The sequence below is a fragment of the Rhamphochromis longiceps genome, linkage group LG9 (assembly GCF_057381845.1).
Source record: "Rhamphochromis longiceps isolate RC_006_pf linkage group LG9, R_longiceps_female_GT1.1, whole genome shotgun sequence".
NCBI lineage: Eukaryota > Metazoa > Chordata > Actinopteri > Cichliformes > Cichlidae > Rhamphochromis > Rhamphochromis longiceps.
Window position 1 is genome coordinate 29,979,954 of NC_140565.1, and position 72,089 is coordinate 30,052,042.

General features: G+C 39.9%; 2 protein-coding genes across 7 annotated transcripts; one reads left to right on the forward strand and one right to left on the reverse strand.

The window, feature by feature from the left end:
• The first annotated feature begins 7,118 nt into the window (after positions 1 to 7,118).
• Positions 7,119 to 17,092, forward strand: LOC146662513 (serine/threonine-protein kinase pim-2-like). The gene is made up of 12 exons (XM_085419194.1): positions 7,119 to 7,179; positions 7,808 to 8,050; positions 9,858 to 10,100; positions 10,235 to 10,369; positions 10,487 to 10,581; positions 10,723 to 10,770; positions 10,874 to 11,092; positions 11,200 to 11,380; positions 11,467 to 11,637; positions 11,727 to 12,843; positions 13,151 to 15,867; positions 16,299 to 17,092. Exons 1-10 carry the CDS (start codon positions 7,119 to 7,121, stop codon positions 11,816 to 11,818), a joined length of 1,488 nt encoding a protein of 495 aa, XP_085275320.1. The 3' UTR covers positions 11,819 to 12,843; positions 13,151 to 15,867; positions 16,299 to 17,092.
• On the reverse strand, positions 10,906 to 57,704 carry mc4r (melanocortin 4 receptor). 6 transcript variants are annotated; one of them, XM_085419191.1, is made up of 6 exons: positions 57,396 to 57,704; positions 57,136 to 57,312; positions 50,974 to 51,172; positions 40,275 to 40,827; positions 40,057 to 40,192; positions 32,786 to 35,690 (listed from the first exon to the last, which is right to left on the reverse strand). In XM_085419191.1, exon 6 carries the CDS (start codon positions 35,390 to 35,392, stop codon positions 34,409 to 34,411), a length of 984 nt encoding a protein of 327 aa, XP_085275317.1. In that variant the 5' UTR covers positions 35,393 to 35,690; positions 40,057 to 40,192; positions 40,275 to 40,827; positions 50,974 to 51,172; positions 57,136 to 57,312; positions 57,396 to 57,704; the 3' UTR covers positions 32,786 to 34,408. The 6 variants fall into 6 exon arrangements, 4 of the variants coding, with proteins under 4 accessions (XP_085275317.1, XP_085275315.1, XP_085275318.1 ...); XM_085419189.1 differs by having other exon boundaries at positions 40,275 to 46,303; XR_014913383.1 differs by lacking the exons at positions 32,786 to 35,690; positions 40,057 to 40,192; positions 40,275 to 40,827 and adding exons at positions 10,906 to 11,038; positions 13,064 to 13,222.
• Between the last annotated feature and the right edge of the window lie 14,385 nt (positions 57,705 to 72,089).

Here is a 72,089-nt window from a genome sequence, read left to right on the forward strand (position 1 = left end):
AAAACTGCAAATGAAACAGAGGACACAGAAGGTAGTCAAATGTTGATAGAAGATTCCTTTAAAGTTTCTGTCAAAAAGAAAAAAAATCAGAGTGTCACTAGCACTCAAATTGAAAATGATGTCACAGATAAAATAGAGATGAAAGCTCAGGAAAGAATCAAACAGAATCTGATAGTGATAGAGGAAGAGGATGAAGGTGAAGAGGAAGGCTGGACTGAAAATAAACTGGCCAGTTAGACCTATATATCTTCTGTTAAACAGCAGAAGAAAAGTTATAACCCCATTTTCTGAAGGTCATGAACAACAAGAAAAATGTACAAATATAGGATTTCTTTCCAGAAAAGAAATTGTTTCTGTTGTATGTGAGATCACTGTTGAGCTATAGTGTCCTGGCACTGCTTTGTTATTAGATGCAAACTTTAAGACAGCTTTAAGATTTTTCTGGAGAGTGTTTAAATCTAGGAAAGATGATTTTCTGTCTTTATGGCAGTGGTGGCAAAACTTAAATCAAACAATTTTGTCAGCAGTACACTGTCACTGTCTCTTTGGTTTTAGCCAAATCTATGAGAAATTTGGAGACTGAAATAGTGGAGCTGCAGGTGTCTGCAAATTCCACAGGAAACTGAGGTTGGTTTGAGAACCTCAAATCTAAATAAGCCAGGTTGGCTTAAAAAAGGCGGTGCTTTTTTTGCCGAAAGAAGAAGGTGGACAAGGACAAGTTCACCGAGAGAGCAGAACTGCAGCTTTCAGATTGCAGTTTATTCAGAAGTACTTGATGGGAGGGGAAGATGATGTTTCTGGAAAACAGTAACTAGCGTTATTTTAAGATTAGTAGGAGAGTTGGAAATGGATGCTTCAGTGTTTTTATTAAGCTGTAATTTAATATGTTCTTATGAAATGCTAATGTTTTATAAAGACCTTTTTAAAGCTTGAACCACTTTCAGTGGGAAAAGACTGGAACCAACTTCTTCATTGTTTTGGCTTCTAGAGACCGCTTGAGACAAAAGTTCTTAAATTGAGACAAATTGTGGAGGTGGCTGGACCAGACCTTCAAAACACAGAAACAGCATCTTTGACTGGTTTGAAATCAAGCTGCATGCATTTTGAGGAGTATTCTGGACTTTCGGCATAAAAGATTAGCTTTAGTCAAAAAGAAGATGCTCTGAGATTATAGTTGTGGATTAGAGATTCCTGATGAATGAGATCCTTTTCCAGGAATGGGATTGAATATTGAGTTTACAGGCTTGATACCAATGACTGTATAAAACATGGACGACGCGACAGCTCCCCAAAAATGAAGCCAAAACGTCTCTATCGCCCCCTGGTGTCTGGTTGCAGTATAGGTCATAAACCCCGCCTCTTCCATGTTAGCGATCAGACTAAAAGATTTCCAAAGATTCTTTCTTTTGTTATCAATAGTTCTCATCACGCTGATTGATGTCCAAGGGGTCTCCTCTCCCATAAGTTTGATTCTAATTCCTACCGCAGTGATGTTAGATTGGGGTGAAACGTCATCATAAGAGCTTTGACTGGCAGCTGCAATCACGGAGAAACTTGCGTATCTCTGTTCGGGACAGTGTTGCCAACTTAGCGACTTTGTCGCTATATTTAGCGAGTTTTCAGACCCCTTAGCGACTTTTTTTCTAAAAAAAAGTCGCTAAAAAAGACGTGAAAGCGCGTATCGCTTTTACTCTCAACAAGCAGCGGGTGCTGTAACACAGTCAGTTCTTCTTTTACTCTTATGCTGTTTTGTGGATCACAAGGTTTAAAACTACTTATAAACACACACACACAAAGTAACTCCACCAGAGTGCCTATTTCAGGTCACTTTTGCCGGTCCAAGCCCGGGTAAAGGAGCAGGGTTGGAATTGTGACATTAAAAAAAACAATTGCTAAAAGAAATTTAATTTGTAGTTCTAAATAAACTCTAAATGCATTTAGGACGTTTTTTACTCACTTTATGTCTCTTCCACGATGTTATTTCTCTCTCCAACAACATAGGTTACAATTAGATTAGCATGACCAATTATGCAAATTAGGCGATGACGTCATTTAGCGACTTCTAGCGACTTTTAGGACAACCAATAGTGATTTTCCTTACTGAGGAGTTGGCAACACTGGTTCGGGAATAGCAGATAGAGCGTAGGCTCTGAGAGGAGGGCCAGCGTTTACGCTACGAAAACACGACCGAGTGTTTTAACCTGACAGCCTGAGGTGTTCTTCCGTAAACTGGACTACCCGGCAGAAGGACCCGAGGCCCCGCTGCATGTTTAAAATGCCCAACTATTTTCCGTCCCACTGCTATAGCATCAGCTATGCTCCTCTGTGCTAATAAGCGTGGGTAAACTCTTTGTACTCGTTGTTGTGTTGGGATTTTAGGTGCTTGATTAAATTGCTTGTGTTAAATGCGCTACCTTTAGAGCCTCCTCTGGACAATTTCGCTGAGCACAATTTGCAGTCCGCCTTTGTTTTCGGGTCTTCGTTCACTTTGAAATAGTTCCACACAGCTGATATGTCTCGCCTCGCTTTCTCCCCGCTCTGAGCTGCAGCCGGGGCCTGGGGGCGGGGACTCGGCGCCTGTGATTAACCCCTTACATGCCGCTCAAACATAGAAAGGTCTCAGACCGTGGTATCGGTCCTCGGTATCGGGGGACGTTTAACGAGTACTTTAGAAAATGTGGTATCGAGGCCGATACCCGATACCGGTATCGGTGCATCCCTAATGGCTAGTATTGCCAATACCAATACATTTAACTTTTAATAAGCAGCTTATGTATCAAAAAGCAGTGTGTAATTATTTATGAGATGAAGCATCATGAATTTGCATTGAATTCTAAATTTTAACAACCACTAAGTCACTGTGATTTTTAATTTCCACAATAATTAGTTAGCACAACAAAACACACCATTCAGCTTTTCATGTATTTGAAACTGTTTTTTTTGTTTGTTTGTTTTTTAAACATGAAATGTATATGTGCCTGTTTCTAAAGCACTCTGGGTCAACTTCTGTTGTTTAAATGTCCTATGGGATATAAATAAAATAGATATGATAGTCAACACAAAAAGGTTCAGATATTTTTCAGAGTGCATGTCTGAGGTGTATCTATTTATTTCCTAAAAACAACTAATTGAAGACATTCAGTGGGCTACATGCTGCTGAACTTAGAAGACAGAAACAAAGGATCAATCCTATCACGATACTCTCGCTCTGATATCATTTCCAGCGTTGGTATTGATACTGTCAATATCTGGATGGATCTGCTCACCTTTAGTATTTTCCTCATCATCCTATGTGGACATATTGTCTTAGTCTCAATCTGCTCTTTTTGTTCTCCCTCATGGTTGGTTCTCTCTTCATTGTGTGAATGAGAATTAGTTGAGCTGTTATTATTTTGTGCTTTGGTAAAGGCTACGCAATTGTTAGGTGTGGCTGTGTGCAGGCAGGAATAGGACCCAAGGTGCAGACTCCGGAGACAGACGTGAACTCAAAAAGGGCTTTAATTCTGAACGCAACATGACATAACTCGAAAAACTCAAAATAAACTTACACCGGTGGACAGACAAAACACACAGCAAAATAAACGGTAGATCGCGACACGGACACAGAGAAACACAGGGCTTAAATACACAGAGGGAGCAATCAGGGAATGGGTAACAGGAGGGAAACACAGCTGGGGCAAATCAGAACTGACGAGACCAAAGAAGCATAAACTGAACACACTGAGAAAAGACAGAGACCTTCAAAGTAAAACAGGAAACACATAACACAGACTGAACAAAGACACAGACTCACATGCAGGCACTACAAAGGGAACAGAGACGTGGGAACAGGGCAGACACAAACACTGACTGAACACGGGGATATAGGAACTTAAGATACACATAGACGCGAACTAGACAAGGGGATGCAGGTGATAGGGGAGACAGAGCAACTAAAGACGACAGAGACATAAGCCATAAGATGGAACTCAAAGAAACCAAAAACTAGGAAGTATAAATAATATCAAAAACTCAAAAACCCTGGGTCGACGACCCAGGCATCCTAACACGCAATAAAGCTGCTTCTAAGTTTACCTCTTGTTTCCCAAGTCTGGCGTTTTAGGTCCAATTCCTGCCTGCTGCACAGCCGACCTTGACCTATTCTGGTTGGTTAAAAAAATGGAAGTGTACTGTGAATCTACTCGCTAGTGGGACGGCTGGTCCATTGTCAGTTTTAATGACCTTTTCTCATCGTGGTGCAAAATACAACACCAGACTATCAGATACCAAACCACTGATGAGATGGGAGTAACCAGTACCTCTCACTAATGTTATAATCCAGTGCATCAGGGCACAGACTGCTGTGTTAACTAATAGTTCTCTTGGTTTTCTTTTGTTTTTCTTTTGACATTGGGTGACTTTTCACTCATTTTCAGTGAAATGTTTATTTTAGGTTACTCATAAGTCACTTAACACTGACCTATGAGTAATTCAAAGGCAGCTAATTCAAGGGATGAACCAGCGTTTTGTCTACACTCAGACAACTTAGTGAAGACCCATTTTTAAATTGTATCTTTGGCATTTTGTTAGTAGCATCCTGTCATGAAAACACATCATTTGTTTCCTTGTTTTTGGTTGAATCTATGAAAAATGCCAACGGTAACACAGTTTAAAAGGTATAATCATATTTAAGTAATTCCCAAGTAGCTCAGTAAACTGAAAATTAACCTAATGCTAACATATCTCAGCATGCCTCAGATAGTTGATTCTGTCCATCTCACAATGAACAGAATTGAGGAAGTTCAAGGAAATGGAAGAAAAGAACACTATATGAAAGTCATGTCTTTAAGAAACAGGTAAAAATCCAACAGAGCTGACACCGAACCTGAGAGATTCATCTGGCCCTTCAGCTGATCTGTTCACTGATGCCTCATCAGAATTAGCCTAAGTGGAAGGGTGGCTGTGAAGACCGGAGATGGAAAAAGGTTCAAGTATGCCAAATTACACAAGGATGGCAACAGGTCTCATCTTTGGATCTAGTGTGCTCAGTGTAATTTTTTTTAAAAGTGTTACTTTTGTCATTTAAACAAGTGGACGGCCTGGTGCATCTGGGTTTTGTTTTTTGTTTGTTTTTTTGAGAGGATGAAGAGAATTAAACTTTTCTACAGTGTGTTGGTGGCTCCTTATATTTTGTGGCCTGTGATGTAATTGCACTTTTTGTTGATTTACATGTTTAATGACCTCCATTAGGTTTGAGCCCGTCTCAGATCCAAAAGTATGTTTGCATTCTTACTCGCATTGTGCTACAAATTGATGAATGGAATTTTTTCTGTAGTTTTCACTGATAAATATAAGAGCAAATTAAAATTTGGTGATATTTTTGTGACAGTTTGTGGAAGCATAAGAAACTTCTTAAGATATTTTTGTCATTTATACTGATGCCTATTGACTGAGTGCGCAAAATTAATAGATGGAATCAATATAAAAAAATAAATAAATGAATACAAAGATCAAAGGTAAGGTTTAACTTGACTTAAAAAGAATATATTTTAAAATGTTTAATTGTATTTGTATAAATAAATAAAAGCTAATCACTGTAATAACAACAATTAACTTTACTGAATAAATACTAAATTTCTATCAATAAATATGGAATAGATTATTTATTACAAACAAATGCAGATTCATAACTGATCAAACAACCAGATAATCCCCTGTGAGCAAGTGACTGGCAACAACGGATAGAAAGAACTCCTTTTTAACAGGAAGAAATCTCTGACAGAACCAGGATCAGGGAAGGGCAGGTATCTGCTTGTAACTGGTTGAGGAGATGCAAAGAAAGAGAAGAGAGAAGATGACAGCACTGAGAGTTACATAGTGGAGGAGAACCTCTGTGCATCCTGCACTCTGAGCCTGCAAAGCTTAAGGGATGGTCACTACCTGACAAGTTTAACTGTCTTCAGAACATTGCAGAGGCCTTATTGACAGTATTTGGCTCTACATATCTGTGTGAGCAGATTTTCTCTCACATGAGTGTCCTCAGTTAGCGGTCTGCATGCTGGACACTCGTAGGCCTGTGTCTCTGAGTGGGAGACCAAAGATCACATTAACATGTCCATCCCTGTATTAACAAACATGCCATATTGGCCCAGTTTATTTTTCTTATCATTGTTTTGAGGAGACCATAAATAGCATTTACATTTTCTGTTGTACAGTTCATTTGCTGTTATGGAGTTCTTGTTACTGATAAAAAAAAAGTATATTTTTTGTTTCAAAATAGCTGATCTGCTCTATGCCAACATCTGCGAACAAATATAATTCTATAAAGTTGGTCTATGTAGTGTGTAACTGTTGATATAGAGCGTTATTAAATTTATTGCTAATGCAATCATATGGCACGTTGACTTCTAAGGAAATTTTAGATGGCACTTATCATCAGAAACGTTGCTGACTCCTGGGTTAGACCTTCATATTAAATTTTTCTTTTTTAAACTTTTTTAAGAACGCATTTTAACATTGGACTCAAAAATAAATAAATCCCCCCTAACAAAAAAGGCACTTCAAGTGCCAAATTGCTTTATATTTCTTCACTTAAATATACGGCCGCAAGTAGGGCTGACATGGGCCCCAGGTTTGATGTGTTCTGCAGTAAACTGGACAAACCAACATAAGGATGGAAGCCACTGTGGGACTTTTTCAGTAAGTTGAGCATGTGTTTTATAAGTTGACACATGAATTAATGTACTTTAATAGAAAATGGAAAGGTGATACAACCTCAAAAACGTGGTTGCCTCTAGATTTAAAAAGAGAAACAAGGTCGAGTAGTTACACTATAAAGAATAAATGCACAATTTAAAAAACAAAATTTATAGGTAGGTATATTGACTTCTTATTAAATTATATGAATTATTATGGATTTGTCTGCCACAGTGTTTTTCTTTAAACTACTTAGGAGCAGTTTTACTGGCAGTTGGTGATGTCACTGAAAGGCAAGGTTCTGTTGCCATAGTCTGAGTTTATTTTGAAAGCTCACTTATGGAACTTGCTTAAACAGCTTAGAAAAGACAAGCGCACACATTTGAAGAAGTATTTCCTCATTACGGTGACATTTTCCCTTTTAAAAGGTCTCAAAAATTAACATGAAAAAGGAAACGAGAAAAAATACAAATTCAGGAGATAAGAAAGATCCAGGAGATCAAAGTAAGTAAACAAATACATCAAATCTGGGTAAAATCCCTCAAATAACAGAATCTACTTTTCTAAAAATGTTGACAGTCTGTGTATAAAATGAAACATTTGAATCCTACCCATATGGAAAAGATATATATAAATCTTATAAAGTTTGTATCTGTCTTGTGTGAAACTTGTATGTTTTGGATACTTACTAAAACAATATATGAAAGTAATGAGAAAGTGGCCACTTTCATGAGTAAATCATATAAGCCTGATATGATTCACTGTATGAAGTAGGCCACATCTTATGCAAGTCTTTTATAAATTTGTACTATTTCTTTTCCATATGGGTATGTTTGACTGAAAATAGCATAATTACAACACATCTAATCAAAGAAAGGTTAATGGGGCACTTTGTCTTTTGGTAAAATAATGTGACAAGTTTATTCTTGGACTCAGCAGTAAAAACAGATCAACAAGTGTCATGAAGATCTAAGTCTTAGTAGACCTAGTATGGACTGGTGTTGCTCTGTTTTTTATCAAAAGGATAAACTTGTTATTATAATTTAACCAATACTCCCTTAAATGGCATCAAAATTCTTCCAGTCCTGATGTCGAGCACTCTTTTTCACTACTGTGTTGTTGTTGTTTATAGACTCTAAGAGCAGGATGGCTAAAAGAAAGGCCAGTCCTGAAAAGAAGACCCCCGTAAAAAGAAGGAGGGTCACTGAGCAGGCTGCTCCTTCCACCAGCTCAGATACACATCGGGTCAAAGCAGTGAAGCGTAAGGCCCAGCAAGATGGAGCGGGCACAACCAGTCCACCAAAGAAGATTAAACTTGCTGAGCCTACGAGTGGAGACAGGGAGCAAGCGTCTTCCTCCGTGGACGCTGGTAAAGGTAGGCTAATTAGTTGAGTGAGGGGTAGATTAAGTGCACAGCTGGTTGCTCGGTTTAAGATATTAGTGTTTGGGAGATACTTTTCTGTTGTACAGTTCATTTGCTGTTATGGAGTTCTTGTTACTGATAAAAAAAAAGTATATTTTTTGTTTCAAAATAGCTGATCTGCTCTATGCCAACATCTGTGAACAAATATAATTCTATAAAGTTGGTCTATGTAGTGTGTAACTGTTGATATAGAGCGTTATTAAATTTATTGCTAATGCAATCATATGGCACGTTGACTTCTAAGGAAATTTTAGATGGCACTTATCATCAGAAACGTTGCTGACTCCTGGGTTAGACCTTCATATTAAATTTTTTCTTTTTAAAACTTTTTTAAGAACGCATTTTAACATTGGACTCAAAAATAAATAAATCCCCCCTAACAAAAAAGGCACTTCAAGTGCCAAATTGCTTTATATTTCTTCACTTAAATATACGGCCGCAAGTAGGGCTGACATGGGCCCCAGGTTTGATGTGTTCTGCAGTAAACTGGACAAACCAACATAAGGATGGAAGCCACTGTGGGACTTTTTCAGTAAGTTGAGCATGTGTTTTATAAGTTCATCAGTAAATTAACACCAATAGCTAGTTAACCCATAGCTACTCACACAACAACGGGGTATTGGGTAACTATGATGTTGTTATTTTAGAAAACAAAGTACACATGAATTAATGTACTTTAATAGAAAATGGAAAGGTGATACAACCTCAAAAACGTGGTTGCCTCTAGATTTAAAAAGAGAAACAAGGTCGAGTAGTTACACTATATAAAGAATAAATGCACAATTTAAAAAACAAAATTTATAGGTAGGTATATCGACTTTAATTAAATTATATGAATTATTATGGATTTGTCTGCCACAGTGTTTTTCTTTAAACTACTTAGGAGCAGTTTTACTGGCAGTTGGTGATGTCACTGAAAGGCAAGGTTCTGTTGCCATAGTCTGAGTTTATTTTGAAAGCTCACTTACGGAACTTGCTTAAACAGCTTAGAAAAGACAAGCGCACACATTTGAAGAAGTATTTCCTCATTACGGTGACATTTTCCCTTTTAAAAGGTCTCAAAAATTAACATGAAAAAGGAAACGAGAAAAAATACAAATTCAGGAGATAAGAAAGATCCAGGAGATCAAAGTAAGTAAACAAATACATCAAATCTGGGTAAAATCCCTCAAATAACAGAATCTACTTTTCTAAAAATGTTGACAGTCTGTGTATAAAATGAAACATTTGAATCCTACCCATATGGAAAAGATATATATAAATCTTATAAAGTTTGTATCTGTCTTGTGTGAAACTTGTATGTTTTGGATACTTACTAAAACAATATATGAAAGTAATGAGAAAGTGGCCACTTTCATGAGTAAATCATATAAGCCTGATATGATTCACTGTATGAAGTAGGCCACATCTTATGCAAGTCTTTTATAAATTTGTACTATTTCTTTTCCATATGGGTATGTTTGACTGAAAATAGCATAATTACAACACATCTAATCAAAGAAAGGTTAATGGGGCACTTTGTCTTTTGGTAAAATAATGTGACAAGTTTATTCTTGGACTCAGCAGTAAAAACAGATCAACAAGTGTCATGAAGATCTAAGTCTTAGTAGACCTAGTATGGACTGGTGTTGCTCTGTTTTTTATCAAAAGGATAAACTTGTTATTATAATTTAACCAATACTCCCTAAAATGGCATCAAAATCCTTCCAGTCCTGATGTCGAGCACTCTTTTTCACTACTGTGTTGTTGTTGTTTATAGACTCTAAGAGCAGGATGGCTAAAAGAAAGGCCAGTCCTGAAAAGAAGACCCCCGTAAAAAGAAGGAGGGTCACTGAGCAGGCTGCTCCTTCCACCAGCTCAGATACACATCGGGTCAAAGCAGTGAAGCGTAAGGCCCAGCAAGATGGAGCGGGCACAACCAGTCCACCAAAGAAGATTAAACTTGCTGAGCCTACGAGTGGAGACAGGGAGCAAGCGTCTTCCTCCGTGGACGCTGGTAAAGGTAGGCTAATTAGTTGAGTGAGGGGTAGATTAAGTGCACAGCTGGTTGCTCGGTTTAAGATATTAGTGTTTGGGAGATATTTGTGTGTATGATCTAATACGCTGATGCGCTTTTGGTGTTTTCCACATCTGCAGACTGCAATCAAAACACAAAAGGGTGCACAAAAAATGGCAGAAGGAAGTCTGCGGGAGACAGCAAAGAGTCACCCAAGAAAAAGAAAAAGGACAAAACCAAAAACGTCGTCCAAAATTCAGTAGTCGACCAGCAACGTAAGTAGCAAGCAGCTTGGCTTTTATACTCAGGTGAAGAGCAAAATGAACATTTAGGGTACAGCAGAGAGTAATTTGTGTCACAGCTGTAGTAAAACAACATTTGTGTCTTTTCAGGGGAATACCAAGCCAGATATGTGCAGGAGCACCATCTAGGAAAGGGCGGCTTTGGAGCAGTGTTTGCTGGCTACAGGATAACAGATCATTTCCCAGTAAGTGTTCAGATGGTGGGAGTAAGACAGGCAGTAATGCAGATAACGGATAATATCGTCAGCTGAGCATTAAAGGTGCCGTTTTACACCTTTAATGATGTCATACTGAGGAAATGCTCACCAATGCTCTGTGTCTTTTAGGTAGCCATCAAACACATTCCCAAGGACAAAATCCCCATCCAAGTGACGGTAAGTGTGCAACACTTGAACTGTTTTTACATTCCTGGACTGAGTGCAGCGTTCACCTGTGAAACGTCTGTTCCTCATCATCCACTTTGTTGTAATATATCAGGATGAAAACGGGAAGGAAGTCTCAGTGGAAGTGGCCATTTTGCTGAAGCTTGCAGCTGAAGCAGATGGATCAGTGGGAACGTCGGCTCCTGTGTCTCTGTTGGACTGGTTTGACTTTGGCACAGAGCTGATCCTGGTGCAGGAGAGACCTGTCCCCGCTGTGGACCTGTTTGAATACATAAGAGAAAATGGAGGATGTTTACCAGAAGGAAAGGCCAAGGTAAGTTGACTGGAAGAGCCTTAGACTGTACAGCATTCAATCAAAGCATAGAGTATCAGAGAAGCATCAACCTGTTGACTCATTACTGTCTTTTTCATCTTTTCCAGGTCATTCTGAAGCAACTGGTTGATGCAGCAAAGGACCTGGAGGAGAAACAAATCTTTCACCGGGACATCAAGAGTGACAACATTCTGATTGAGACCGGCTCAGATGTGCCTCGAGTTCGTATCATTGACTTCGGACTGAGCTGCTTTGCTACGGAGCGATCGCGGTTCCGCTTCTTCTATGGTAACATATTCAGCTCCTGCTCTTCACAGATGTAGCAATTTGTGCCTTTTGTTTTAGAAGAAATTGTAATTGTGTCTGTTTATTAGGTACACCTATCCACAGCCCTCCCGAATGTTACTGGGGCAAAAAATACAGGCCTGGACCCACCACGGTGTGGCAAATGGGAGTGGTGCTGTACGAAGCGCTTCATGTGGGGGACTTTAATATCATGACCTTCATCGAAAACGAACTGAAATTCAATGAGCATCTGTCCCCACGTAAGAAAACATCACACTTCAAGATTCACTGATGGCTTGGATCATTGGAACCATCATCTTCATCTTCTCTCTCCTTTCTTTCTTTCCAGACTGCCGGAATTTCTTGGATGCGTGTTTAACCGAAGTCCCGGAGAAGCGCCCAACGCTGGGGGACCTCCAGCGCCACCCCTGGCTCAGATAAACCCATCTCTCACACACACACACATTTCATATCTTATCATATAAGTGTGATACATGGCCTAACTTTCTTTTTTTTGTCTTTCTTTCATTTTTTTTGTTTTTTTAACAGGAAAAGATTGTTTTTTGGTTTTTTTTGGCCGATTCTAAATTTTGCTATCCTGAAATTCCTGTAACCCCCCCAGCCATCCCAGGAAAGGGGATCTCTCTTTGAATTGGCTTTCCCGAGGTTTCTTCCCATCATTCTGGCCCCCCGGGGAGTTTTTCCTCGTCTTCATAGAGAGCTTGGGCTGGGTCAGGAGCTTCATCAAAATTGGCATTATTTGATTAGGTTAATGTAATAAAACACGCTGATGTAATCAAAATTAGTAAAGATCAAAAGATTTAACTTAAACTTCCATTAAAACTTGTTTAACTCAACTTTGCTGAGAATACTCTTTCATTACCATGTCAAGGATTGTTTTTTTACTCATGATGCATTTTGACAAGTAAGAAAACTGAAAACTAAATCAGGTTAAAGTATGCACAACGAAAGTCACACTGTCACTGCTCTGAAGACTTGCATCTGTTGCCCTAACCTCTAACGGTGTGTTCACACCGAACGCGATGTACGCAAATAGAGCGTCAGGTTTAAATGTAAAGTCAATGGAAAAGCGCGATGACACGCGATTACGGGTCCCGCGAAAATTCGGAAGCAGATTTGCGTCGCGAAAACGCCAAAACTTTTTGACTCGCGAAAAAAACCACGCGCGTGAGTTTTTGTGTTGCATTTTGTGCATACGCGCGTTTCGCGTCAACCGCTCGAGTTGGGAAAATCGCACCGCGACAACCAATCAGGAGCCTGGTGACGTGGCTGTGACCTAGGTCAAAGGGGCAGATCCAGCCAAAGCCCTTCATACTTTGAGGGAAGGCTAATCAATGCCGTAGCAAACAACCCAGAGCTGTACGACACCAGCTGCTTTCTGTACCGAGACAGGAATATAAAGGACCGAGATAGGAGGAAGATATGTGAAGAGATCGGGCAACCTGGTAAGTTCATTCATTTCTCTTTTGAAAGTTTTCACTGACCCGGGGAAGCCGCACAAAAGCTAGCAAGCCACTGCTATTTTCCCATTTTCCCAGCCATATTTTTTAATATCCATCTATACTCAATGTGAATTCGATAAATTTAATAAATTTGTTTGACTGATCACCTAATGTGTGACAAAAGAATCCACTGTGATGCTAATGACCGTCTGCGCTCTCTTACCTGTCTGTAAAAGTTGGCCTTGTCTCTCTCACTCTGCCTTCTCTCACTCGTTTCCCGGTCCAGTGATGCCTCTCTCCTCTGTTGCAGAAGTTCCAGCCCGTGCTCTTCCTGTGTTCCGCGTGCCCGACTGTTTCTCTGCCCCCTGGTTTCCCACGGCACCTGTGCAGAGTTTCTGTTAATGACCGTGCTCCTGTTTAAGTTGATTCCTCTCATGAATAAATCTTGTAAATATTTCAAGTGATTGAGTCTGCTCTTAGGTCCAACTGCACTCTCATTTCCAGTTTGTGACATGGGCTTTTCTTCCTTTCTTTCCTTTGCATTATTGTCAGGTCTTTACCTTACAATATAAAGTGCCTTGAGGCAAACATTGTTGTGATTTTGGCGCTACATTAATAAAAGTGACTTGAAATTGAATAAGTGCAAGAAGACACAGCTGAGCTCAATCTAAATAATAGAGCAAATGAAAATAAAACTAAAGGCAAAGTACAAGAGACAAAAAACTGAAAACAGAAACTGAACTAATTACACACAGAGACAAGAGACTAACACTCAACTAGTCATAGAAACACAGGGGAGGTTACAGCTAATCAAAACACACAGATTATAATATCAAATTCAAAGAATTCTTCCCCTCAACCACAACCGCTCACAGCAGATGGCTGCCCCTCTCTGAGCAAGACATGTCCTTCAATGCACATATTAAACAAATATGTAGGACTGCTTTCTTCCATTTGGGCAGCATCTCTAAAATTAGAAATATCCTGTCTCAGATTGACGCTGAACTAGTTCATGCATTTATTACTTCTAGGCTGGACTACTGTAATTCATTACTATCAGGAAGTCCTAGAAACTCCCTGAAAAGCCTTCAGTTATCCAAAATGCTGCAGCAAGAGTCCTGACAGGGACTAGAAAGAGAGAGCAGATTTCTCCTGTATTGGCTTCCCTGCATTGGCTCCCTGTTAAATTTAGAATTGAATTCAAAATCCTGCTCCTCACATTCAAGGTCTTAAATAATCAGCCCTTATCTTATCTTAATGACCTTGTAGTACCATATCACCCTATTAGAACACTTTGCTCTCGCTCTGCAGGCTTACTTGTTGTTCCTAGAGTATTTAAAAGTAGAATGGGAGGCAGAGCCTTCAGTTTCCAGGCCCCTCTTCTGTGGAACCAGCTTCCAGTTTGGATTCGGGAGAAAGACACTATCTCTACTTTCAAGATTAGGCTTAAAACTTTCCTTTTTGCTAAAGCATATAGTTAGGGCTGGACCAGGTGACCCTGAATCCTCCCTTTGTTATGCTGCAATAGACATAGGCTGCTGGGGATTCCCATGATGCATTGAGTTTTTCTTTCTAGTCACCTTTCTCACACACTATGTGTTAATGTGATATAATTTGAAGCATGTGCGGTAACGATATATATCGTGATATATTCTTTTCTTCTGCATAACGTATTTTTCACACTATAAAGCACACTTAAAATCCTTTAATTTTCTCAAAAATCGAGAGTGTGCCTTAATGTATGAATTCTGGTTGTGCTTACTGACCTCGAACCGATTTGGGCGTGCAGAAATCTGTTAAAAAATGTTTTAGTACACCGCACTGCTTGATGGATTGTCAGAGAATTACGGCTGCCGTAGTAGGAGCTTCGCAGAATACTCTGGGTCCAAAACTCCGTCCATTTCAGGTCCCAAAGTCAAACGAACACTGAGAGAAAACGGTCTAAATTCTTTAATCCTTAATAAAATCATCAGCGTTGCTGCTTTACCAGGTGTAACAATTAAGTTTAACATCCAGGCATCCATGAAAACAGAAGTTATTAAATTTAACGGAGTTAGAAGTTAGCTCGCTAGTTTCCACCTAAACATGACATACCATGTTCTGACTGAGAGATTTTTGAAACTAATTAAAACGTACAGCTCTGCTACCACTTCCGACATAAATTTAGACAGAAAACTAAACAGCAGTGGCGTTTGTATGGTTACTGAAGTTCGACTACCTGGAATATAATGTTGTGCTACGTGATTGCTAGCGACACAGCTATGTTAGCATAACATTAGCACAGTGAAGCTGGAGGATGAACGCCAACTTTTTTTCCCCACTCGATAAAGGTTAACGTGAGGGATTCTGGTGGTCAGGGACAAATGCAATCGCATAGCAGGATGCTATACACGGGGCAAACTTAAGCCAGGATAACAACTGAGATCATTCATCCACAATACGAGGTTAGTTATTAATATACTGCAACAACATGGGAATAGAGCAACTGCGAGAGAATTCAACATTAATGTATCAATGTTACGGAAGTGGAGTAAGCGCAGTTTTTGGCTTTCCCCATATTTCAAAAGTGCTTCATCTCTTTGCTATGACTGTGAGCATAATTTGCAGATGATAATGGTTGTAGCCACTGCGATGCTTTCGACCAAAACAGGCGCAGCTTGATGACATCATCAACATCCGCTATCGCGATAGGGCGGGCGAAGCTCTCATAGGAAGAGACAGCCAATGCTTACTGCGCACGAGACGCAAGGTCGTAACCATTGACTGTAGAAAACATGGACGACGCGACACCGCCTCCTACCATTGTGCAAAAATGAAGCCAAAATACCCTGCTTATGGAGGCTGCCATCTTGCAAATTTGGAGCCAGAGTCTGCGCAGTAGTGACTTGAGGTGGAGCGACTGTGTAACGCTCCCGCCCACACACCCGCTGGATGTGACCGCAAACACGCCCCCCTACACTTTTTACGTAGCCCGGCTAGTCCAGTTTTTTTGCTGGTTTACCGCGACTGACGACTCGTTTAATTAAGGTAAATACAACCATGTCACTATTATAAAAAAGACACACAGCTTATCATCTTATAGTTCTAAAATCACTCTGTTGTTAATTCGTTAGTTAGATTAGCCGCTAGCATATGCACTGTGTTGGAGGCTTGTTGCTAGCTAGTTAGCGATGCTACACACCTGCTACTCTTAATAGTCTTCAACGCTTATGTTTTTTTAATCCATTTTTAGACAGCGATGAGATCAGCTGCACACTCTACAGAGGCCCAGAGTTACTGTTAATATCAAAAATATAATGCTGTCCTTTGAGATTTTAAACATAAGACTGTGAGTGTAATGGATCTAAAACTGTTTAAATCTTCAGAGCCCTCTACAGCCTGGTAACATGGAGACTTTAAAAATATCAGCAGAACGTTTCAGTAGTGTAGTCTAATTTGTTCTTTTCATTTAATAATAGAGTCCATATTATATCAACAGCTACATTCACCCTGGAGAGAAACTAGTGAGGGAGACCATCAGGACCAAGCTGGTTTTCTGGGTCCAGAGGTTTGGAGAAACTTCTTCCCTTTCTTTCATCACAGCTGTCCTGTGCCATAAGTTCTGTTGACCCACTGAAAGAGGCATCATTTAAGAAACACCAGGAAGACTGAAGCTCATGGCATTGATCAAGCAGGACTCATGATCTTCACCAGCAGCTCCCTCACAGGGAAATCTTCAGCACTCCTCCGTAGGCCCGCCCCAGGAGATGGATAAACCCAGCATTTCATCAACACTGTGATGGAGACCTTTGGTTTGTGTAATGTTATAAATACTCAGATACTCCCCAGAGGCTCCAGACTTTTACATAAAGATATTATATTCAGTCCTGTAGAAAGTTATATATTTAGAAATATATGATCCTCTCTGGTTACTCTGGTATGAATAACTCTGAATCACTTTATGGTAAATAACCCACTATCTGCAAAAAACTGTGAAAGAATTCCAGATGACAAGTTTGTAGTTCAACATACAAGTGACGACCTTTGACCTTCATCAGGTTTTATTTAATTGTGTCAGAGAAACTCAAACGTGCTCTTCATGCAGCTGAGTACATCAAGTGTTTAAAACGGAAGCTGTGCAGGTCTGAGATCAGCAGCTTTGTGAAACACCAAACTGAGGTCCTTTTAATGCTGATATTAGATTAGATTAGATTAGATAGAACTTTATTAATCCCTTGGGTGGGTTCCTCTGGGAAATTCGATTTCCAAAAAAGCACAGCACCGACAGAAGTTACAGAGTTACAGAATATTATATATATATATATATATATATATATATATATATATATATATATATATATATATATATATATATATATATATATATATATATATATATATATATATTTATTTATTTATATTGCAGACATAGAGGACAGTTACAAGTACCTGGGGATCCCGCAGGCAAATGGGAACCATGAAGAGGCCGCTAGAAAGGCTGCAACCACCAAGTACCTGCAGAGGGTCAGGCAAGTCCTGAGGAGTCAGCTGAATGGTAAGAACAAGATCCGGGCCATCAACACGTACGCCCTGCCCGTGATCAGGTACCCTGCTGGGGTAATAGGCTGGCCAAAGGAGGAGATAGAAGCCACTGACATAAAGACAAGAAAGCTCCTTACCATGCATGGAGGGTTTCACCCCAAGTCCAGCACCCTGAGGCTGTACGCTAAGCGGAAGGAAGGGGGCCGGGGACTGGTGAGTGTCAGCACCACAGTCCAGGATGAGACAACAAACATCCAAGAATACATTGGGAAGATGGCCCCAACTGACCGAGTGCTCAGTGAATACCTCAGGCAGCAGAAACCCAAGAAAGAGGAGGGAGACGAGGAACCATCATGGAAGGACAGGCCCCTGCACGGTATGTACCACCGGCAGATAGAGGAGGTGGCTGATATCCAGAAATCCTACCAGTGGCTGGACAAAGCTGGACTGAAAGACAGCACAGAGGCACTAATCATGGCAGCACAAGAACAAGCTCTGAGTACAAGATCCATAGAGGCTGGGGTCTATCACACCAGGCAAGACCCCAGGTGCAGGCTGTGTAAAGATGCCCCAGAGACAATCCAGCACATAACAGCAGGGTGCAAGATGCTAGCAGGCAAGGCATACATGGAACGCCATAACCAAGTGGCCGGCATAGTGTACAGGAACATCTGTGCCGAGTATAACCTGGAAGTCCCGAGGTCAAAATGGGAGATGCCCCCAAGGCTGGTGGAGAATGACCGAGCTAAGATCCTGTGGGACTTCCAGATACAGACGGACAAAATGGTGGTGGCTAACCAACCGGACATAGTGGTGGTAGACAAACAGAAGAAGACGGCCGTAGTGATCGATGTAGCGGTTCCGAATGACAGCAATATCAGGAAGAAGGAACACGAGAAGCTGGAGAAATACCAAGGGCTCAGAGAAGAGCTCGAGAGGATGTGGAGGGTGAAGGTAATGGTGGTCCCCGTGGTAATCGGAGCACTAGGTGCGGTGACTCCCAAGCTAGGCGAGTGGCTCCAGCAGATCCCGGGAATAACATCGGAGATCTCTGTCCAGAAGAGCGCAGTCCTGGGAACAGCTAAGATACTGCGCAGGACCCTCAAGCTCCCAGGCCTCTGGTAGAGGACCCGAGCTTGAAGGATAAACCGCCCGCAGGGGCGTGCTGGGTGTTTTTTATATATATATATATATATATATATATATATATATATATATATATATATATATATATATATATATATATATATATATATACACAGAGACAATATAAATAAAATATACGAAGGGGATAAATAGAATAAATAGGAATAAAAATAAAAATACAAGTGAATTTATTGACTATTTACAAAAGTATTGCACAAAAGGTATTGCACAGTGAGGTGAAGAGGCACTACAGCTTAGTTGTTCCCCCCTCCTTTGTCCTCCTGTTTCCCCTCCCTCTCCCCTCCAGGGAGGAGTTAAACAGTCTGATGGCGTGTGGGACAAAGGAGTTTTTAAGTCTGTTAGTTCTTGTCTTTGGGAGAAGCAACCTGTCACTGAACAGACTCTTCTGGTTGTTAATGGCCGTGTGCAGAGGATGTCTGGCATTGTCCATAATGTCCATCAGTTTCTTTAATGTCCTTTTCTCTGCCACTGTCACCAGAGTGTCCAGCTATATAGTGACACAGTTACATGAGTGATTAATCCTTTTGTTTTTTTTGTCTTTAACTTTATCAATAAAACAGCTGCAGCTTTCACTACAGCACGTGTGGTACTTTAACCTTTGTACTGTTTTCATCAGTTCATTTTGCAGTTAACATGTGAACATGTTGGATGATCGGTCTGCTGTCACTGGGTGGTGCTGAGGTCTGAATCTGAGGGCAGCTCCTATAATCACAAAGACAACAGAACCATCAAACTCAAATATAAATTTTATCCCTCAATATTGAAATAAAGCTGATTCTTCTGTCCTCACACACTCAGGATCTGAAGTTCTTCTCTTACATTTTTTTCAGTATTACAGTACACTACAGTACTTTAATCCATAGTTCCTGATTAATGAGGAGTTACTGAAGTACAAGCTTTTAAAAAAAAGTTACTGTCTTTACAGATGTGGCAAGAGACTGAAAACATGCTGTTGTTTGCACATATTTAATATTCAGCTCTGCACAGGAGCTGAAGCAGGATGCAGCCTGTTGCTTTTACAGTATAATACTTGTAATAAAAGTACAGTAACAGTAATTAGTGACTGAGCAGCCCGGAGCGTTTCTCTTGATTTCTTTAGTCTGTGTAAATTCATTCACCTGCACAGATTAGCTAAACGAACCCTGACAGCCGAGTGCTCATTTTAGCTAGCTAGGTCTCAGGACCGAGCTAAGGACGGTAGTTACGGATTAGCTTACAAACACGTTTAACTTACCGAAAAAGTGCAGAGGGGCCTCGGGTCCTTCTGTCGGGTAGTCCAGTTTACTGAAGAACGCCTCAGGCTGTCAGGTTAAAACACCCGGTCGTGTTTTCGTAGCGTAAACGCTGGGCGTCCTCTCAGAGCCTACGCTCTATCTGCTATTCGCGAACAGAGATACGCAAGTTTCTCCGTGACTGCAGCTGTCAGTCAAAGCTCTTATGATGACGTTTCACCCCAATTTAACATCACCGCGGTAGGAATTAGAATCAAGCTTATGGGAAAAGAGACCCCTTGAACATCAATCAGCGTGATGAGAACTATTGAAAACAAAAGAAAGAATCTTTGGAAAAAAATTATCTAAGGAGAATTAATTTATTTTAGTCTGACCCCAGTCCCATCCGCTAACATGGAGGAGGCGGGGTTTATGACCTATACTGCAGCCAGACACCAGGGAGCGATAGAGACGCTTTGGCTTCATTTTTGGGGAGCTGTCGCGTCGTCCATGTTTTCTACAGTCAATGCTTGATCCCCTGCTCATGAATCAAAGACTCAGATTTTCACGTGCTGATTGGAAAACTGTTGCATAAAATGTATGCTCAAAGGGTTAAATGAAAGGCAGTTGAGTGGAAGGACAGATATTTGTGTGAGGAGACAAGTTAAAAGTCAAGGAATGTCAAAAACCTATATGGAGGGTCTTTTATAAACCCTTGCTGAATAAGAGGTCAGGTAACCCATATGGAAAAGAAATAGTAAAAACTTATATGTGATTACTCATGAAAGTGGCCACTTTCATGAGTAAATCATATAAGGCTTACATGATTTGCTCATGAAAGTGGCCACTTTCTCATTACTTTCATACATTGTTTTAGTAAGTATCCAAAACATACAAGTTTCATTATATAATTTTTCAAGGGATCTTATATCTGTTTTCACTCTTATATGCTTTTCATACAAGTTTCACACAAGACAGATACAAACTTTATAAGATTTATATATATCTTTTCCATATGGGAATGTACAATGGAGGAATTTGCATAGGGGCATTGCTGTTAATAGTTTTGTGCCCAAGGTTAAAAAAGATGCAAGTGAATGATGTCCCTTTTATCCAGAGATATAATTTTTTTTAATGTTTCTTGAATGTAAATGGCTTGAACCACTGTGTATTATGTTAAAACGTCTTTGAAAAGTGTGGAGTGGCTTAGTGTCCATTGGCATTTTTGTTTGGTGCCAGTTATACCCCCCCCCCCCCCCCCCCCCCCACACACACACACACAAAATAAATAAATAAATAAAATTATTGCACTGATTTAGGTTTAAGGGGTCACTTCTATCATATGTTTTTTTTATAATTTAACATGATTCTGCAAAATTGGGGTGTAACATGTTGACTCAAATCTTTGATAGACAGTTGCAGTTGCAGCGAAATTTGTGTATCTGATTGCAGCTAGAGTAGGGACACTGGGAGGAGATCCAGTGTGTACTTTCCATAGGTAAGGTGGGAAGTCCTTAGCTTTCAGGGGAGAAAGCTGGTGTATTTTCCTTTTAGAAATCATTACTTATTTCCAGAGGGTCACCAAGTTTTCCCTAAATCCAGTTTCTGGAACAGGGTTCACAATGTAGAAATGACCCTGATTTAACATCAACTGTTGCCATGTTGCCATGCCTCTGTTTTTCTGTATAAGCATATTTCAGCTTTTAATAAAGGTCAGTGATTGCAGGTTATTTTGGTTTTAACCTTGTTTGTCTGCAGAGTATGCCCTGTGTATGCAATTACCGGTTCAATCCAAACACCCAGCTTGTTTTTAAGGGTAATTAGTCTCAGTGCTGTTAAATAACATATTGATGGACTGTGTTGATGCAGCATGTTCTCACACATTTTTTTGGGTCTACAATGATGAACTGTCCCTAAAAATGAAAATAAACAGTTTTTGTTTCGAGTTTGGTAACTTGACACCTTTTTATAAAACAAAGATCTGAAACCATTCCAGTTTTAGCACTTCGCTGCTTTAAATGACATTCGTCCACGTAGACCTATTTGCAAATCTGAGTGTCTTTGAAAACCCCACCTGGTGAAGTAAACACTGAATCAGTGGCATTTATTAGCATACAAATTACCACCTGTGAATCTGTTCAGGTTGGAATTCCCAAATGTTTAGTCCCAACAATACGACTGCATTGATTCAAACAACTTACATTTAATCTTGCTAAAAAGAAACGTTTGCATTCGTTTCACATACATGCAAAACCAAAAAGGATAAACACACAGTAATGGCAGCAATCATTTATCTTGAAGAATTGTTCTTTCAAATGAAACAGAAGGAAACATGAAAATAAATAAATAAAAAGGTTAATGTTAATTGTTTTGTGGTTAAAAACTGGTTCTGAAGCACATTAGTCATGAATTCCATAAAGTCATCTAAATGTGTGTGAGGTCCATTACTTACCTCTTGATTTACGGCTGTTTTGTTTTCTGATTATTTCTAGATTTCACTGATACTGTTTCATTCATATTCAGGTCCTCGCCGAGCTTTTGCAGCACAGATCTGAGACATTGCCACAAAGTTACAAATAAAGGACTCAAAAATATTTCAACCACGGATATTGCTCTTATTTGTGTTTTTGTGTTTCTGAATTATTCATTGATTTTATACCTGTATAAATCCAGATATTTGTAAAATAAAATTGGTGTTGGATTGGGTTGAATTTGCATAGAATAAAAAACACTTAATATTAACCTATGGTTACGTTTGCATGCCCTTGATACACTGAATCATACATGAAAAATCAGGTTCACATGTGTTGACATCTGAATGTACCTGTACCCACTGAGTAATTTTCTTGTTTAGAGGTCAAAAAGATGACTAAATGTTACAAAACCATCAGTGCTTAAATTGATCTTGTTTGAAAAGCTCAACAGAAAAATGTCTATTTTTCTTTTTAATATGACTTGCGTTTATAGTATTAAAAATAAACAAACATGCATATCTATGCACATCCACTGGCCACTTTGGTAGGTGCAGCTTTTGATCTGAAATATTTAATCAGCCACGTGGCATTAATGCATGTAAGCATGTAGACATGGTCAAGACAACCTACTGAATTCCAAAACAAGCATCAGAACTGGGAGGAGAGGTGATTTAAGTTAAGCTGTTAGTGCCACATGAACTGGAGCAAATATTTCAGAAACCACTGATCGACAGAGATTTTCTCACATAAAAAGTAGGCCCTCAAAAAAGAAAATATGACGTTTGTTGGTAGAGTGCTTCAAGCTGAATTCAAAAGTAACACAAACCACTACTTGTTAGATCCAAGGAATGCAGAAGAGCACCTCTGAACACACGTCATCTTAAATCTTGAAGCAGATGAACTACAGCAGCAGAAGACCACACTGGTTTCCACTCGCTACAGTGAAGAACAGGAAAGCGAGGCTACAGTTCATGTGGACTACCCAAACTGGACAACAGAAGAGTGCTAAATGTTGCCTGGTCTTGTGAGTCTTGAGTTCTGCTGCCACATTTGGATGGTGGTGTCAAAATTTGGCCTAAACAACATGAAAGAATGGATCTATCCTGCCCTGTATCAACAGTTCAGATTGCTGCTGATAGTTTTGGAGATATTGTCTTGGCACAGCTTGGTAAATGGACTTCTTATATACCTTATACACCTTATATATCTTATACACCCTTTTACTCTCCCAGAGCACTCAAAGCACTTTATAGAAAATGCCTCATTCGCCCATTCACACTTTTTTCTATGCTTTCGTGCTTTTTATCTAACGTTGACACGCATTCATACTCTGATGGATGCATCAGAAAGCAACTTGGGGTTAGTATCTTGCCCAAGGGTATTTAGCCTGCAGACTGGAGCAGCCAGGGATCAAACCTTTTAAACATTATATGGCCCGCTCTCTCTCCTGAACTATAACAGTTTGGGTACCAACTGGGCATTGTTTAAAAACCACAGCCTACCAGAGTATAGTTGTTAATCAGCCTGTTCCTTTTTGACAACAACATACTGTCTAGAGACGGGTTTCTGTATGTTGAAAGCAAAAGAACCAGGGTCATGCAGTTTAACCGAATCAATATCTCTCCTTCTCTTGGGATAATAAATGTATTGGTTGGGTGATGCACTCAATACTAATATGAATGGAGTTGGCTCAATAGAAGCAAAATCAATTGGTCCCTCAAATCAATACTTATCTTGATTTGGAAGAATGCACGTATAGTCAAAAATCCTGGGAATGTGATTGGGTTTATTCTTATTCAAGATAATTTATGAAAAGGAAAGTGGCAGATTACATAACACAACTTTTCTGAGACTAATCACAAATACCTCAGTATATTCTCTATTCTACAAATCCTTAAAGTTCTCCTTGTATCTGTGTGCTCAGAAAGTGAAATGAAAGGAAATTTTCTCATTTTGAATTTATATAGTCAAGACACCTCGCTTTCTCCAGCATTATTTTAAATAATGATCTCAGACTTCATTTTAATCTCAAGATCTATCTCAACAGTGCGCTTATGTTTGATTAATAAACCACTCTGACCATAAGAAAAACTTATTTGAGCAGCAAATAACTCATTCACTAGTGATATAAATATTAAACAAGCTTAAATTCAAAACATCTGCCTTGTGATTTCTTCCCAAATATACTATTAAAGATTGAGTGAAGAATAGCCAGGCACCACTAGTGTTACTTTCATGATGCTAAGATTAAAGCAATTGCAGAGCAGACTGAAGCAAGACCAACACTATTTTAGGTATTTATAGACTAAATAGCAGGCCTACAAAGTCAAACATGCATCATGGGATTGTGCCGTCCCTGAAGAATGAGGTGAGCAAGAAAGATAAAAGTTCAGTTTCAAAATTAAATCCCAAGCTACAATATAACTCCTTCATAATGGGCAGCAAAATCTAATAATTTGTTTAGACTTTGCGTGGATACGTAGCTGTTTCCATGCCAAAGAAACTACAGTTTGTATTGATTGTAAGTTAGTTTTTTCAATTAGATGTCAGATGTAAATACAAAGACCAAGGGATGGGATATTAATAGTGCAATCCTGTCAGTGTAAGCAAGGAAGGCAGTGCTTGCCCAGTGAACTCTGACAACTGACATCAAAATCAAAGTGCAAGCATTCTCTCACCTTTTATCGATTTGTGATGTCACCATTTGGTCTGTGGACCACTGTTTTAAAGGATGGAGTTAAGCTTTTTTCCAGTCATCATCTTCATTTTTTTCAAATTTGACATGATCATAATTGTATAAGGCAGTTAGTGATGATTAGTTAACAACCAACGCTACTCCTGAGCAGCGAGCTTGGTAAGCAATGTGTGACATTAGATTGGGATTCAAAAATAAAAAGAAAGAGACTGAAAACTAGATGAAGGTACCCAAGAAACTGAACAGCGAACTTCTTAGAACAGCAAAGACAAAACAGCACCCACCTGTCACTCAAACTGGCACACCTAAGAATAATTTAATGATTGAGTAAAAGAGCAAACATTTTTATTCACTTTCATGTCATTTATACTTCATATCTCAGCTCTCACAGTGGGCACCTGTTTTGTACTGTCAGTCAATCCCTCCAAACTTTAGCCTACCTCCTTGTTAAACCACAATAGCCTGTTTTTTCCCCTCCGTATCAAAATATGTCAAAATGTCTACACATCAAATACTAGAATTGAAGTATTAAAGGCACCTGACAGATTTTCATCTTGTCCAGCCTTGGCCAAAAGCGTTGTTGGCTGTCAAATCAGCCGTCTTAAATCGAAACAGACTAGACAGATAAAGGTTTGTTAGATTCGCCTCCTCTTTATGCATTCTTCTACACTCACAGTACAAAGCTGTGTTTTTACATGTGTCTACTTTTATAGCATTTTCATCATCAAGGCAGTTTTGAGAGGTCATAGGAGCACCTATGTAGGACCTAGTTACATTTTCCTCCACACGTTTTAAATGGAGGAAAAGAACAAATGAAGCCACTCAGTTTTTTCTTATGTGTTGTTATGGCGACTCCCATCTATTAGCTCCCCACTCTCATTATCACACAGATGTACCAGGGGGATGAATAAATGCAGTTACGCAATATAAAATCATGACGATAAGATTTTAAATGAATACATACTGGATACACTGAGTAATCATCACATGATGCTTTTCTTTTTAACTGGAGAGTGTTTTGTACTTTCTGAGCTAATGTGGGTCCTTGTATGGAAGGCTGATTACAGTCATAGAGGATGTTAATTTCACTGTCCACTCTTTTTTGTAATATTAAGAATTACATATCATTTTTTTCTATTTCTGTTGAACAATTACGGTTTTCATTTTCAAGGACGCCACACATTTTTAACACTTCAATTTAGTGCATTAATTGAGCTTAACAGAGGAAACCTGATGTGGAAATAAATTCCAGCATTATTTGCTGTGACTGGGGATGGCAAGAGGAGAGTCAACATGGACTAATTTGATGCAAGCAGCTCTGTGCACAAATCCCCAGGAGGCCTGGATGATAAGCACTGACAGAGCCACTAAGAGCCTGAGGCGAAGCAGTTCTAAAGGCCACACGGATGGAGAAAATGAAGGGGGTGGATGGGAATAAAAGAGTATTATCTACTTGTAATCAAATGTGAAGAATGGTTTAACAGTAAAAAAGAAATCTACACTGAAAATTCTGCCGTTATCTGCTGACTCACAGTATGGAGTGTGTACATGATGCATGGGAGGCAACCGGTGATGCTGTCTGGGTGAATTACTCTCTCAAGCATCGTAAAATACAACTGAAACCTGGACTCTGCTTCTCACTGCAGTCTACGGTTAACCAGAGAAATGGAGCATTACTCTAGGTTTGGTGAATTTTGAAAAGTTTCTTTAGAACACAATAGAATGCAAATTGATGAAAACACAGGGAATTTATGGATTAAATGACAACTGCTTAACTCCACAACTGTATTTATCACTGTAGGTGTGATCTCAACAGTAAGAAGGACTAGCATGCAGTCCAGGCAGGTAGGAGAATTTTAGGCTGATTGATTTAAAATCAAAGGCAAAGCAGATGCTTACAGGCAGATTGTTGGTGCAGGTAAAAGAACCCATCAGAAGGCTTTACAGGCTCAAACTGTAAAGGTTTTGTGTGCTCTCAGAATCAGCTTTCTGTGCCAACTTTCATTTGTTTGTCCTCAAAGACAAATCAGATGCTACTCATAAACTGAAACTTTGGTTTTAGCCACAGATTCTATGACAAATAGTGTCCTTGATTTTGTCTGTATCAGTTAAACTGTCTCTCCCTTGAAATACTGGTTTTCCATCTAAAAAGCTGAAATGAGTATTTCACTCTCAAAATATGCACACCCCATTGTTTCTATTGTTATTCAGCCATTTTTGAACACAGCACCTGAGTGTTCTCCCTGGTTCTTCTCTTGTATCCTGGCTGTGACACTTCGATGGCAAATGTCCAAAGCTATGTCTATAGAAAGCAAAGGGTGAGTACTACATTAGCATACCAGCAGCAGCAAAAGCAACAGTCCCCGGTGAGTCTACACAGGAAGCATTCAAGCACACAATAACTATAATTACACGGCTACAAAACAAGAAACTAGCATTAACAGTTTGTGGTGGGAAACTCATTCAAGGTGCAAGGCTAATGGAAAATTGCCACATGCTGAAAATGTCAGAGATTCTGTATAAAATCTAAATGTTTACATGTGAGATAATAAAAAATTATCTATTCTGAGGTCAGATTTATAGTTGTCTATATATTTAGCATTCTGTTATTACTTGGATTATATTTGTTTGCCTGTTTTTCTTTCAGACATATGCACAGGTCGTCTAAAATGTCCACCAAAAAGAAATGGGAGAAGCATAAATCACAGGAGACTGTGGTTTTTGTCACATTGGAGAAGATTGCATCTTGCACTTTGCTTTGCTCTGTTTGGATAGTTTAGGGAAAGATTGCAGTTCAGGTTAAAGCATTGGTTTGTAAAGTTTCCACTTGTCAGTATGGCAGTGTTTTTGTTGGTGATGGCCAGGAAGAGGTAGATGGGCATTTCTGGTTCGACTGCTGAGGGAATAGGAAAAAACCCATAAAGCAATATAAACATCGACTAATAGTCAATTTGTGTGCCTTCATAGAGCATTGTGAAGGCTTACCTGTTACACCTGCCTTAGGAAAATGATCTCAAACATAGGCTGTGTACATATTTGTGGTGCCATGGGAATGAGAACAGACTGGAACATCAAGCCCAGTGGCGTGTCTAGAAAAAGTTTTGATGGGGGGGCCAGGTAGGGGTACAGATTTGGAGAAGGGTGGCAGATGTAATTGGCAGATAATGTTAAAAGTCCAAGTCCAAGTTCCAAGTTCAACTTTATTGTCACTTCAACCATATACAGTTTAAAAATACACAGTGAGGCGAAACAACGTTCCTCCAGGAACCAAGGTGCTACAAGACAAGTTAGTGCAAAAAAAATAATAATATATAATATATCTAGTAATAATATTGTGCAAAAGAGCATAAAAATAAATCTACCAACCATTAACCATAATTCAATAACCCTATAAACCTAATGACTGAATGCGCTTTTAACTCTGATTAGAATGAGGTTTTAACCACTACGGTGCAAAGTTTTTAGATACTGCGTTGATAAAGTACAAGAGATACAATCAGTGCTTTGTCAGTGTTTACTCAGCATTCAAGGACAGCAATATTTGCATAGTATTTTTACTGACATATAGTGCACATATGTTTTGGACAAAAACATTTTTGAATATTAAAATACGAACATTTTTAGCCGATGCAAATGCAAAACTTTATCTGCCTATTAAAAAAAGAAGATAATCTTCTCACAAACTGGTGTTTGATTTTGAAACAGGAAAAAAGTGGGGAAACAAATGAAAAGACTAACATTTGAATGAAACCTGAAAGCAATGATGATGAAATACAGTCAGCTGGCATGGGGACACTGCCAGTATTGACCTGCAGGGCTGGACTGGGACAAAAAAATCGGGCATTTTGACTACAGACCGGCCCACCAGGTATTAAAGCCATAAAGCCTTTGAATGAAAACAGACGCTGTTGTGACAGTGATGTACACTGTCTTGTTGGTATATGTATGATTTCTATACATTTTACGTCAGATAAAAACTTTGTTCGCAAGATTCAGATAATTATTTAATAAAAGCTAGATATTTTAAATGAGAATAAGAAAGAAAAGTATTTCTTTGTGCCCCCCTCTCCCTGTTAATGCCCTACCTGGCCCACTGGCATAACTTTGCTAGACCCGCCCCTGCACAGTTACCAGCTGTCAGCTACTTAGAAAAGGATCCTGGTGTTATTTGTCTCTCAGAACCTGTTTCTCCATCACCTGTTCAGCTCTGATGATTCAGTAAGGACATCTCCTGGTTTCATCTTCATGTTTCCCTCTCACCACATATCCAAACCGATATCATGACCAGCAGCTTTTACAGCTGTGGCTCCAGCAAACATCAGCTGATACTAGAAATTAATATTAAATAAATTCTAGTATCAGCTGATCAAGCTTAAACGTGCTGCTGTTGTTTACCGCGACATCCGCTGATTTCCTCTTTCTGGCGCAAAGTGGGTGATAAATAAACAAGAGAGAAAAGCTGATCAGCTGATCATTGATCAGTTTCATGATTGAAGTAGAAACAGGAGAGGGAGGGGAGAGAATGAGAGAAGAAGAGGCAGCTGCAGCGTAAAGACACAGAATAACTCCAGCTTTGTGTCTTTTTTCATTATAGCGAAAGTACGGGACAAACTGCGTCTCTTCTCAGCTCAATACCAAACGCGTAATATTTTCTCTGAATGAGGGACCATTCCATTTTTAAGGAGCCGTTGGCAACTCTACTAACTAAACTTATGAATAAAATAAAGTTCACTATCAGTAACATCAAAGCACCCACCCAGCTGTATAGAAACTCCGTCATGCTAGCTAGTACGCAGTACGAATTACTGTAACTGACTGTAAAAAGTCAGCACAATGAAAATAAACTATCCCTAAACTTGGTTTATATCTGACCCAGATAGACTGCAGGTCATAGCTTCTTACCTGAAGTTCAGTTCACCTGACACTCAGACCGGCGGCCGCTTCGGGTCTCTCCTCCTGCTTCCCCTTTCCTCATCTACCTGCTGGCCTCTGTGGAAGCTCCGCCATAGCCACCACCAAACAACTGAGTTATTTTTACAGCATCTGGACAATCCACCACCTCTCATTGTTCATGCCGTTACTACAAAAAAAAAAAAAAGTCATTAGCCCACCGGTATGCCCGATGGCCAGTCCAGCTATGTTAACCTGCAACCAGATCTGCAGCTCCATACAGCAATGTTACGACTTATTATATCTTATAACTCATAACTCTTATGCTAGCTCCCCCCAGTAGCCTACTGTCTGAAATATTCGAGGGTTGCAATAATTCTTTAAGAGTTATTTTTTCCTTGGTATTTTAATTTCACCGAAGTTGCTTTGTGTTGTGTTCTCATATCTGTCTGCACTTATCAGCTCTTCCTGCTGTTCTGTTTTTTTGCTTACCCATAAATCTGTAACATCAATCTAGTAATCTTCTTGCTGCTCTTTGTCTGTTCTGTTTAAAAGTTACTGTTATTCTGTCATTCAGAAGGGATGTTTCAATGATTTTTAAAATGGCAAGGGTTGATGAGAGGTTTAGGATTGGAAATCAGAACTTCTGTTACAATGAAAAATGAAATAAAAGCTCTTGAAATGTGGTTAAAAACTCATTGGGCCATGCTGATTTAAATGTGCAGAGACCTTCAGCTTCCATAAAATTGTATTAAGAGACGTCACTGCCCCATAATTATATGGCCGATTCAAGATTTAATACTGAGTTAACTGAGCTAATATAATATAATCTGGTTACAACAGTAAATATGTTTAATTTTACTGAGTGGTAGAAATAAATCCCAATGTCTCACATATCCTTTGTTCAGAGTTTGCAAAGTAAATGAACTTGGCAATGGTAGACAGGAGACCAAACCACTATGAGATACATGAGGGGGTCATGAGTCTATCTAAACCCGCAATGCCAAATATAAGTCCCGGGGGCACAACAGGATTCCCGCTGGAAGGCTTTGGAAAACTTCCTTTTGAGAAGGACCTTCCCTATGACCACTCATGCTAAACCAATAAAATTAAGTAATATTTAACCAATTAAATGACAGAAAAGTACATGATTTTCAACATCTATAGAAATGTTGATTAAAAAAAAATAGAACAGTCTGCTCCTTAAGCATGAAGAAACCACAGGAGGAGGAGCGTCCCAAACAGAATCTAATTCTCTGTACTTCCAGTGACCTTTTAATAGTTATAGTTTGTTAGTCAGCTGCAGGCGGTGTAAACACTTCAGTTCCAATTACGCTGGGTCTTTTTGATAGTCAGCACCAATCTGAGCTCCTCATCTAACTCTAATATCTGATGATTATATTCATGAACTTGTTTTTTCAATTAGTACTCACTGCTTGTATCCACAGGTGAGGGCAGGAACAGTGATTAGTAAATCCTTTGGGCTTAGATGTCTTTTCACCTCAACAGACTGGTACACCATTGTTTTTAGCGCAGATGCTGCATCAATCTGTCTTTCAATCTGCTGCTCCACACATGAACATGACAAGATACTCAAACCTCCTCTTGGGACATTTCATTCCCAATCTGAAGCTGCCAATTTCCCTCCATTCTGGATGAGAAGTATGACCTCGGACTTGGAGGTTCTCGTTCCCACCCTGGAAACTTGTAAGTCACTCGCAAACCACTCTAGCTGAAGTTGGAAATCAGCACCATCAGGAAGACATTAACTGCAAAATGGCCAGTCCTTGAGTCCAATCCTCACGGGTAAAAAACGAAACACCAGTATGTGAGAGTGAAGAGGAGAGAGACGAGCTATTTTCTGCTACTTTATTCCAACTTCACGTAACAGCCTGTTGTGATTAATGAGTCACATGTGCTAACTCAAGTGCAATAAAGAAGTTATTAAAAGAAGATATTAATAGTAAAAGAGTAAAAGTAAAAGAGTGACATTTAAAGAGTACGAGAATTATGCTATGAATCTCAGTGCTGTTTTTATATCTGAATGTTGCTTAGACACACAAAATTGTAACACAAGACATAGAGAACTGTTTTGAAAATTTATGGGCTTTTTTGCATGTTTCTTTAACACGTGCTGTAAAAAAATCAACATCTCTGTGTGTCCGTGGTATTGGATTTGTGACGACAATGATCCATATGCATTACTTAACGTTGGGCTAGCACACCCACTGTAACCCCCCCCCCCCCACACACACACACAAAATCAATATTTGCCAGAATATGCTGAGGCTGGTGGTCTGGCATAAATGTAAAATAGAGGCAAATGATGCGTCACCCATATGTATGTATATGAATATATGTGTTCATATATTTATATCTACACATATACATATATACGGATATGTATATGGAATACCAATGTGTTTCTCAGAAGCATTAAACAGATTTATCCCCTCCCTGCATTTTCATCCCTTTAGCAACTTTTGGACGAATGATGTTTCCTTATCGGTGCTTCATAAAAACACAGAGAACAACCGTGATATCTTGCAGATTGAATATTTTCTTTGAAATAAATTAATCAGGCCCGTCCTAAACGTCTGTTAGGATTTAATTAAACCTAGAATGAAATCCATTTGTAACACTGATTCTCCCCAAGCAATATTCAGCAGCTGTTTGGAATATGGCCCAAGGCTGCAAACTGAATCACAGAAGAGTTGTTTTTCAGAGTTATAAAGGTTTTGTTTACCTCAGTTTAAATTATTCAAGATAATCGAGAAAACAACCCTGTGGGAACTTCTGTTGCACACCAACTTTGGCTTCTTGACTGTGCAACCTCTCTGCTTCTTGCAGAGACGACAGGTGTATGTGGGCCTGAAATAAATGCATTTGTAAATGTCTTTCCTCTTCACTTAAGTAGTTTTTTAATTTAAGTTAATGACCTCATCTTTGCGTAGAGGTTAAAGTCTGCACTGCAGAGAAATGCTGATAAACAGACTTGTGGCTGAGGTGGCATTATGATTTATTGAAGCTCCTCTGCAGCAGTGATTCACACAGTGGTCAAGCAAACACCTTCATTGGCACGCATGAATCAAATTCCAGGCGAAGCTTTGGCCAGAAAAATACAAGGCTGCTTTTACTTTTTTTTTCTTTTTTCATGTGCATATAAATCAGCTTCAAGTTTAAAAAGACACAAATACATAAGGCAATATTTAAAATAGCATTCACTTACATAGTAAATCTGTTTGTGAAATACTGTCACAGTTGTTCTTTTTTGTCACAGTGCAACATATTTAAGGCAGCAACAAGTTACACAACACATACATAAAAATACATTCAGTTTAGTCTGTTTCATTACATAAACATGATGAAAATAGTTTTTTATAGTCACATGTACATGCTGAAAGAGAGAGAACAACCCACATGTGCAAATTCACAGAAATATCTACACAAGCCACAAAGTCAAGGAGCTTTGATTTAAAATCAGTACATTTTATAAGTGGACTTTCATCGTTTCCACATTGAGGCTCTTTTTTTGGCTTTTTGCTCAGAGGAAATCATTAATAACAACAAGTTAAAGCAGCTTTCTACTCATTTGTGGTTGTTGCCCTGCATCAAATACAGGAACGCAATCATAACAAGAAATGCTATTATGCCTGAGAAATACACTGACCTTTTTATATATATTTTACAGCTGTGCCATCCAAAATTTTAGATGATCATCGACAAATTCTTGTGCGCAAGCATTAGAAAAAGGTTCTTGACATGAGAATCAGCAGGTGAACAAAGCACGGAGGTGTGGTATTTGTTGCTGGTATTCTTCTCATTTCCAGAACAATCTTGTTTGAGTGCTCTTATCCTCTATGAATGGCTCAGAAATTCTTGTGCAACACCTCATTTCTTCAAAATAGCTTTTTTGAAACAAGCTGTTTTAGCCTGTTTTCTATTTCAGCATTGATTGCTTTGCCACTTTAGCAAATTTGTAGTTTATAACTTGGAGAAAAACTCGTAAAACAGTCCAGATGTAGACACAGTTCCATGGAGTGCATGAGAAAGAAATGTACTGAGGGTTGAGGACTTTTATGCATATATATATATATATGCTTTCAATATGCACTGTATATGTTTTGAGGAGAATGGCACTCCCAAACCTGGAGGTAGTCTGTATATACTCTGTTAGATGTGCCATATATAATTAATTTACTGTGGCATTTATGTTCTATGCTGCCACAATACTTCAGTGTCATAATCCTGCACATACAAAGTTAATAACAACAAGCAATATGTTAGCTCTCTTGACCGCAAAAGGTAAATAGAAAATATTTTCCGAGTGAGAAAGAGAAGCAATCTGCAATTGCTGGTCACTTCAAACTTGAAATTGCACTTATGAATGGCATTCACTACAAAACAAATTAGCACTTGTCTGAAGAGCAATGTGCTATATTACAAGATGTTTGTAAACCTACCTCTTCAGCAACCTGAAACCAAAGATGGGTGCCCAAATAAATCATTTACCGGCAACATGTGAGATATCTTACTCTCAGAGTCCATGTTGGCCAGGTTTCGATTTAAATTGCAGGCTGTGGGTTCACAGCGGACCCTTTACAGGCAGCTCACACATACAGCAGAGCATGCGAGCAGCAGAAAATCTCTTTGAAGGTTTTTCTCATCTCTTGGCTGCGAAAAGCATAGATGATGGGGTCAATGACAGAGTTGCACATGATGAGGATGAGGTACATGTTGAAATGGGACATGAAGCAGGTGCAGTAGGGGTTCCTGGGGCAGCTGATCATAAGGATGAGGTGGAGGAAAAAGGGCGCCCAGCATACCACAAATACCCCAAGGAGAATGGTGAGGGTGATGGCCCCCTTCATGTTGGCACGCTGCTGGATGGGAGCGTTGCCCGGTAGGGCTGCGATCCGCTTCATGTGCAGGCGAGCCAACAGGAACATGTGGACATAGAGTGATGCCATGAGCACCAGCATGGTGAAGAACATGGTGATGAGGCAGATGAGTACAGTGGTGCTTTCCGAATAGATGATGAACAAGATGCCGGAAATGGTGCAGCACGTCCAGATGCTGCTGATGACCAGCATTGCACGACGCAGGGTGACAATGTTGTGGTATCGCAGGGCATAGAAGATGGTGATATAGCGGTCGATGGCGATTGCTAGCAAACTGCAGATGGATGCCAACAGAGAGCTACAGATCATAGAGTCAAACACATTGTCCATGCTTTTAATCAGTGTGACAGGAATGGTCAGGCTGCCTCCATTGATGAGTGCTATAACAATAGTCTCTGAGGCATTAGAGACACTGACGAGCATGTCAGCAACTGCAAGGCTACAGATGAAAAAGTACATAGGTGAATGAAGGTTCTTGTTTTTGATTATAGCAGCAACAACCAGGATGTTCTCCAGCAAACTGATGATGCCCAGAGTCAGGAAAACCTCAGTGGAAATAAGCAGCTGCTCATAACATCCAGAAGATGAGTCTTTTTCCTCTCCTGATAAGTCTTTGTTAAATGGCAAATTGCCTGAGGTTTGGCTTCTGTTGTGGTAGCCTTGGATCAGTCCATGGTATTCTGTGGCATTCATAATGGCTTCTTTTAAATTCCCTTCTCCTTGGGTTATTTCTCCGTTGTTAAGTGTCCAGCTATGTTGTCCGTTTTAAAGTCTCAGTGTGTGTGGCTTTGGATCATCCTCATTATCTGGAGGACAACGTCTGCGCCCCCGAAAAGAAGAAAAAAAAAGAGTAAAAAAAACTCTTAGCCAGTGCTCCTTCTTCCCTTTTCCACCCTTCTGGCGTTCCAAGAGACAATTTTCTTCAAAGATTTGCTGCAGTTATTGTTCTCAACAAAACACAGTCCCACAGCTCTCCTCTCATCTCTCCACTCTGGAGGGAAACAGTGTAGTGAGAAGTTAAAGTAAGAAGATGTAAGGCAGATAAGTGAAGCAGAAAGCAGCTACAAAAGCAAACGTGTGTGAGACTAATCAACAGTGAGCGGGAACATGAGAGGCAGAGTGCAGCAGCTCGCTGCACAACTGCAGGCAGATCTTCACTTTGCAAGCTACTGTGGTCTCACTCGCTCCTATTATATTGAACACACACACACATACACACCAACCCCTTACCCTCCTGGCTGCCTTCTGTCCTATCCGCTTGCTGATAAAGTGGGAGGAGGAGCAAAGTTTGGGCTGACGCATGAATGTAGATTTTAAAATGAATCAGACCCAATGCAACACATGAGAAGACTTTCACAGTGTTTTCGAATCTCAGGGGATGTTAAAACATTTCAGTGAAATCTAATTCAACAGTATCGGTTTTCATATAATAATGAAAACATTAAACACCATGAATTAATGGTGTTTAAAAAAAACATCGGACAGCAGCACCAGCCCAAGCCTCATAGTGCAGGAATATGAAGTGAGGCGCACACTGAGGGCGGTGAACCCCAGGAAGGCCGCCGGACCAGATGGGGTAACTGCAAGGGTCCTTAAAGAGTGTGCAGACCAGCTGGCTGGGGTCTTCACTAAGATCTTCAACACTTCACTGTCCCAGTCCTGCATCCCACCGTGCCTAAAGTCAGCCACAATTGTCCCACTGCCAAAGCGTACTAACATTAGCAGCCTCAACGATTACCGACCAGTTGCTCTAACACCTGTTATAATGAAGTGCTTCGAGAAACTGGTCCGACGTCACATCATGTTCTGCTTGCCACCCAACCTCGACCCGCTTCAGTTCGCATACAGAGCTAACAGATCAACTGAAGATGCCATTGCTGAGTAGAGGCATCAGGAAAGCTAAGGCTGCCTATAGGAGGAGGATTGAAGATCACTTTGCTGACAACGACCCCAGAAAAATGTGGCAGGGGATCAATCACATTACCGACTACAGAAGCAATAACCAGGCAACATCTAGGACTGATGCCTCACTGGCTGAGGATCTAAACCGTTTCTTCGCCCGCTTTGAGACGACCAAGCCCTCAGCTGCCACACCACTTCCACCCGCCCCCAGCACTGGCACACTAACACTTAGGGAGCACCAAGTGAGGTGTGTTCTAAGGTCAGTGAATCGCAGGTCCTGATGGAATACATGGAAAGGTTCTCAGAGCATGTGCTGACGAACTGACCGGAGTCTTCACTAAAATCTTCAACCTTTCCTTGTCATCAAACACCGTCCCGCCCTGCCTCAAAACCTCCACCATCATCCCCATCGCCAAGAAGACAGCTGTGGCCAGCCCAAATGACTACAGGCCTGTTGCACTTACGCCTGTAGTGATGAAGTGCTTTGAGAGACTGGTCTGTCAGCACATCAGGGCCGGTCTGCCTCCCACTCTGGACCCCCACCAATTTGCCTACAGGACAAATCGTTCCACCGAGGACGCTATCACCATAGCGCTCCACACTGTGCTGAGTCACCTGGAGCACCGAGGAAGCTATGTGAGAATGCTCTTTCTGGACTTCAGCTCAGCATTCAATCATATCATCCCGGAGATCCTGGTCCAGAAACTGTCTCACCTGGGACTCTCCACCCCCATCTGCCTCTGGATCAAGGACTTCCTGACAAATAGACCACAGTCTGTCAGACTCGGCCCCCACCGGTCCAGCACCATCACACTCAGCACCGGGTCTCCACAAGGATGTGTTTTGAGTCCCCTCCTGTTTACGCTCTACACATCCGACTGCTCCCCTACCCATCTCTCAAACACCATCATAAAGTTCGCGGATGACACCACAGTGGTTGGACTCATCTCAAGGGGGGATGAGTCGGACTACAGAGATGAGGTCAACAGACTGACTGAGTGGTGTTCAGTTAACAACCTCCAACTGAACACCACGAAAACTAAAGAACTTATCTTGGACTTCAGGAAGGGCAGAGCAGACCCGGCCCCACTTTACATTCACGGGAGCTGTGTGGAGAGGGTACACTCCATGAGGTTTCTGGGCGTGCAGATATCTGATGACCTCTCCTGGACGGCAAATACTACAGCGGTGGTTAAAAAGGCCCAGCAGCGTCTCCACTTTCTGAGAGTGCTCAGGAGGAACAACCTGGAGGAGAGGCTGCTGGTGACATTTTACAGAGCCACCATAGAGAGCATCCTAACGTACGGCATAACAACATGGTATGCAGGGTGCTCAGCTGCAGACAGGAAAGTACTGCAGAGGGTCATCAACACAGCCCAGAAGATCACTGGCTGCTCTCTGCCCAGCCTGGAGGTCACTGCAAACTCTCGGTACCTCAGCAGAGCTGGCAATATCATCAAGGACCACTCTCACCCCAGCAACCAACTGTTTGAACTATTACCGTCAGGCCGACGGTACAGGTCACATAAAACCAGGACAAACAGATTCAGGGATAGCTTCTTTCCCAGAGCTATCACCGTAGTAAATAAGCACAAAAACAATTGAACCTATTCCATACCGTCACTGTCATTATATTATGCTGCTATTCATACTGTCATTATATTAATGCTGCTATCCTGTATATATTGTACATACTATTGTTTGAGTACTTACGATTGTTTTTTTTGTACTTTTTATATTTTATATTTATATTTATTATTGAAACTTGCACCAAGGGAGTGGCACTCCAATTTCGTTGTACTCTGTACAATGACAATAAAGGCTATTCTATTCTATTCTACAACGCTCCACACCACCATCTCTCGCCATCATCGCCTCTGTCAGTGCGCCCCAGGGTGGCTGTGGTTACAATGTAGCTTGCCATCACCAGTGTGTGAATGTGTGTGTGAATGGGTGGATGACTGGATATGTAAAGCGCTTTGGGGTCCTTAGGGACTAGTAAAGCGCTATATAAATACAGGCCATTTACCATTTACCATCTCTCACCTGGAAGTGCAGGGCCGTTACGCCAGGCTGCTCTTTGTTGACTTTAGCTCTGCTTTCAATACGATACTCCCGGACAGACTAATCGTTAAACTGCTGGAGATTGGACTTCCTTCTACCACCTGCCGCTGGATCAGAGACTTCCTCTCAGACCGTGTACAGAGAGTTAGAGTGGTGCCTCATCTTTCCTCAGCCCTCAGCCTTAACACCGGCTCTCCACAAGGCTGTGTACTGAGTCCCCTACTGTACACTCTGTACACACATGACTGTGTTAGTTCCCACCCAGACAACGCAGTCATCAAGTTTGCAGATGATACCACCGTGGTGGGGCTCATCTCTGGGGGAGATGAGACGGCCTACAGAGCTGAAGTTCAGAGGCTGTCAGATTGGTGTGTCGATAACAACCTGGACCTCAATACCAACAAGACAAAAGAACTGGTAGTTGATTTCAGAAGGAGGAAGTCTGAGCTGCAGCCTGTCAGCATCAATGGGGAGTGTGTGGAAAGGGTCTCCAGTTTCAAGTTTCTGGGTGTGCACATAGACACAGACCTCCAATGGAGCTCTAACACCTCTGTGGTCTTAAAGAAGGCCCAACAGCGTCTCCACTTTCTGAGAATCCTCAGAAAAATGGACCCGAAGAAGGAGCTGCTGACCGTCTTCTACTGCTGCTCCATTGAAAGTGTGCTGACATATTGCATCGGTGTGTGGTTCTCCAGCTGCACCACAGCACAGAGAAAGGCACTCCAGAGGGTCATCAATATGGCCCAAAAAATCATTGGACATCCTCTTCCCTCCCTGAAGGACCTGTACAGCACTTGCTGTCTCAAGAGGGCACGCAGCATCCTACGGGACTGCACACACCCAGGACACCGGGTGTTTAAGCTGCTGCCATCTGGCAGGAGGTTCAGGCTGCTGAGGTCCCGGACAAACAGACTCAAGGACAGCTTTTACAACAGGGCATTAGCCCTGATCAATGTAAATAGCTGACCTGACTGGCTACCTACCTGGACTTCTTTTGGGGGGGTTAACAACGGTAAAAACAGCAATAATAATAATATTTATATTTATAACAAGGTGCAATAATAACTAATGTGCAATAATAACAGTGTGCAATACAAATACACTTCTTCTTCTTTTTTATTACTAAGTTATTATACTGTGTTGTGTTGTTTGTGTTGCGTTGTGATGTATCGTGTTGTGTTACATGTAGTGCAGACGTAGGACAGTTTTCCAATTTCATTGTACTATTTTACTATGTATGACTGTGCAATGACAATAAAGAGTTATCTTATCTTATCAACTTTAGGTGGAAAGCATGCAATCTTTATTTATCTCGCACTTTTCACTGTCTCGGTTGTTAAAGAGTGGACTCAGGCGCGGAGCTCAGAAATAAAGACAGTGCATTTATTTACAGTGCAGCAAGGTGACAACAGTTCAAATGTGCAACAATGGTGATAGTGCGTCCTTCTGTGTAAGCCCGTGCGTGGTAGTGAGTGCCCGTCTCTCCTCCAAGTGCTTCCTTTGTGTCCGTGATTCCTACGTCAATCCCTGGGTAAACACACACACGACCGCAAAATGAGTACGTAGATCAGACAGTACGTCAATAACGCTAGCAGCTCGAAAACACTACCAGGCTTAGTGCAACACTCCAGCACTGTTTGTCGCTCAGCCACACCATTAAGTAGCCCTGCTGAAGATGGTAGTTGATTGGCAGCAGCTGGTGGATTGATTGCAGGTGGGCGACAAGCTCCGGGCGACAGCACTTCCGGGTCGGAGGTAGCCTGTTGCTAGGTTACCTCCTAACACATGACAGCGGAGCCGGAGGGGAAGACAGGGCGACAGGAGAGACACACATACACACGCACACAAATATACACACTGGCAGGTCGACTGGTCAGCGCGCCGTCAGATCCTGACATTCACAGACCAAAAACACAAAGTCCAAGAGCCAACGAGAACCGACATCCAGCATCAACAACACACAACTAAAGAGCAAACCTAAAGTTTAAAAAAATAAATAAAATAAAAATGTTTGAAAAAAAAAAAAAGGCTGAGTCTTACTTATTGCTGGCCGCATGAACCAAACTGCACATGTGGTTATACGGTCACTGAATAGCTCACAAGAACTGGCTAGAGTGGCTCCATACTCCTGGATCCTGAACTCCTGATCATGTCTTCTCCAGCTACAAAAAACAAATGTAGACTGGTTTGCCAAACTCCCACACAGCCTTAAATATCTTTGAGAAGATAAAATCTATAGTTCAGAGTTCCTCTGCCAGGCCAAAGAGCTGTTCCTCCAAGGTTTGACAGATAGATGAACTCTCCACAGTACCGTGGGACATACCTTGGAGATGGAACACATTCTCTGGTCCTCCACTATCTTAACTCAATGTACTTTAATTAACAAACACACACACACAACACACATTTCCATGTGTTTGCAGGGGTGCATTAACTAGTACAGCCCCACAACATCCAGAGCCTTAGAGGGCCTAAGCTGGCCAAAGGAGGAGACAGAAGCCAGTGACATCCAGACAAGAAAGCTCCTTACCATTCTTGGACAGTTTCACCCCAAGTCCAGCACCCTGAGACTGTACGCTAAGTGGAAGGAAGAAGTAACTGTGACATTCAGTAGTGCCCTTATTGTTTTGACACAAACGACCACACTACTCAAGACAACACAACACCTAACTACACACCAAACACACTAAATGTCACAAATCTCTTGTCTCAAAACTCGCTTTCGATATCGATAAGGCATGTGTTTGGCTCCTTCACATAGTGGACATTGAGTTGTTGTGTGGGACACCAGTAGTCCATGTCTGTTGCTGTAACAGTAGTTCATGTTTAGAATAAAAAATCCCAGCTCTCTGCTTTGATAGGGGCAACAGTGTGTCTAAACTGTTGCATAATTTTGCTGGGAGATCTTTTACTTTGTGGTAATCTTAGATGAGTAGTTTTAGGGACAAAAACCACCAGGTCATTCAGTGTTCCCTTAGTGCTAATGTGTAAGAGATGTTGGTGTACTATAACTGAAGTTAAGTCACTATGCAAATGTACTGTTTATAAGATCGGGGAAACCTGCAGTCAGCTGAGACTGAAGAAGTCACTTGGATGAGTGACGAAACGTTTCTCCCACAAAACGCTACGTCCAGATGAACAGAATCAACTTTTGGAAAATTAATTACCTGGATGATTGAGCATGCATCAAGACGATACAACTGAAGTAATGTTGTTAAGTCTTTAAAGTCATATTCTTTTATTGTCATGACTGTATTTGAAACTATTTTTATTTTTGTATGATACCTGATTTATATGGATTATGGCTGAAGTAAACTAAAGTCTAAAATACTTAGTCAGTCATTTATTTAATAGCAATTTAACATTATATAATTCACACATAAAACTATGAAATGTAATTTTAAATGGTTTAAAAGCATGTAGAATAGCATATGTAGGCAAGTATATTTCTCCTCTTTTTATCAAGAAGCAAAGACAAAAAGAAAAAAAAAAGAAACAGGGCAGGGTTCAGTGGTTGAATGATCCGTCCCCACCAATGCCAAAATCAAATCTACGCCCTTGTACCTTTATCCCCTCTCACCCCAGCGAGCAGTTTATCCTTCAAGCTGTGCAGTATCTTTACTGTTCCTAGGACTGCACTCTTCTGGACAGCAATCTCAGATATTGTTCCTGGGATCTGCTGAAGTCACTCCCCTAGCTTGGGCTTCACCGCACCGAGTGTTCACTGTAACCTTCACCCTCGACATATTCTTTTCAAGCTCTTCTCTGAGCCCTTCTCCAGCTTCTTATGTTCTTTCTTCCTGATGTTGCTTCATACAGTATAGCTACATCTATCCCACGGCCATCTTCTCTACTATGCCTGGTTTGTTAGCCATCACCAGTTTGTCTGTCTGTATCTGGAAGTCCCAAAGGATCTTAGCTCGGTCATTCTCGACCACCATGTATGCCCTGCCTGCTTCCATCTTTCACCCTGCTGTTATGTGCTGGATTGTCTCAGGGGTATCTTTACACAGCCTGCACCGAGGGTGTTGTCTGGTGAGATAGACCCCAGCCTCGATGGACATACCTTCTTGAGTTTCTGCTGCCTGAGGTAGTTACTGAGCATGTGGTTGCTTGTGGCCATCTTCCTGATGTGTGACTGACCGGATGTGTGTGTAAGAAATTTGTTTGTTGTCACCTGTGTCTAACAAGAGTCACATTTATTTTCTAAATGCTTCGCTGTGCAAGTTAGTCACTATCATTCTGAATAAGGTATCATAATAATGAACCACTTTGCAGTAATTACTTTGCTGGAGCAAACAGTGTGCATCTCAGTGCATGTATGAGTAATAAGCTAAATATATATTTCATTCCTTTCCATACATTCTGAAATATTCGCCTCTACATGGGAAAACAAAGTTTCTTTTTTTCTCATAAAGTCGATACTGTTAGCACATTTGTCATCTCTCAAGGTCTGCTCATTCAAAGCTAAATAAGTTTTGCAACAACTCCATAAACAACTGAACTTAATGTGCTAAGAAAAAAAATCCCTTCAGTACACCACCTGGACAGAGTATTGTTCAGGGAAAAGTACATTTTTACGATTGAATTTCAGTCTTTTGTAATATTATTTATGTTAAAGTCAACAGCATATAATCTCACAAAGAACAAATTGTGATACGTAGAGCTTTCTTAAGAGCCCTTATGTTGAATTTTGCAGGAAATGAATGGTAATTAAATCCATGCTTTTAAGTTTGAATATAAAAAGTAAAATTTCCCAATTTATCAAACGAAATTAAGCAGCATTCAACATTATTCTAGCTGCAACTGTACTTAACTACTACTGTTTTGCACAAGTTTTCTGTTCCCTTAACAATTACTAATAGATACATCAATAAGGTTTTCTTCATCTGTTAAAATACCACAAAAGCCTTTTATTTATCTCCCTGTTCACACAATCATGGGGAACAAATATTGTAGTTTCAGATTTTCTCAGTTTATTTAGACAGCTGTTCGTTCAGAGGATGTTCACTCAGAAAAATTGGACGTTAGGAAAATGCAGCAGCTTCAGTCCCTCAGATGTTTCATTGCATAGCACATTTGGGCAAAAATATTCAGTTCAGGTCCTTTGCAATTTGGCAAGCTTTCATTTTACACATGTAAAAATAAAATATATATTTAATCTAAATAATACACAGAACACAGAGGCTTGAGAAAAAGAACGTTTTCACAGGACTCTGCAATCATGAAATGTCCAGACTTTTTCTAACTGTACTGTTATGGATGCTAACATTTAACAGTAGCGAAGACATGTAGCTCCTCTTGCCCTTTCTTTGAGCATTGCACACTGTGATCTTGGGATATATTTGCTAAGACATCCATTCTTGTGAATATTGTGGCACTGTATTAACACACCTGAGTTTCTGCATAGAGTTATATGAAACTATTTTTACGTAACTATACTTTATCAGCCTTGATCACTGTTGATATAGTTCATGAACCCACTTCCGGTGGACAAATGTTAGGAGATAAACAAAGACTTTAGAGTTAAATGTACAGACTTTCATTCAAGTGGCATGTCCTCTTTTTTTTAACTCATTTTCTTCTCCCTCTCTTTTTCCAAGAACACATTTCAGTATTTATTATATCTTTGTGGTATTAAGCAGGAAATTATAGATCACCCCTAGCTCTACATGCACTTGAGAACCTACTTGGTAAATAACAAACTTTCTAAACTTGCTTACAAAATGTCCTGTTATATTGATCTACGTCAGTCCTCGTAATAAACAGGCTGAAAAGCTGTTGCCTGTGACTGCTTTGATATGTCTAATCAATATCCAGCCTTCATCAAGATGCTGTAGTACAAGCTGCTGTCTCATGAGATGACACCGAGTCATGAATATCACTGGTGATGCAGTTGGGTAATATTTAAGGACAAAAAAAAAAAGACAGTCACTTCCTGGGATTCGTGCATTAATTGGTTTGTGGGAGGCAGAATAGCTCTTACATTTCTGCAATTATGCTTTTTCATATCTGGTAATTATGAGCTAATTATCGGTACAAAGCGGTAATTGCTTTAAATAGTGTAATGAAATAATACAATAAAAATGTCAATTCAATGGTACTCGAATTATTGTAGCGGTCATTTTGAGCTTTAACTTTTGCAAAATATTGTCATACGCAGGATTGCTGAAAATAGTAAAGTAATAATGAAGTTTTTTAGCAAGCATCACTTAGATAATTCAGTCAGGACCACATGTGATTGTGATGTCCATCCGAGGAAGCTAAACAAACCAATAGAAATTATTTTGTTGGTTGGTATTGCTCCTTTCTGCCCTTTCAATACATATATGCCTCAGAGAGGCCTGTACAGAACAATCAGCTATCACGTGTGAAAGACTGATGAATGCTTCCTCTTCCTACAACACTTGCCTTTAAATGCAGACTTTTATAAGGCATAACGAACGAGCAGGGTAAGACCAGGTTCTGCTGTTGCAGTCCATTGGATTCAAGGTGTTGGACATTCAGAAATGCTCTTGGTTGTAATGAGTGTGTTTTGTCTGTTTGAAAGTTCCAGTCTCATTGTGACTTTTGGTTTAACAGCAAATGTAATGGTGGTAATTTGGGCTCTCTGTGACACAGCATGGAGCGTCCAACCCAACCAAACAGCTGGTTAATCGAATTAATGATTATAATTATTGGTTCTAACCCATCACAAAATAGTTTTTTGCCATTAAAGTATATTTTCTCAGCCCCAATAAATGATAAATACATACAACAAGCTATTTAAATTGCTTTTGCCTTTTGTCTGATCTAAAAAGATCACAATGGCACAATATGTGCAGTTCCTGCTACAAATAACACCATGTGGTCACTTTAAGGTTTTTAGCACAAGTAAAGCATCCAGTTTTGTTTTTTACAGCCAGTTACTATTGTTTGTTCAACATTTCAGCTATAGCTGCTGAATACTACTGCTATATGTCTGTAAGTAAAAATAATAACCAATGTGTCTGACAAATGGAGTGGTGAAAGGTACAATATTTGTCTGTAAAAGTGAGCGTAAAGTCTTGTGAAAATAAACCACTCTAGTAAAGTATAAGTACTTTAGATTTATACCAGAGGAAAGTACTTGAATACTGCCACTATAAAGGGTAAAACATTTTTTAGAGGCGAGCTATTCTCTTGTATTTGACAAGAAGAGGTTACCTTCAATAAAAGATAATTTGCTGAAAATGAATCAACAAAACATGAACACCGAAGAGAGTCGATACCAGGTGAAATCCAGCTTTTACAGCCTGAAAGGCGCAGGTGAGCCACATTATCGGACAACAACCCCATCTCAGCAAATTATTAGTAAGCAAAGAGTTCTTTGGAGACAGTGGGAGGAGCAGCCTTTGACTTTCTTCTGAAATGTTTTGCCCATTTGTCCACCGCTGTTTTAAAAGCTTCCACACAGCGGCTAATTTTGGAAACTTTCAATCCCAGTATGATGTAACAATACACAAATTACACACTCAAGGCTGTACAATTTTACTGCTAAAAATGCAATATAGTTATCTTACACTCATTTTACAAACCTGGGTCCTTGGTCACGACTGGACTCACACCCTCCTCCCACACCTCGTAGGCCTTCTGATCCACAGGCGTAGATAGAAGAGGCTTGTTTATTGTTTTGCATAATTTTGAGACATAACAGTAAGGCAGAAGGATTAAATTAGTCCAGGACATGTCTGCTTTTTTTGTACATTTTATTTTTCCCTTATTAAATCACTACGCGTGATGATTCACTAGGCATTATTCTAATAGTCTAATATGACTCAAAATAGACACTGTATCATATGAAGATGAGCCTATTCTAAGACTAGAACACACTCATCTGACACAGATCGATATGTACTGAACATGCAAAATTGTTTTTAATTTGTGAAGAGCCAGACATATTACGAGTTTGCAGTATTCATGCACAAGGAATCAAAAACACCTCTCTCTCTTACGACACGCCGTTGTTTCTTTTGTATCTTTGATGTTTTTGAATTTGGATTTTTTTGGCCTTACAAAGTCCCACTTTCAGGTGTTTCTTGCCTGTGAAATGTGATAAATCATATGATAAAAATAGTCCACTTGTCTGTTAGTTGCAGGATGAATTATTGTGATTCTTTATTTTGAAGAAAAGCTTTCAACTGATCCAAAATGCTGCAGCAAGATAAGTAACATGGACTCAAAAGAGAGGAATTTTCCTCCTCAGTTCCCAGATAAATGCACAAAACAAAGCCTCAAGACCAAGTGCCTTCATATCTTTAGGATCTCCTAGCTCCACATTATGACAATCGAGCGCTCCACTCTCAGACTGCAGACTTATTTGTGTTTTCAAGAGAGCAATGTGAGACAGAGCTTTCCACTATTAGGCCCCATGTCCTGTGGACCCGGTTGGGGTTCAAAACACAGGTAATTTTACGGTCAGGCTTTTTCAAAAAGAGACGTATCCCGCCTGTAGTTAGGGCTGGATCAGGGTGTACTCACAGGAAGAGACCAACATCTATGTGTAGCCAGGTGAAAGGTCAGTATTATGGAACATGCCACCGGATGGCACTGTTTCTTTTGGGGTACCCCTGAGAGTGCAAGGCATGATGGGGATCCACAGAGACATTCATGGAAGTGCTAGCTTGCATTGGTGTAATGTGGGTGCGCAATGCCGTGTTTTCGCTGCGTGGTCTGTTTTAAGGATGACGTGTGGAACAGTTAAGGCACCAGGATTTGTTGTGACCGACTTCGCTGTTCATCTCTGAGGGATCTGGATTAATGCACTGTATGTATTTGAGTTCACACCTGTATTATAGTATCTCCGTGTGTAAGAGGGAAAATGTACTGTTGTTAACTGTTTAATTTCGGTTTTGTATTTTAGCAGGAGATGCCACTAAAGTTATTTTTGCACTGCTAAGTTGTATTGTTTCTGGATGGGTTTATATCAGTCACAAATTGACGCTAGACGTCTTTGAGTTCCAGATGCTGATAAAGTTGGGAAAATAACCTGCAGTAGCAAAGGTTTACCAGTGCACACAGCTGGATAAGACTTGTTTGTAACAATTTTATTTTCTTATTTTTACAACCTTTTTATTTTCTTCTGAGCGCTTACTTTATCATTCAGATTAAAAGAACCGAAAAGATAATCTGTGTTCTGGGCTGGTTAATTTAGCCAGGCTACACATGTACCAATCAGAGACCAGTGTCAGGGAAATTTGGTGACTTTCAGGCATTGCGGGGCAAATAACTGCTAGCGATACACAGTAAAAGTAATCTTGGCTCTTTGAGATGAATTAAAGGAACTATAAATGATACATTCAGTACAGGTAGAGGACAGTGTACCTAGGCAACCAGAGACCACTGTCAGCTGCAGAGCACTATATGAACAGTTACAGTAAATCTAGGTCTATAAAATATTGATTCAGTTTTTGTAATTGTGCTTCTTTACACCACCACAGCGGATTTTTAAATCAAACAATCAAGATGTGATTAAAGTGCAGACTTACAACTTTAGTGCTTAGTGTTTAGGGATAACAACTGTTTTTATGAAGATGAACAGGTGAGGTCTAATCCCTTGCTATTTCAAGACAGACGAGACAAATAAAATATCTGGAGTTGACGTCAAGTGTTGAACTTGGTCGAGAGACTCCATCAATACAGTAAGAGTTCCAGACCATCCATGCATCCATCCATTCGCTTCTGCTTATCCTTTTCAGGGTTGTGGGGTGCGCTGGAGCCTATCATCATCTTTAGAGTAAGAACTCCAGACCTTTTTTGGAAAAAATGTAGGTTCATTCTATTCTTAAAAAGAGGGAATGTACACCAAAAGGCCCGAAAGACCAGAGAAAGCAATAAAAGTTCATGATCACAAAATATTTTCAACCAAGATCTGGACAATAGGTAGGAGCATCACTGCCATTGCCTACACTCAAGAGATTCATTCATGAATGGAAATAGAGAGGGTTTTACAACAAGGTGTAAAATTTGATATCAGTCTCAAAAAACAGTATTGGGGTATCGACATATGTGACTGTGAGATGGAATAGCTGATTGGTTACTGGTGATGTAACATACTGACAGAACGGGATGAACTGTGAAGTGTACGGGGCTACACTGTCTGCTGACATTCAGTCCGATGCTGCAAAACTTATCAGGCAACGTTTCATAATGCAGCAAAGTGGGAAAGCAGCCCGATAGTTTTTCAAGGCTAAAACATTATATCACAGTCTGACCTTAACTCAGCAGAGGATACCTTTGAGTTAGTAAATACAAAACTGAATGTAGACAGAGCTACAAACAACCAGAAACTGAGGTTGGCTGCAGTCAAGGTGTAGCAGAACATCTCAACTGAGCATTTAGTGATGTCTATATGTTTCAGACTTCTGAAAAAGAGATTAAAAACTGCCTTTAAATTTTAAGTGGTTTTAGTTTATCTAAGTACATTTGAGCTAAACATGAATCCAACTGAATTCAAACTGAAAGTCTGCACTTCAATCACATGCTGATTGCTTGAGTGGAAACAATCTATTGTAGTGATGTACATGGGAAATTTACAAAAAAAACTAACAAAAACTATATTGTCTGAACATTTATGAATCTAATTTTAAGCTGCTATAGACTCAGACTGCTCAGGGACCAACCACACTGCACTGAGCTGGACTCCATATATTTGTATGCTACTCATGCCTGCTATTAACTTTGTTTTCCTTCTTCTTAACTGTCCAGCCTTGTTTCTGTCCTGTTTCTTTTTGTATCTCTGCATATCTGTTGCTACAGAGCAGCATGTTCCTGAGGTTAATGAAACCACCCACCTGCTGAGTGTTTATTGTTATTTGCTATTTTGTTGCCTTTCTATTCTCCTCCAACCAGTCGTGGCAGATGGCTAGCAGCCCTGATTCTGGTTCTGCCTCAGGGTTTTTTTTGTTGTTTTTTTAACCTTGACACCATCACTGAATGCTCGACCACAGGACTCTTTCTCTGTAAGGCTGCAGGGTCTTTACCTTACAATACAAAGTATTTTAAGTTGAATAAACTAATGAATTGGCACCATGTAAACACATCGGAATATGAATGACAGGTGTAAACAGACTGAGACACATGGAGAATAATTTACACTTGCACTGCCTCGAATTGCATGAATCACTCCCAGACTTGCCACCACAGACAGATTGTGAGTGTTTCCCCATATGGTTAAAAAGTAAGCGCAGTAAGAGAAGTAAGACCTTCAACACATACAAGCTAAAAGTGTAGGCGGAAATAGGAGAAAGAGGACAATAGGCAATGCAAGCAAACCTCATGGATAATGTTGCTTTAACGTCAGGATGAAATGACATTGTCAGCTTCTATAAACCTATAAAGCCATTTTAAACGCATTTCTTATTAGTCAACATAACCTCCAGTGCCTTAGTCACGCACTCTGATAACTATTTTTATCACTTAACTATTATTTTATCACAACAATATGAAATGAACACTATATATTTGCTTTGTAATGTTACTATGTAAGCCTATGGAACATTTCTCAAATGCACTTCCATGGCATTCAAGCTGAAAGCCACTCTGGCCGGTTTACCCCACAGCTTGACAGAAATGGAGAGAGCCCTGCTGCTACTTGTATTTCTGCACTCAACCAACATGCACAATGTTCTCTAAAATCAATGCAACATTTCCAATAAAGGCTTTATTTCAACTTGGATCTATTCATTTGCCAACATTGCTTCAAGCGCTGCTTCTTTTCACGTCCTCCCTTTTACCCAAACACTTGTCCGCTAAAGCTTATATTCCTACTGAGAAGCATCAGAGATCACAAAAGGATGGGGAAAAATCTTTAGCTGTCCCCAGGCAAAGGCTGATAATTCAAAGTGTTCATGCTTTTGCTGCTGTTGCTTTTGTTTAGCTCCCACAAAGTCTTAAAAAAATCAGGTTATACCATTAGAAGTCAAAGACTTTAAAACTTTATTACTGTACTGTCACACAGTTGTTTTAATATGTGGATTCTGTAAAACAGAAAACTTTCATAACTACAAAATAATACTCTATAACTATAGTGTATAATCTAGGGGCTGATTAAACCTCACTATGACGAAGAGACAGGGAAACAAAGACAAAATCAAGCTCAACTAACGACTTTTCTGACTTTGAAAAATAAATGAATCCAAGGACGCCCCCGTTCTATTCTATGTGGAAACATCGGCATCTATCCATCTGCAGTTCTGTTTTTTCCATTGTACCAAGATCAAGGCCAAATTCACGTACTATAGCAAGTTCGGCATATCCTTCATATCTTTCTGTTACCTGAGGTTACTTACCTGTGTAATGGTTTGGGAGCAGGCTGGTGGGGGTTTCCTTTTCTCTCTTAGCTTGCTAGGGAAGGCTTCAATTCCTGCTCCACCCTCAGATAGGTGAGTTCCCGGGACTCGGGGTGTTTTCCAGCAAGAGGCTGTGTATTTAGGAGCCACCTACACTTTCCGCTTGCTCCCTTGCAAGTACCTCCACCTCTGTCTTCCTCTGGACTACATGTAAGACAAATGAACACAATTTTCAAAACAGTCCTTCCTCATTTATTCTAACTACTTTTCTCCCAAAGCTAATTTGGACTCTTGCCTGCCCAGTTTCCCCGATCATAGAATCTCTTATTGTAAATAAAACCTGTGCACCTGCTTCCTGTTGTCCGAGTCTCATTTCTGGGATTATGACATGCCCAACAATGGCTGTCACACAAAGCTATTTATCAATGTGGTATATTAACTAATGGAAAAGAGCTACTTTACTGATGAAGTTTAGCTAATTTGAAGCCAGAAAAGAAAGCAAAAACTATTTAACAGGGACGGCATTTGTTAATAAACATGAAAAATATAAGATCTAAACATGTAACATGTAAATTATAACAAAACTGATCATCTACATCTTCAGCGGGTCACATAAAACTTTGCGGTAAATAAAGAAATACAGTCACCAATGACTAATTGTTTTTGCACCTTATATTTGAGATAAATAGAGCTCTGCTTTATCTCCACTGGTAAAATAAACTCTGAGTATTTTAAGGCTGCCTCTTGCATCCAGGTCTTCTCATATACAGAGATTCAACTCCTCTGTTCCTTCTCTATCTGAAAAATTAAGTCTACTTTCTTCTGATTGGCTGCCCCTCATAAACTCAAAGTTTGAACAGCAGGTAGGTACATGGGGACATTATTCAACAACAACGGCATTATATGTGTCATTGGGAAATAAGAGAAAAAAATCACATGAATATTTCTCTCATTTCTTACCTTGATTAAAGCTTCAAAGACTTTGCTCATAGTTTATCTTTATTTGGAGGTTCAACCTAGATTGTTAGCACTCCAGAAGTTCTTTTTTTATAGTTAATAAATAGATACATTGATATTTTTATTGTGTTTGTAACAAAGCGCTTGCAAATTGTTCCATACAGTACATTAGTTTAACACCCTGGGAGCTGAATATGAACCCATTTCTCTCATGTTCACAGCAGTTTATTAAACAGAACATAACAAAAAACTGAACTTTTGAAAGTACAGGATAATCCTACAACAAAACGTTGAAAAAAAAAAATTGTGTACAACTTTTAACACTCCCAAAACACATTTAAATGTACATGCCAATTAAAATAGACCCACTACGCTATATTCAGTGCATTAACAGCAGATTAACAAGGCTACAAACCACAAAGAAGTAAACAACCATTAGTCATTAACCTTTCTAGTAACAATACTGGAGCTGACAGTAAATTCATTCAGAGATGAATCTGTAATAATGTATGAGTGCATGAGTAGGGTTAACTCGTCCAGCTCCTCTGGAGGCATTTTTAAATGTAATTTATAAATCCAGCAAAGACTAATGATTTTGTTTTTGTTATTTTTTGCTATTTTATACAACTGAAAAGTGGAGCCACTTATATATTTTTGTTAGATTGTATTGTTTAAAAAAATGTTTTTTTAAAAAACCTTTTAGAGAGCCAGAAGCGCCCTTGTGCATGAAGGAGATATACACAGATTATGTAAAGACAAAGGAAACAAAGTTCGAGGCTGATTCTTCTTTTAATAAAATACAGTTTACCAAGTAAGTAGATATAAAAAACACTTTTTCATGCCTGTCCTTATATCTCACATAAACAGCACGTGTTTCGCCGTTCACTTTACAGATTGATAATATTCTGATAATAGTTAATAGAAAATTAAAAATATCTTTAATGTTTCAGTGTAGGACAGAGACAACCATGCTTAGCGCAGAGATAGGAAGTACAAAGTATACATACTTCATTACTGTACTTAAGTAGAATTTTCAAGTAACTGTAGTTTCCGTTTTTTTGACAACTTTTCACTTTTACTTCCTACATTTTTACACAAATATCTGTATTTCTACTCATTACATTTTCAAAACAGGCTCATTACTTCAGATTTAACAGTAGCATTTCTAGTTTAACAAGTGCTTGCAACTTATAACTGAGTGAAGTGTTTGTAAGTTGTGATTTCAGTACTTCAGCATCTAGCTAGCACTACAGAAGCAGAAGAAGCAAGGAGGAGGTAACGTGGCAGGTAATTTCAAATGCAGCGTTTCTGTCAGCTTAACAAATATTAACAAACACATCAACTATTTGTGTGCACTTTTTACAGTGCGTTGCTAACTAAGGTCCAGCTGCTGTATTTCACAGGAAGAGAAAAGAAAGAGAACTAACATCATTCAGAGAAGGAGAAAGATGTAAGATGACAGACAGGACAGGGGAGGAAGAAGTGAGGTTATATTTAAAGGTACGGACTGCGCAGTGATACTTGATAAACTGCAAATTTAAAGCTTACATGTAACGTCATCATTTTATTAACATATTGGATCTGTCTCTCATGTGTTTTAATAAAATGTGTCGTGCAAAACAAACTGAGCTATATTAAATTTTTGTTAATCAAATATTACAAGAAAAAACTAAGTGGATAAACAGGTCAGCTCATCCGATTGTGGTCAGTTTGAAGCTCAGTGCTGGTGCACAGTGGCAATAGAGCTCACGGTCAGAATTAGGTGACATTAAATGTAGAGTCACTGCTGTACTTTTGCCACCTTTGTAGAAAAGGCACAATATAGTGACATACTCTGACCAACCACTTTGGCGCCAAAGAAAAACGATTACAGGTCACCAGAGAACTTCAATCTACACACCTAAAAACCACCAACCAGGTGAGAAATTTGGGCGTAGTGATGGATGCAGACCTAAACTTAGAAAAACACATTAAGACAATAACAAAATCAGCTTACTATCACCTCAAGAATATTTCAAGGATAAAAGATCTGATGTCTCAACAGGACCTGGAAAAACTAGTCCATGCATTCATCTTTAGTAGGCTTGATTACTGTAACAGCATCTTTACAGGTCTACCTAAAAAATCAGTCAGACAACTACAGCTCATTCAGAACTCTGCTGCTCGAGTCCTCACTAAGACCAAACAAGTGGACCACATCAGTCCAGCTCTGAGGTCTTTACAGTGGCTGCCTGTCCGTCAGAGAATAGACTTTAAAGTTCTGATGCTGGTCTATAAAGCTCTGAATGGTTTAGGACCAAAATACATCAGTGACCTCCTGACCCAGTATGAACCTTCCAGATCCCTCAGGTCATCTGGATCCGGTCTTTTATCAGTTCCCAGAGTCAGAACCAGACACGGAGAAGCTGCATTCCGCTTTTATGCTCCTTATATCTGGAACAAACTCCCAGAAAGCCTCAGATCAGCTGAAACACTCAGTTTATTTAAATCCAGGTGGAAGACTCACCTGTTCTCAGCTGCATTTGAATAAAGCACCAAATCCACACTTTTAAGCTTAAATTTCAAAACTTACACTAACTACTGATCTTATCTATTTCTGATTTTATCTGTTTTGATTTTATATACTGTTTTGTTTGTTTGTTTGTTTGTTTGTTAAGTGGGTTAGAGCTCTGGGTAGCTCCCCAGCTGGGTCTAGACTGGGTCTAGAGAGTATTTTAAATTCAGGGAATTTAAAATAGAAAGTAGCTCGTCCACAGAAGGACTGGTAGCTCCCCTTACGATAAGGGTTCAGATCGCGCGAACAGGTGTGAAATGTGTGTGTTTAGTTAGTTTGTTTGTTTGCTTGTTTTAATCAATTTTAAATCATGCTTTTTATTTGTTTTTGTTTCTAATGTCTCTGTAAAGCACTTTGAATCACCTTGTTGTTGAATTGTGCTATACAAATAAATTTGCCTTGCCTTACACCTGTTCAACTGCTCATTAATGCAAATATCCAATTAGCCAATCACATGGAAGCACCTCAGTCCATTCGAGCATGTAGACATGATCAAGACCACCTGCTTCTGTTCTAGTGGAACCTAAGAATGGGGAAGAAAGGTGATTTAAGTGGCTTTGAATGTGGCATGGCTGTTGAGGGTGGCAGTTGTGCTGTGTGAGATTTAGGATGTGGTGGAATGAGGAATTCATGTAATGGATGTGCATCCAACAGCAACAAAATCCCGGAGGAATGTTTTCAGCACCTTGTTGACTCAATACCATGAAGAATTAAGGCAGTACTGCAGGCGAGATGGGGTTCAACGTGGTACTAGCAGGGTGCACCTGACAAAAATGCCTCTTGAGTGCAAGCAGAGAGTAATTTTGCAATTTCAAGACATATGTTGTTGTCAGTTTCTTTACCCTAGTGCTTTAGCGCATTAGAAATTGCACTCAGCTGAAACAGATTTCCCCTGGGTTCTCACCTCTTGCACCTTGTCCTCCACCAACACAGTTTATCTCCTCTTGAGAAAAAAAACAAAACACAAAACCCACACGGACAATTCAAAATGGGATTAAACCAACTGTAGTTGTTTTCAAGGATATAAATTTTGGCTTACACAGAGTCCACTGGCCCTTTTACTCAGGGATGAATCATGGCATCAAATTGAAAGTGTCAAAAGTCAGATTGTCATTCTTACGTACAAGCAGCTTCTTTCAGTGTCAGACGATGCCTGAATGTTTTATTGGGGGCAAAGTCTGGAGTTTTTAAACACTTTGGGGAAACTGGCTTTGCAGCAGTCCTTTTTGAAAAGGATCATCTATCATGCAAACATTTGAATTCAAAACAAATGGAGAACAGAAGCTTACTCTTTGACTCCACCATAAATTTTTGAAGTTAAATAAAGCAAAACAAAACAAAAAAACCCATGGCAGAAACAAAAGCCCTTCAATCTGATAATCTGTTGTCATTGCATACGTTGAGATTCATGCTAATAAATACATTGACAAACTTATTAAGAGCATGGCAAAGTTGAAGTTAAATGTTTTTTTTAATATTACAAGGAAAATAAAAGCCTTTAATAAAAAGAAATAAAAAGAAATCAGACAACACTGTTCTTAAATCAGTCCCTTACTCCTCTGTGGATTAGAAGCTGAAGAAAACTGCCTCAGACTGGGAAGCAGGGACATTGCTCTGAAGTCAGACTTTGGGTAGAGCTGATGAGTGAGCGCGAGGTGGAGGGGTTGCCCTGAGAGCTGGTTGGGCAGGACTGCTGTGGGCTTGTGGTCAGACTTGTTCATTGTAGCTGGCTGACTTCACCATGGCTGCCACTTGTCTACAGTTATGTTTCCATGTACAGGATGCTGTGGGTGTGTTCCCAGTGAAGAAGGTCTGGGTTTAGGTGGTGACACTTCTGCTTTTTTTGTTCATGATATTGTCTTTCTGGCATATTGTAGAATGACCTCCAGCACTTAAAAGCTTTGTGGGCAGAATGTAAATAAGCACCAACGCTCAGGCCCTCTAAGTGAAGGAGACAGTCTACCGTGGGGCAAAGAAATCTCAATTTGTGCTTCTTCTTACATGAAATTGCATGACAGTTTAGGCCTAGATGTAATAGAGAAAAATGGAAGAATGCTAAAAATGTATTTCTGATGTAGAAATATTTTTGTGAAAAGGATTTGATGGTCATTTGCATAACAAATAATAATCCAAACTTACGTGACTTTTCAGTCAAGGTGACTCCAAATCAGTCCCACCTGCCCTTGACCCACTGCACCTAGATCACACCCTGCCAAAAATAATGCTACCGTGTTCTTTAAAAGTAAAAAGAGAGCACCACCTTTAGGGATGGGTATTGATAAGATTTTAACGATTCCGATACCATTTTCGATTCTGTTTAACGATTCGATTCCTTATCGATTCTTATTTTTAAAAAAGGAGAACACTAAGGTCGATTAGCTTAGAACTTTGTTTTATATCTTCTCTTTGAACAAGATAGAAATTTAGGAGTAACATGGCCTTACAAACCCAACAGTGAGATCTTAAGAGATCCACAGCCTACGGCCCTTCAATGGGGTGTCACAGGGTCCCCAGGAAAAAAAACGTATATGTAAAATAATAAAATAAATATTCTCCTGTAGCAATAACAAAGTTTAACATAAATTATTCTGTAGCAATTACACAAGAATATCCAGTAATGTCCCTGCCTACAATTAAACACATTCACTTACCAAAGTGAAATCGGGGGCATCTGCTGTGGCAAATGGGTGCAAGCCTTTGACCACAAACTTAGACACTGCTGGGTGACATTCGTCTATCCTGGCCTGAAAGGAGACGCTACCGGTAGACTGCAGCGAGAACTGCCAGCATCTGAGCCAGCCAGACTCTGTCTCTCTCATCATGGTTATCTAAATGCAACGCACAGTAATAGCAGGTTTTGTAATAAGGTAAATCGCGCTAACATAATATGCAATGCTAATTGATTAGTTACCTGCAGTATTAACGGGAGAGGACGTGGAAACGCTACCGCTGCTGCTGGGTTGAGCTTCGCTAGTCCGGAGCGGATCAAAAACACGACATTCGTTGAAAGCAATCGCGTGTTTTTTGAGCAAATGCTTTTGCATATTCGTAGTGTTTCCTCCCTTTGATGAAATCTCTACTTTGCAAGTATTGCACGTTGCCCTGTTGTCATCCTTTCTCATAAAGTGTAACCAAACTTTTGAGCGTTTGTGCCGCTCAGGCGCCGTGTTTCCTACTGGGTAAAAGACGCTACTCAACGTGATGACGTCATTCGGGGCGACTGGAATCGATAAGGGAATCGTTTTTAAAAGTGGCAAACGATTCCAAGGAATTGAAACAGTGGGAACCGGTTCTCAACAAGAACCGGTTTTCGATACCCATCCCTAACCACCTTTGCAAATTGCTCTTTAAAGGTCAGCTCAGATGAGTAATCAGAAGCTGATAAGATTACACCATTAACATGTTCTACATGACATGTAGTAAGCAATAATTTAATTATATTTGCTAATACCAAATTAATTTATGAAAGCTGACTTAATTATTCAGGAGCTCAGTGACCTCATGTTCGCACTTACAGTTTTTACCACATTGAGATCATTTTAAACTAAGAGTTTCTAAAGAAGGATCAATCCTGCAGCTTCTTGTCTTGTAGCTCTTCAGTGGACTACCTATTGTGCCTAATACAGTTCTCTCTGTTTGAGTTATGCTCTAATTTAATGCATGTATTGATAGATTGCATTTCTTATTAGCTCGTATGTGTTTATTGCACATTTTTTATTTATTTATGTATTTAAAAATGGACAGGCAATGTAAATCAGCTTTAGGATCTAAACTAATCAAAAATCAACCTAAATGTTTTAGTGTTTGACTCATCATCTGAGGAAAGATAAGCTGAGCATGTTTGGACACATTGATGTTTTCAGAGGAAAATAGATCCAAATTGAATTGGACTGCAGCATCATAAGATTAGTCATGAAGAACAAACACAAAACTTTTAAACATCTGGTTTTGATGGGATTTATCATTCACGTCATATCACATCAGATGTGCCAGGGACATATTAATCATCCTCCTGAGTGCTGCATGCAATAGTGACCTTTACTTTTTTCCATTACTGTATAACCTTGTAGCACAGATGTATTCAGTGCACTGCCATCACAGATAGTGAATACTAAAACTGTGGGAGTCTTATTAAAGTTTAATAGGAATAGTTGGTTAACTTATAAACAAACTAATCAAAAATAAATTATAAATATACACAATATTATACAGTGCAAATGGAGAAGAACAGAGTGATTTGTCTCTTCAGCACCACGGACAGAGAAGAACTGAGTTTAATACAAGTAGAGTGAGCACTCAGTTTTTTACATATGGAGTTTAACGCTCACGTTCATAATCTTTACCTTCACATGATGGTTTGGATCGATTTTGACCCGAGGCAAGATGTATAGAATCTGTATCGATGTCTTATTGGACATTAATTAAAGGAATACTTCTCCTTGTCTTAATTAATGCTGAATTAATGTTTCAGAGAACGGTGAGAGGATATTTTTTCAATTTTAAACCAGTTCTTTTTGGAGAAAAACATCTATCGTGTTTCATAAAAAGATCCTCATAGCTAACATTTGTATTTAGCAACATTAATTCAATATTAGTCAATACCGAGAACTCAAAAAATACTTATGGCAAGCATTCAAAACAGTGATAGGAAACCTTGCATGTGTGGGATTTGTATGTTTACCCGTTTACACTCACTGCAATGGCAGCTCAGGTGCCTTTATAATCCAATGACCCTTGAGGAGCTCTTTGTAGCTCTGTTTTTATCCTGGTTAGCTCATAAATAAATTCTCATTAGGTTTCATACCACGTGGATGCTTTTGCCTGCAGATGCAATGAACACAAAGAAGACATAATGTACTTGCATGTCTGTAGCATTTTTCAGTCTTACTGACCAAACAAAATGCTTTTACTTAAATTGCAACTCACAGACAACCTTAAGTGCACTTCAAGCACTTTATCTACCTCACATACATTGGCATTTTATAATAACCATTTAAGTTGAGATGGATGTCTTCAAACTGTGGGAGGACGTTGGAGTATCCAGAGGAGTCCTGCTTCAGGTATTGTGGAATAAACATTCAAACTCCACACAAAAAGTCCTCAGGTACAATCTGAAGAAGGAATTTCGTTTCTATGTGGTGACGCTGCTAACCTGTCATCGTCCCCGTGTCTCCTCGTGTCAGGCCATATGTTGTTTGTTATTGTTTTTCTCTGCTCTCCTTCCTCTCTCCTGCCTGCCTTGGTGGAACTTATCATGGGTTCCTGCCCTTGGCCCACTCACCTGGGCAGATTAACCACCTCCCACTCATTAACCTGGTTTACTGGTCACTATTTAAGGCAGTGACTCAGGGCTTCTCCTCGCTGGATTGTTAAGTAACCTGAGTTAGGGCAGCCCTGGCAAATCCAAGGCTCCATAAGAATCACGTGCTTGTTTCTGACCGTGTGTTTCCCTGTACATAGATACCCTGGACCTGTTCCTGTTTACTTTCCCTGGATTCCTGAGTTTGGCAGTGTGGCGTGGTGGTAGTGGAGTGAGAGTGTGTTTTGGTAGAAGAGCGGTGTGGCGTAAGGGTCTGAAGAGGAGCGTGGCATGTATGATTGTGATTGTGTGTCTGTCCCCTCCTTCCTGTGGATCCCTGGAAACTCCAATCCCCACATTTTGTATATATTTCACCTGGTGATTGTAAATAAACTTTTGACTTTCACTCTAAGAACTACGGTTCTGCGCTTGAGTCCGTTCGGTCCCGTGATATCACTGTGCTGCCCTATTAATGATCTCTGGACTGTGCACCATTTCTTAGTGCATTATCTAACCTTTGTAAGACTTCTACAGCTAATGTGCTGTTTTACTATTTCACTTTTTGGAGAGGCCCCAATGAACCAGCAGGTGCCTATATATACTGGATCCTGAGCAAATGTCCTCTGAATTCAGACACTTTTGACAGTGTCAAGGTTCCCCTTGACCTCTGTCACCATTGCCCGATAAAGAGATTTGCACAGTCATTTGGGGAGGAGTAACAGACATTTGAACCTGCAGAGTTTCTGCTGACAGCAGCAGCTCAGCTGCACATTAGGAAAAAATAATCCTAACCCATAGGTCCACAAATAGCCCATGCACATATGAGCAGTCACATGAATTGAACTCTGGACTGCATATTATAGAAAAGCAGCATTTTATGCCTCCTCTATGCTTGCCTTTTTCTTTTGTTTTTTTCTTTTTGTCGCGTGGAATACTTCAGTCCACAGAGGCAGTGCTGCTGTGTCCACAACAGCGTTCACATTTTGTGAACTTTATCGTTGCACAGACACCAGCAGCAAAAGATGTTATATTTCAACTCTGAGAATAATTTTTATCTTCCCGTGGAAATCATATTATACTTAAATGCTACAGACATCCAATCGATAAGCCAGAACAGCATTGTGTACTCCACAAAGAAGTGTACCTTTAGTGTTTCACAGGCTTTGAGAGAAGCAGGGAGACAAGGGCAGCTGCAGGGAATTTACTTAGGCTGGCTTTGGAAGATTTGTGAAGGGTCTTTTTGAGTTAATGGATTTCGGGCAGCTTGCTGGTTGAAAATTATATAAAGCACTTACTGTTTTCAGTTTCCTCTCATTGTTAAACTAAAAATATATCCAATATGCTTGATACACTACGTGTGTCCTCTGTTCAGTGCCCGGCTATGCTAAAGGGTTTGCTTACCACTATAATATGCAACAATAAATGTTTTTACTCAGCTGTAAAATGAAAATCACTGCTTCCAAGGCTTCCAAGTGAAACTGCATCAGACGCATGTACTAAATATACAGATTCTAAAGAAATGCGATTTTCACTGTGTCAGTGCAGAATGATTCAGTTTGGGTGGGAAAACGTCAGAGTGAGAAATAATTTTTTTATATCAAATTTAATTTCACTAAACCCAAAGCTTTACAATTAGAACAGAAAACAAACAAAAAACCTTTTATTGAAAACCAAAAACCTAACAGAGCTGTTTTGGGGCAAACAAGTCATGAACTAACAGAAACTGTCTGAACAAGACAAATGCTGTAAAACCTTCATTTCAATTTCATTTGTATAACGTCAAATCACAACAGTGGTCTCAAGCCTCTTTATATTGTAAGGTAAATACTTTCAATAATACAGAGAAAACCCAAAATGAGCCCCTATGAGCAAACACTTGGCGACAGTGGAAAGCCCCCTATTTAACACAACAAATCAGGCTCAGGGAGGGGCAGCTATCTCCTATGACTGGTTGGGGGTGAGGGGAATGTGTTTTATTGTGTGGCAGTCTGAGTTTTTGTATATTTGTTTTTTTTGCATAGTTCTCTCTTTAAAAAGAGATCTGATCTCAAAGAAGCTACCTGCTTAAAGGATATAACAATATGCAATAATGATAATGAACAATGAGCTCGTGGATGAGTGGTTCATACATAAAAGAATGATGGCACCTCTGGATCAAAATCGTTGCTATTAAATACATGAAAACAAAAAGCAGTATCCTGTCAAAAATGGCGCACGGCTGGAATCGGACTTGGAAATGAAATATTTCAGCAGCTGTGAGTGATGATGAAACCAGTATGACGAAGGTACACTGTGGGCTTCATGCTTGTAGCACTGTGGCAAGAGATTCAGACTGAGAATGGAAAGTACACAGAGAATCGAATACAGAGAATTTTCAAGAATTTCAAAACTGAACTTGTGTACTTTGGAGTTTGACGCATACATTTCCTGCACTGTCCAGCTATTCTCAGAAGGTCAGATTTCTCAGAAGGACAGAAGAGTTTGTTCTGACACCACACGTTCAGGCCAGCTGTAGTCATTACAGCTGAGCACAACACTGCCCTACACAGTGACCAAACAATCTGCCCTCTAAGGTCGAAAGTGAGAGACACAATGAGAGTATGGATTTCAGCTGGGACCTTAAAAGAAATTGGGGCTATTACTTAAATCTTGCTTCCTCCCTAATAGCTCCTCGTCTCATAGTATCCCTCTGTATGAAGTTCCTTTTTCAGAAGGACACTCCATTTTGACAGGGCACCTTGCTCCTCTCCTCCAAAACAGGAGTCATCTATCACCATGGACACCGATGGCTTTCTGATACTGACGTGGGCAGCACAGTTGGTACTGCATTTTGACCAGTTTGTCTGTTGCAAAAATGCACATACATTAGTCCTGCTAATTCTTGCATTGTGACACCACATAAACTTTCTATATTTTGATCTCATCCACAGTTCTGTGTTAAAGTTGGATGTAGACAGACTTCTGAGTACTGAGTGCTCATGTTATAATGAAATATTGATAGGATGGTATTTATAATGCCCTAGATCTGAATGTGCATCAAAATGATTAATGCATGCAAATGAGGAAATCAAATCCATTTTGCTAAAAAGCTAATAACTGATCTTTAGTTTTCTTCATATCTTGCAGATATTTGCATCCATCCTTTTTGTAGAAAATGTGGTACTGCTATAGTTTCATCAGGCTGTGGTTTTCCGTCTGCACTGCGGTGGTCTGCAACCGAGAGGGAAGTAGTGGAGATGTGTTAGCAACCCCCACATCTAAGGCCATGTTGCTCTAACAGAAAACAGTTCACTGCCCACACAGTCATGGAGAGAGTTGCTGCTCTTAGTAAAGGAGTTTAACAGTCACGTCTAAACAACCATCAACCTGTACTGCTAGCAGTTGTAAATAAATTGGAAAAGAATAAAGATTAAAAAAAAAAAACACACACTAACTGAGATACTGAGATGTGCATTTCTCATCAGTGATGATGTCTGTGGACTCAATTAAAGAACCAAAAATGCAGGTCTTACATAAAAATTGGCTCATTTTTGTGTTTGTCTGTCTGAGTACAAGAACCAAAAAGATGAGCAAACAGTAATTGAAAACATTCTAAGGCATTAATTAATATGTTAACAATTGGACGACAGGCAAAATATGCGCACTTAGGACATATTTAGGGCAGAACAGGTAGTCATAAGAGGAATTAAAATAATGGAATACATGAAAGAAAAGTAACATTCAAAGAGACAACTATCACTAGAGAAGTGCAAAACAAACATGATAGTGGGAGGACAAGCATGCAGATGAGACTGAGGTACCAATAGGTGAACTGGGGGACTAAAACAATAAAACATTTAAAAGGATGTCTAGGATGTCACAAAAACAAAGCTTATCATAAGATCTTCATTAACTCTCAAAGAGCAAAGAAAACGAGTCACAAATCAAAGCATAACAATACTAAACATAAAACCAAACATGAACACCAAAAGCCTCACAGTCTTTTGTTCCATCATTTACAAAGCTTCAAATCACACCTGGAGCATTTCAGAGCATTTTGTCTGCATGTGTTCTTTTGTTCTGAGAACTGATTAAATGATCTACATGGAGCGATCGTGGCTCAACGGTGCGATCGTGGCTCAAGAGTTGGGAGTTTGACTTGTAATCGGAAGGTTGCCGGTTCGAGCCCTGGCTCGGACAGTCTTGGTCGTTGTGTCCTTGGGCAAGACACTTCACCCGTTGCCTACTGGTGGTGGTCAGAAGGCCCGGTGGTGCCAGTGTCCGGCAGCCTTACCTCTGTCAGTGCACCTCAGGGCAGCTGTGGCTTCAATGTAACTTGCAATCACGTGTGTGTGAATGGGTGGATGACTGAATTTTTAAAGCGCCTTAGGGACTAGTAAAGCGCTATACAAATACAGGCCATTTACCTTCGTTCCTGTGTGAAAATTAGACCTGCTGCTGTTTTGTTGACTACATCACAATCAGATCCAGTCAGGTCTGTGTTGGATCCAAAATGTCAAGCAGCATGGTCCAGTTCATTCCAGGGCTTAGTGTCTTCAGGCCTTGCTCACAAGTGAGGTTTTACAGATCAAGAGGCAGATTAGATTTGCACTTGTGGTGAAACGGATGCCTTACTGGTTGAGGTGAGGAACACACAGACCTAGGGATTGATCAGTGACGTCCTATTAACCACAGGTTGCAAGTGAAACATGTTTATTCCCTGACCACTTGGTGAGTGCTTGCTGAAACCTGCTGATAGGCATGCCACATCAAAAACCTTGCGGTTACTTTTGTTGCTGCAGCCACTTATAGTTTGCATGAAGACATCAAGTTGTCAACAAAAACACACCAAATACTCTCTGTGGTTGTGAAATTGTGAAAAGTGCAACGCACACTGGAAACAGAAACTGTTATCTTTCAAAGGACCCTTTGAAAATTTGCCCCAGTAGTAAGATACAACCTTATTTTGAAGGTGAACCTTCTACATTTCCAGTTTCTGCTTTTTTCAAGCTTCACTACTTCTTGGCTAATAGTTGGTCAGTGATTGCAAGCTGGTGTCTTCCATGCAAACAATGGGAACAACACCAATCTACTAGCAACCAACACAGTCACAAGGAGTTTTTTCGGAGCAGCACCCTCTTTGTCACCGATTTCATTCAGTTTCATCTGGTGATAACAACCAGTTTTTCCCTAGCAACCAATGTTTCCCTAACACCAAGGCCTCTGTAACTGCGACTTTAACCATAAAGGAAATTTTACTGGAAGATCTCCATTCCTATCCACATTTATGGCTTTGAGCTCTCGGTCATGACTAAGAGAATAGGACAGGGGGTAAAGGAGGAGCCCAGACATTAGGAAGGATCATCTAATTGGTAGAAAACAGACCCACACTAAGGCAGAGGTCACATAATATCAAAGCAATCCACATGGCTCACTTTTTAATATCAAATCTACAATAAATATGCTGTGTTGTGAAGATTGTTTCACTTGCTGAATATGAAATATTGATTAAAGTGCAAAGACAGAATTGAGATTTATATTTTTGTGTAGGTTTGGTGAAACTTTCTCATATTGTCTAGTAACCATCCCAAATTCTGTACTGAAAAGATGCTTTAAATTTCAGAAATCAACATAATTTTTAACTATGTGCACTTAGGCCAAAACTGTGGGAGGAAATGACCCTGGTGCAGAAGCAGAATAATATTAAATATGAAATGTGATTGCTGTGTCTGATGGAAAAGAACATCATCATTATTCAACTCGGTGCTCAGGGTTGCGTGCCAACCCCGAGCTCGAGAGGGTCACTTTAAACAGCTTGTTCTCCCAGTCAGTAACATCATATCCATTTTCATCTGCCTGAATAACGGACAGCAGAAACTCCTTAAACTTCTCTTGGGAGGCTTCAGTGCTTTGGCTGCTAAGGAGATAATAACAGAGATAATAGCAGAGGCTATTACTTCTGAAACCCAGGAGTCCTCACCAAATAACCAGACAAGCCTTTGAAATTTTTACCTGCTGTCAGCTGCCACTTTTTTTTTCAAGATTTTATTATCAGACCTTTTTCTTTTCCTTTTTATATATTTCTGTGCTGGTACTATTAGTTTGGACTACCTCAGGTTCAGCTATTGAGGAAAAGCAAAGCTTTTTACTGCTTTCACCTTGATATCTGTGTATACCCTCACCCCCAAGTATATATTTGGAACAGGCACATTTGTGCCCACGGGCAGAAATCTTTCTGAAACACATCTGACCTTTGAAAGATTTTATAAAATATAATAAGTGTTCACAGACGTCAACAGCATGTGCATGCTTGAGCAAAAAATCAAAACTAGTCGAATATCAGACAGAACCAGGCAGAATAAAAGAGTTAATCAGACCTCTACGTGTGTTGACAGGCAATATTAAATGAAAAGACAGCTAATGACAAATACTAGAGGAGTGATAATTACTTAAAAGCGATACAGTGGACAGGCAAATAGTCCAGCATGTACACTGTCTGCCACCCTACCGTAGCTGGGATAGGCTCCAGAACCCCCACAACCCTAAATTGGATAAGTGGTTGAGCAAATTGATGGCTGCACGAACGATACAGATTGTCTAAAAGCTTGCATTTTACGCCAGTATTTTTAACTGTCACAAATTGCCTGATTTTTGTACTTCTTGTACATAAATAGAATCATTTCGAGCCTACTGGTGCAAACATTGCATAAAGCTTCAGCTGAAAACAGGAAAAAAGTTTCTGATATTCTGAATTTTCTGAGGTGGGCCCCCCCGAGCTTCTACCTAATGTTATCCTACAAATGTACAAACATTTATTCATGTGTTGATTTCTGTATGGCAGCAGCGAACAGTTAAATAAGGCTTTGATACAAAAAAAAGATTTAAAAGCTTCTCTTCTCATGAGAGCAGTTCAGCTCCAGCTGGAATTCTTTATCTTTGAAAAATTGCTTATTTTTCCTGGCATGTTTTACTTTAATAACACTTGAGCTGCATGGGGTCCTCTAGTTTGCAGAAAGCCTCATGAAATCCCAGCATGATCTGACAGTGTTCAAAACGGCCACCTTTCCAGCAGGTGTCTACAAGCTGATTTACTTGAACAAGCTTCATATGAGTCAGTCAAAGCCCCCCCACCCCCAGGTTTCACTCGAACGCTGCTTGAATTAAAGGTAGTTAGGAGAGGCTGCAGCACCACCACTCTAGAAATGTTTTCACCAAGGAGTTAACATGGTCAGTGCCACTAATCTGCTTCAGTTTAATTGCCAACATACAACTGTGTGGTGCAGAAACAAAAAGTGGAACCTGTCAGCATGAAGAGAGCCTCATTCAGTGGATGGATATCAGCTGAATAACAGAATATTATTATTTTTTCTTAAATTTATGAAGCTCTACTATTATGTAGGATCTGTCTTTTCCTTTGTTTTGAATCATTCACGTTTTCTCCTTCAGCCATTATCTTGTCCTCCCCTCGCACAGCAGACCGACAAACACACTATCAAACAATAAAAATAACAAAAAAAAGAAAACTGTAAAACCTCTCTCATTTTGAGATGATGATGATCATCATCACGCAGCCTCTGCCCACAAGCACGTTAATAATTTCACAGATCGCTTAGGTGTGAGCGTGAACTCACCTACCCACAACACTGGACGCACAAGAGTTATATATGAGAAGATGCCGGCATGCAGCTATTAAGTATTGGGTTCCGCACATGATGTATTCATGGGAGAAGGAAACAGGTTGGGAATACAGAAAAACAAGGAAATCAATTATTTTATGAGGAAAAGTTATTTTTAAAACTGTGATTTTTATGACGTATTTGCCATGACTGTGTATTGTTTAGAGCTCTTTCTTTATAGTGTAATTACACTGGAAAGTCTGTCTAAAGTTTGACGTCAGCACATTTCATTTTGAGAAATCATATTACTGGATTTTCTTTTTTCTTCCAAGCAACATGCAGGGCTTTAAAATGTTCTCTTGATACACTTCCGCAGTGAATTAGTCCTGTTTTTCTCTCCCTCCCTCTATGCATCCAGTTACACGGAGCTTGTATTCAGCAGTAGGAAACCAGGCTTCATAAAAAGAAGCCACACCGATCAATCAAACCCAGACATCTGCACAAATACTGGGGACACGCTAAGTAGAAAGTGGTCAGTTTGACCTTAAATAATGTGCGTGCACACACACACACACACACACACACACACACACACACACACACACACACACACACACACACACACACACACACACACACACACACACACACACACACACAGGAAAAATAACCAATGATCAACTGAAGCTTTTAAGCACGTTCGGTGCATCCAAACACATCATGCTGTAATGTTGTTTGTGTGGAAGGGTCACATTGAACTCAGACTTGTGGTCTGGCAGCTTTCATTGGCATGAGTTCATATTGTTACAGAGGGAACAAAGGGTTTCTCTGCAAAACACTTACTTTTTATCAAATGTAATTTATAGCTCTGTTATGGATGGGGCACCATTTGCCACTTTATGCATTTCTGAAACATATGCATATTACACATATTAATAAATATGCTGTAAAGTCTTCGATTACTCACTGCATCTAAAGTTAAACTGAAAATTTCAGAAACAAATTTAGACCGCTTATCACTTTGCTACCTGTGAACAGACACTTTCACTTCACCAAGAGGGTGGACCCATTACTGAGAACAAATGGCTGAATCTCTACCTGCTTCTGCAGCAGAATTGCTTAGCCAGTTTTCTTATTTTGCTCCATTGAGTGCAGATGAGAAGCTGTTTCCATCTGTGAACCTGTCAGCAGAATTTCACTGAAAAATGAAACTTTGGGTTTTTATCTCAGCCACTGTGTGCTGCAGCTAATTTCTCAGTTATGTGCTGCAAAGAACATGCCACCCGTGAGAGCAGTTTCCCTATTATAAATACAGATAGTCATGATGTGCATGATTTAAATTAACAGTGGTTGGTTCGCACACGCATTTTTTATAGAGATGCAAAAAAGTTACAAGAACGTCATTAATAATTCTACATCTTTATCTTTGCTCCAGAGAGGTGAGGGCTTCTTATTGAACTTTGGTATTGCAAGAATAGAACAGAATAGCACTTTATTGGCATTGTACATGTACAACAAAATTATGGGTGCTCCATGCCAATTGAGCTGGAGAAAAAAAACATAACTCGTAAAGACATCAGGAATAAATAGCAAACAGAAGACATATACAGTCTAGATGAATAGATACAAACGAAGAGAAAGGCACACAATGGAGAGCAAGCGCATCAGTTGGGAGCGCTGCGCAGCTGCATGCGTCCGTACGCACCATTTTGATTGCTGATGATTGCCTGATTGCTAGTCAGAATCACAACATCCTGACAAAAGGACTGGTCCTTAGACCAATCCCAAATACAACTAATACACACAAAGCTCACAGTGAAAAACAAAAAGAGAGGATTTTTGGTAGGTAGCTGCAAGAAATCGAGGGGTTACCTTTCTATCCAAAACAGGAGCAGGAATAGTTCCCAGGTATGCACAGCCGGGCTGTTGATCAGTCATGATTTGAGTGAAAAGCTTGTGCATCCAGGTAGTGAACAAATAGCAACCTAACAAATGGTGGATTTAATCACTGTCAAGGGATTGCAAGTCAGAGAAGGGTACTGGATGGATTGCCACTTCCTGTTCTGAGACACCTTAACAAACTGTAGAAGTAAATTTGCTTAAATGGAGATGGGGAATGACTAATTGTGTTTCTTTTTGGTTTTTTTAAATGATTTTTATTTATTTATTTATTTATTTATACACGTTGGTCCCAATTACAAAAAGAGGAATACTTCAGGGGATGTTCATGGATGTAGTGAAGGAAGACATGCAGAGGGTTGATGTGACAGAAGAGGATGCTGGGATACCAGGCCAAACTTTGTCTCACACCTTATAACAGCTGGGACAGTGTCCCATGTCTTTCAAGACTATACACTAGATAATAGCTGTGGTGGCTGTCCCGTTAAATTATAAGGTTTGAAACGGCGGTTGAAAATCACAGATTCAACTCAGATTCTAATAAGAGTAAAACTGAAATTCTAACCAATGAAACTTGTCAGGAGGACTTGTAGAAAAGCAGAAAGAAAATTGAAAAAAAGATAAACTTCAGATCTCCTTTGATATGTTAAGGGAAGCCCTGTTACATTACTAATAATGTTAGAAGATAAAAAAGTATTCATCAGACATCATCTCTGATAAGTGTCACAGAGCCCATGTCTTATTTAACAACATTAATTCTGTCATCAACCCTTCACCCATCACACACTTTCCAGTGTTTTCAGCCACCTGTGAACATAGCCGGACTGGCCATCGGGCATACCAGGCAGTTTCTATACAGCTGGGTGGGTGCTATGATGTTACTGATAGTGAACTTTATTTTATTCATAAGGTTAGTTAGTAGAGTTGCAAATCGTCCCGTAAAAAACGGAATTGTCTCGTATTCAGAGAAAATGTTAAGCGTTTCGTATTGAGCTGAAAAGGAACGCAGTTTGTCCCGTACTTCAGCTGCAATGGAAAAAGACACAAAGCTGGAGTTATTCTGCGTCTCTACGCTGTCAGCTGTCTCTTCTTCTCTCATTCTCTCCCTCTCCTGTTGCTACTTCACTCATGAAACTGATCAATGATCAGCTGATCGGCTTTTCTGTCACAAGTCCCGTTTCTCTGTTTGTTTTTGCGCCAGAAAGAGGAAAACAGACGTCGCGCTAAACAACAGCAGCATGTTTAAGCTTGATCAGCTGTTGCTAGAATTTATTTAATATTAATTTCTAGTATCAGCTGATGTTTGCTGGAGCCACAGCTGCAAAGCTGCTGGTCATGATATCGGTTTGGATATGTGGTGAGAGGGAAACATGCAGATGAAACCAGGAGATGTCCTTACTGAATCATCAGAGCTGAACAGGTGATGGAGAAACAGATTCTGAGAGACAAATAACACCAGGATCCTTTTCTAAGTAGCTGACAGCTGGTAACTGTGCAGGGGCGGGTCTAGCAAAGTTTTGCCATAATGCAAGCATTCCTGAAAAAAAACAAACAAATCTTGATGAAACCGTTCTTTCATATTTTGGAGCAATATCTAAATTCCTGGAAAAAGTCCTGAAGAAAATTGTCTTCAGAAAGAAGATCAGAGAGGAAGTACAGATGTCACTTTAAAAAAGTCATCACCTTTGCTGGCAGTCCGGCAGAAGAAGCCCTGCACATTCAAAAGAGCAGACGCCGCTCTTTCCCTCTGTCTCTATCGCTTTTAGAGAAACAGACTGCAGTCTAAGTGTAGTTAATGATTTTTATGGCCACTTTTTTAGGCAGTAGCAACAATTAGTGAGCATAGCTGTTTAACTTGTCGACAGATGGCTGCTTATTTATACAGCCGGTTACTACTTGGGGAAATATCCAGCTCTTAAGCTGCTAAATGCTCCTCTGTGTTCACTATATTCTAATTAGTAATTAGTAATGGCACTTGGCTACAGTAATACTGAGGACTGATGTGTCTTTACAGGAGCTGAAAATAACAGTGCAACGAGTGAACCAGAACAAGAAAGTTGCAGGCTGGACAGCTAAGCAATGAGCTGATACTGAGCTATAAACCTAAGTTAAACTGACAGAAGCTGCACATTCAGCTGATCATCCTCAAAGTTAAAGTGTGCAACCGCTACACCAACTTGATTCAAATCAGGCCTCTTTGGCAGAAATGATGTATTTTATTGGCAGTTATATAGGCTTTAAAGTATTTAAAGTTTCTACAACTCCTTAAAACTTGATTTCAAAGTACTTCTCTTGAAAAGCCCATGACTAATTTAAATAATAATTATAGTAAAAAGCTGGAGGATTACATTAAACGTTTAACACTGAAAATGTTAAGGGCTATAGAAGTGTGATTCATTTAAAACGAATCAATGCTAAATCTTGACTGATGCACAGAAGTGAGTGACCACAGCAGATCTCAGCACCAACAGAAGTTGGTTTTATTTTGCTATCTGTGCCTAAAATTCTTCCTTACAAAGTCCATAGTGTACTTATAGTGACTGAAAGAGCACTTTATAGTATTGAAACCAAGAGACGAACAAAGATTTTGAAGTTTTTCAGCCTTTTTGAGCTTTTGTGAACTTTTATTTTGTTATATATCAAGATTTTGATATAATGAAAAATAAGTGCGGGTGTACAAAGAAAGGGGAAGAAGTGTATCCCACAGAGTTGGTTGAGGGGCATGTGCACAAAATCAGATGTGTATCTGTTTATATTCTTTGGCAAAGCACAGACAAGAATTTCTGAGTTTCTCTTCTGCAAATGTTTTATT

Coding starts and splice junctions, on each gene's coding strand:
- LOC146662513 (XM_085419194.1), top strand. CDS start 7,119: ATGAAAAAGGAAACGAGAAAAAATACAAATTCAGGAGATAAGAAAGAT. Junction 8,051..9,857: donor CTCCGTGGACGCTGGTAAAG/GTAGGCTAATTA, acceptor TGTTGTTTATAG/ACTCTAAGAGCAGGATGGCT. Junction 11,638..11,726: donor CAATGAGCATCTGTCCCCAC/GTAAGAAAACAT, acceptor CTTTCTTTCCAG/ACTGCCGGAATTTCTTGGAT.
- mc4r (XM_085419193.1), bottom strand. CDS start 35,392: ATGAATGCCACAGAATACCATGGACTGATCCAAGGCTACCACAACAGA.